The following is a 72,089-nucleotide window of genomic DNA, read 5'->3' as shown; positions in this document are numbered from 1 at the left end:
TTCCTAGAGCATAAAATTTGGTCTTTTTTTTTTGGAGATTGGTGTCGTATGAGTGGAGTAAGAGGTTGCGCAGTTTGTTTCTTTCTTGGTTTAGAGTCGCGGAGGTGGAGGCGTTAGGGTTATTTTTGTTGAGTGTTTCATTTACGTTAATTGAGGTTAGGAGTTGATCAATTTGTTGGGAGCGCTGTTTTTTTATACGCAAATTTAATTGTATGAGGATACCTCTCATGTAGGCCTTGTATGTTTGCCAGAGTGTGGTAATTGAGATGTCCGGAGTGGTGTTAGTAGCAAAAAATAAATTATGAGCTTCTAAAATATGCTTCTGATTGTCCGGGAATTTTAAGAGTGACAAATTAAGTCTCCAGATCGGCGAAAGTGCCGAACGTCTGTCATCATCTAAGGATAGGCTGATTGGAGCATGATCTGACCAAGAAATAATGCCAATGTTCGATGAGGTCACTTGTTGTAGTGTCCATTTATCGGTGATAAACATATCTATCCGTGAGTAGGAAAGGTGTGCAGGGGAGTAGTAAGTGTAGTCTCTCTCGGAGCCGTGGTGACATCTCCAGATGTCGTATAAGTCGTGGTCGTGCAGAAATTGATTAAAGGTATATTTAGTGTGTTTTTTCTTGGAGGATGAATCAAGAAGTGGGTTGCTCATAACGTTGAGATCTCCGCCAATTATGAGTCTGCCTTGTTTATGGGTAGAGATAGTTTTGTAGAGTTTCCGATAAAATTGTAATTGGTTGTTGTTCGGGCCATAGATATTCACCAATGTGTGAGTTATGTCATTGATCTGACAGATGAGGATGTGAAAGCGTCCAAGTGGATAGGCAATTTGTGAGATACTGCGGAAAGGGAGGGAATCGCTAATGGCTGTGATGACTCCGTTTTTCTTCTTGGGGTTGGTTGACATGAATACTTGTGAAAAGTGGTGGAGGTGTAGCTTAGGTGCTTTTTCTGTGGCGAAATGGGTTTCTTGTATGAAGAAAATGTCAGCTCGAGATTTCCGGGTTTCTTTAAGGAGTAATGATCTCTTAAAAGGGGAGTTTAGGCCTCTGACGTTGAGAGATGTTATATTGATCATTTGTGAGGAATTATTCGTTGAAAATATAGCGTCGGGTTTTTGTTTAAGAGGGTCAAGACTCGGTAAACTCCTAGGAATGGAAATTGGTAGTATACTTGTGGTACCAATATGGCTCGAATAGCGGCTGTGGAAATGTGGTTCCCTGTACACTCTAGGAATGCGAGTGTAGAGGTAAGGAGGAGTAGTCGATGGTGCCGTAGAAAAAGGGAAGTGGAGACAAACAGGGTATTAAAAACAGTTCTGCAGAAAAGCAGGTAGGCCAAGTAGCCAACAGCGCTACTTTAGAATTGGGGGGTAGAAATGGGCTTTGACCACGGAGAGGGTCATGCCAAACAAAAATAAGTAGAACGGTCATCTTCAAGTGAGGGCCGATCGCCAGACATTTGAACATTAATAATAGGCCCCTGGGGGGGATAAGACAGATGTCTGCACCTGATATGCTTCATATAGTCACTCAGGTTGCTTCCATGTGTTGGACAGAGTTAGGAATATTATCCTGTGTATCAGTAGGGAGAATGTTCCATGTTTTAAGCAGATCAATGCCTGCTTCCAGGTTCTTAACGGTGAATATTCTGCCTTGTCGCCGCACTATTAGTTTGGTTGGGAAACCCCATTGGTATGCTATACCATGATTTCTTAGGGCCTTGGTGATGGAAATCATTTTCTTCCTATTAAGGAGCATGGCTTTGGATAAGTCCGCATAGAGGCGGAGATTTGCGTGAGATGGCGGGAGAGGAGGCATGTTTCTGACCGCTGTCATAATTCTTTCCTTTACGTGGTAGAAGTGTACTCTGATTAGTACATCTCTTGGGATAGAAGCTGACAAAAACGCTGGCTTGGGCAACCGCGAGCTCTATATCCGGGAGTGTTGGGAGGAGTAGTTTGACGTATTGTTGTATGTATGGCAGTAGAGTCTCGCTCGTTACTGATTCAGGGATCCCCCTAATTTTGATGTTGTTGCGTCGCGAGCGATTTTCCAAGTCAGCTAATTTTAGGTTAATTTGTTCGATGTCAGACGAGTGATCCGCATGAGCGTCAATCAAATCATTGTGGGCTATTATTATGTCACCCAAGCTGTTTTCAATGTGGCCTATTCTGCGTTCTTGGTGCTGTACTGCGTTAGAAATTTGGTTTAAAGATGTAAGTATGTCGTTTTGCAGGGATTGACGCAAGGACGTCAGCATGTGCTTCATCGTCACCTCTGTGAGCGGTTGGTCAGTTGCAGGGAATGCCCCTATGTCAGGGAGGTCTATAGTAGGGGATGAAGGCATATAGCTTAAGGCTTGGCAGGGAGGGTCCTGGTCCTGGTCCAGACGGGGTCTGGATTTGGCAGGGCTACTAGTCGTGGGGGACAAGGGGGGTGACAACTCACCAGGGTCCCCTGGATACAGCGATGCCTGGAGCCTCGGATCTCTGTGCTGGGCTCTGTAGTCCTCCCCCTCGTGCCTGCTTTCTCCTCTCCCATTACTGCTGCGGCCGCCATCTTGGTTTCCCAGGGCAGGGAAAAAGTTTGTGAGCTTCCCGGGGTGATCCGGGGCTCTCCTCCTGCGGGGCATGGTTGCTGAGGTGCGGGCAGGTGTCCAGATGATCGTGGGGTGATTTATTACCCCCGGAGCCGGTGAGTGCCGGGTTACTGCTGGCGGGTGGACGGAGCGGGTCTTAATACGCGTCCATCGCGTAGCCGGCCGCGCATGCGCCCCCTTTAGAAGGTTTTTAAAGGATTAGTTCACTTTTGGGAACATGTTACATATTCCTGTAGTTTTTAGCCCTCATGCACACTGGACATTTTTACAGCGGCTGTTTTTGGCTTTTGACGTTTTTTCCTACAACCAGTAAACTCCCCAGCATGTTATCCTATGTGTCCATGTGCACATATACTGTAATCAACCTTTTTTGGCAGGGACATTTTTTGCCTGGAAAAAACCCCCAGAACTAGTGGTTTTCTAGAGGAGTTTTTTAGCTGTAAAAATGCTCTAACGCTGAAAAACGTAACAAAATGCAGAAAAACAGTAAATCGCCACAAACCAGTGTTTTTGGATTTTTGTTTACTAAAAAAATATTTTTTTTTAAAAAAGAACCTCTAAAAAACGCAAATGCAAAAAAAGAAGTAAAACGCCGCTAAACACTAATACAAAATAGCTAAAAAACCACTGAAAAACTCACGTTTTTAACGTGAGTTTACACAGCTAACGTTACCAGTGTTATTAAAACGCCCCATGTGCATGAGCAGTTGGGGTGGAGCATGTAACATGTTCCCACTGCTGCAGCTTCACCCCAACCCACCGCTTCTAATGACAGCAAGCCAGGGATCTTCTCCCAAAACTCGCTGTCACAATTTTTTTAAAAATGGGACCGTGGAGGACTCTGCTCAGTCGGCTGTATCATTCCTTCATAGAGTTCTTTGACTGGGAAAACCGGGAGAACTACAAGTACTGAAAGCCTTTGCGACTGTTGGGTTGTAGTCCTCAATGAACTACCATGGTGCTGTTAAGCAATCTAGGTAGTTCATTGGCTCTTCCTGTCATTGTGTAACTGCCTGCCTGTATGAGCAGACAGCTTACACTGGCAGTCTGCAGGAGTCCTGCATTGCACGACCTGTTGATCATGGGTGCAATGCTTTGCAGGATCCTAATAAAAATAATAAATAATAATAATATTAATAAATACACAATTTTTTAACCTGCAAAAAGATGTGCATTTATTAATTTTTTTTACAAAGGCAAACTTATTCCTTAATAGATTGGTGTTTTGCTCATGTCACCCTAAAACGTGTATTAAAAGACCCACTCTCTGCTATATGGTATTTATTTTGCTATGTTAAACATCCCCCATGCCAGTGGACAGTTCTTTTTTTGGCCAATAGCTTATATACAGTATTAGCCTTGGAAATTGCTTACTTTGGGTTTTATGGATTTCAAGCAGGAAACATTGACTTGACGGCACCTAATAATAATAATAGTGATCATCATGAACATTCTGCTGTTGCTACAGGGAGTCACGGGAGATGCATAGCAGTCCAGATTTCCTCAGCTTTCCCCTTACCCAGCAACATTTTAAATTTTGAAGAACATTGTGGTTTCTAGGGTGAAGTGGCAGATGTAAACCATTCACCTTGTCCTGGGTTTACTACATGGTTGTGTATGATTGAGTCATCAATAACCTCAAACCAACAAAAGAGAAGAGATGTGTTTTATACATTGCATATGTAAAACTAAAATAATTTTAAATTTTAATTCAAATTTGCTATTCGCCTATGTTAACATTTCAAATACTTGTTTTCTCATTGGGAAATCTAGTTAAATTAATGTGCACTACTTCATTACATTTCTGACACTAATTAGGCCATCAGCATCAGCTGTAGCAGCTGTGGTCCACTGGGAAGACTTGGGCGCAGTGACTGCAACAGTTTCTAAAGCTAAACTATGAGTAAGGTGACGGTTTTATGAAATCTATAAAAGCCCAACTGAATTCAAGAGAAAAGCAATGCGAAGAAAGTCACACTCATGCCACAGTGCCTCTATGAATTACATTTTTCAATTTACAGTATTCAGATTGAATAGAACATTTTAGGAATTGTTGATTTTGGAAGACATAAATCCAAGCCATGAGTTCATCTCCCAAGAATGTCTCAGACACTATCACCAACTTTGTTCTGATGGGACTTATTCAGCTTGAATCATTTCGATATGTATGCGCTGTTTTGGCACTTGCATTATTTTTATTAACATTGTTTATAACTTCTATGATTGTCTATATAACCTGGACAGAGAAAAGCTTGCATGAGCCTATGTACATCCTAATATGTATTTTGGTTTTCAATGTGATGTTCGGGAACGCAGCATATTTCCCCAAGATGGCCATTGACTTGTTGTCTGGATGCTCAACCATCTCACTCACAGGATGTCTCTGTCAATCCTTCTGTATGCATATTTTTGCATGGGTTGAGATGTTTACTTTTACGGTAATGGCATATGATCGATATCTGGCTGTAGGCCACCCTCTGAGATACCACACGCTGATGACCAACATTAAAACTCAAAACATAACACTTGCCATATATGTTTTCAATGTGATCAGAGTAACTGTTGGTATATTGTTGACATCGAAGCTAACTTTTTGTGAGGTCAATATCAACAATGTCTTTTGTGAGATCATGTCTCTACAGCGGCTTGCTTGTAACGATACAACAATTAACACCATCTATGGAACCACTGCAACCTTATCGATGGTGATTCCTTGCTTGCTTGTAATAATATACTGTTACATAAGAACAGTTGTCATCTGTCTGAAACTTTCTGCAGAAACCTCTCAAAAAGCCATGCATACATTAATTACTCATGTATTGTCCTTTTCCATTTATGCTGTCACCTTCTTCTTTGTTAATATGAGGTACAGGCTAAACAGTGGTCCTGTATCAATGCAAGTTGATGTTATCATACCTATGATCGGTACCAGCATAGCTACTACTGCAAATCCTCTGATCTACGGGATGAGGACCAAAGCTCTCAGAGAAAAGATGTTATGCAGCCTGCAGAAAATTGTTGGAAAAATAAAATAATAAAATCAGTTTATATTTTTTTGCAGGCCAACCATTATACGGATGTGATGTTTTTCTAAATTGCTTTTTGCCTTTTTGTGATAATGTAGGAAAGAGAGAGCTGCAGATCAGCCTGTTGGAGAGAGCCTATTTGTGTTCTCTAAGCATGGGCTGTACTTTCTCAGTACTTTCTCCATCTGAGCTTGCTCCAGCAGGGTGTTCTACAGAAGTGCCATTCTGTGTCATGGGTGTTTAGTGACTTCAGCAGGGTTGGAAGGCCTGGTGACATGTCTTGGAAGGTAATTATTAACCACTTGCCCTCCTGAGGATTTACCCCCATAATGACCAGGCCTCTTTTTGCTACTCGGCGCTGCACTAATTCAACTGATAATTGCGCGGTCATGCAATGCTGCACCCAAATAAAATTTACGTTCTTCTTTCACACAAATAGAGCTTTTTTTCAGTGGTATTTGATCATACGTGAGCTTTTTATTTTTCACGCTATAAAAAAAAAAAAAAAAAATTTTTAAGAAAAATTATTTTTTTTACTTTCAGCTATAAAAAATATATAGTAAACTCAAAGTTGGTTATAAATTTAGGCCAAAATGTATTCTGCTCCATGTTTTTGGTAAAAAAAAATCCAATAAGTGTATATTGATTGCTTTGTGTGGAAGTTATAGCATCTACAAACTATGGTATAGATACTGCAATTTACGCCATTTTTTTGCTATACAGCGCTGTGCTAGTTTAACGGACAATTGTGCGGTCATGCAATACAGTACATAAATTAAATTTATGTCCTTTTTTCACACAAATAGAGCTTTCTTTCGGTGGTATTTGATCACCTGTGCATTTTTTATTTTTTGCACTATAAAAAAAATGGCTGACAATTTTGAGAAAAAAAACAATATTTTGGACTTTTTGCTATAAAACATGTACAGTAATAAAAAATAAAAAATCAAATTTCATCATACATTTTGGCTAAAATGCATACTGCGACATGTCTTTGCTAAAAAAAAAACAATACGTGTAAATTAATTGGTTTACGTGAAAGTTATAGCGTTTACAAATGGTGGTAAAGATACTGGGATTTTTAATTTTTTTTTATACTAATAAGGGCGGCGATCAGTGACTTATGGCGGCGATCAGCGACTTATGGCAGGACTGCGGGACTGCGGCGGACATTCTGACACTGGGGGGGAACTGACTTGGGGTCACTGACATCCCCAGTGACACCAATATAGTGATCAGTGCAAAAAAAACAAAACACTGACACTGTACTAATGGCACTGGGGAGTAAGGGGTTAACTTTTTTATTTACTGAAAGGGTTAACTGTGTGAGGGGAGTGTTTTACTAGGGGGCGGGGTGGGGTGTACTGCACGGGGACAGCTGATCGGGAGAGATAAACTCTTCTCTACTGCTCAGCATGTCAGGAGCTGACAGGGAACTGACAGAAAGCAGAGCTACTGCAGCCCTGCTCTCTGTCAGTGATTGCCGCTAATTGGCGGGACACAGCCGATAATGACCGGCTGTGACCCGGCGACTGACATCCGCGGCCATGATTGGCGGGACAGATAGGGCGGTGGCGCGCCTCGCGTGCGCCCCCTACCTGTTTTGCAAACACACATTTTAAAACGTGGTTTTGCCCAGCCGTGCTGCCCTACCAACGTATTTCTACAGTGGCTGGGCGGCATGTGGTTAAGATACTTCCTAGCACATGGTCTTCTCTCTTGGACTTCTGCTGGAGAGTATGCTACAGTGACAACTATCTTTCTTCCAGGCCTTTGGACATATCAGAATGCTTCAAGGATCTCTTTCCCTAGCAGGAAGTCTTAAGGATGCTGAAAGCAGGGGGTATTCTATTTTTTTATGTCTAGATGAAGCAAACAGTAGCTGTCTCCTACAAGAGAGGAAGTATGTGACACCAAAACCCTTCCATGCTATCTTGCTAGCTTGTTTAAATAACATAGTTGTCATAAATACCAAGTCATTGACACTGATTTAGAACACCTGTACAAGGTGAAAGAAGTCCTGAAAACATGAGGACTGAGGTTGGGAATCACTGCTCTAGTGCAATAAACATATTGAGGTTTAACCATAAAGTTACTGACACCCATATTCCTTCAATCCTGAGACAAGAATCACTCCCTGAGATGAACGTGCCTGGGGCCTTATTGCCAAGTAAGTTGGCTAAAGACATTGGCAATGTAGCTGTTAGCCAGCTAAAGGTCACCATTTTAATTGTAGTTATTGACAATCTTTAAACCAGCACTATATTTGAGGCCCAATATGGGGTCTCAAAGGGTGTTTTTCATAGCAACCTCATGTCTCTGAAATTGTGTTTTGATTTGTAGACTGCAACTTTAAATGTATTGGACAGGCAGAAGCGTTTGTCACTTTAGCCAGTATTTGAAGAGATCACTGCATGGACATTCCTACTCTATATTCAGTGGGAAGAGTTTTGGCGTTAATCTGACCCCACCCAAAAGTATGTAAGGGGAGGAGCCACTCAAGTCTGTACATGAGCTGAATGCATCACAAAGAGCTGTTCTGCTAGTAAAAGAGTGAGTAACAGAGATGATCAAAATGTCTCAGAAAACATCCTTGTTTCTAGCCAGTCAATGCATTCTGATACCAGGGATATTTGAATGTTTCATGGGTGATCCAAGACCAAGGAGGAGCCATGTAGCATTTTCTGAAGTGTGAACTGAGCAGTCCACCTAAAAAACAGTCTAATGAGAAAGGTCAGAACATGGCAATGGGGATCAATGTCGTTACTAGCAAAGAGGGCCAGACACCTGCTTCTGTCACTGTTGAGGTACAGCTCAATTCAGAGTCCTAACAGAAGGAGTGAGAGAAGATCTGTGAACCCAAGGTTTGGGGTGCCCCTGGGGAGAGTTTGCCTAAGATTTTCTCTGTCAATTTGTTCTATACCTCAATGTCTGCCTCTGCATTACCTGAGGCTGAGTCTGCCATTTCTTGTTCAAACTATTTTATTAACAATAAATCAGAGTGGGACAAACAAAGAGACATTGCTAATGTACATTGGACATTGAAATGGCAATAGAACATAAAAAAAAACCAATATGAATGAGGGTCATAGTACAGTTGTCTATGCATTACTAGCGGAAACAGGTAGGTAATAGTTGACAACAAAAGACATTATTGTTCCAGCCAATCAAAATGATGTCTCCCAAATGCGTTAAAGAAATAGGGGGAAGTTTAAAGGGGGGGCAGACAGGGGTGGGGGGGGGGGAAGAGGAACAGCAACAATGACTCCATGAGCGTTCGGCAGGTGTACAATAACTCCTACGTATTGTGTACAAAGGGCCAATGACAATATCCTTAGCGCATAATACACAAATCAGGGGAGAAGGAGTGATTCGTCAAAATTAGGCGGGAGGAAGCGCTCTACCCAGGGGCTCCATATGCGCAAGAATTTAGGAATCGTGTCGAGAATTCTGGCTTCCACCTTTGCATGTATCATGGCTTGCGTTATTCTGGTTTTGACGGCCGCAACACTTAGGGTGGGGGATTTCCAGGATTTCGCTATAATATGTTTAGCCACTGTCGTAACTTGCATGATGAGCTTAAATTGCGAATTGGAGATGCCAGGGGGGCAATGGTTGAGTAGGGCGGTCGTTGGGTCGGGTTGTAGGGTGATAGTGCTAAGTGTAGATAACATGGCGAAAATTTCATCCCAAAAGATTCGGGCTATTGGGCAGTCCCACCACATATGGTAATGTGTTCCTGTGTCTATACAGCCTCTAAAACAGTTGGGCGAGTAATTAGTGGTGAATTTTGCGATTCTCGCCAGGACCAAGTACCAGCGGGTTAAGACTTTATAATTCGTTTCCAATGCTATGATGTTCTATGAGGATGATTTTGTGTTGGTCCAAATATGGTCCCTTTCAGACGGATCAAATTCCTTACCCAAATCCACGTCCCACTTGTGGGTATACAGAGGGGGGGACGTGGTAATCAAGGTAGTAAAGAGTGAATATAAGCAGGAGATAAGCCCACGTCTATGAGGGTCTTTGCAGCACGCTCGTTCAAAGATAGACATGGTGTCTGGTCGATTGATTATTGTGGTGTAGGGGGCGTAAAAGTGTTGTAGTTTCAAGTACCGAAATATCTCGGAGGCTGGGAGGCCATGCGTTTCCCGCAGCGAAGCAAAGGATTTAAACTTATTCCTCTGTAGGAAATGATGTGTACGGAATAAATTAGCAGAGGACCAGGCTTTGAATAAAAGGGGTGTCTGCCAGGCCGGGGGAAAAGCTGGGTTTCGCAGGAACGAGAGCATAGGATTATGTGGAGATTGGAGGAGATAGCGGGTTTTCAATTTGTCCCATAAGGATAGGAAGTGAGACGTGATGGGGTTGGATATAGTGCGGCGGTCTATTGGTCTCAACCAGAGCAAGTTAGCTGTGGATAAGGGGTCACATTCAATCGATTCAAGCACAACCCATTGAGGGATTTCAAAAGTTGCATGATATTTAGGTAACTGGGCTAAGTGCGCTGCTAGATAATATTTGCTAATATCGGGTAGGCCTAGACCTCCACTGAGCTTAGGGCGATAGAGGGTGGAGCGAGATATACGAGGGCGAGTATTGCCCCAAACATAGGAAAAGATGCGACGCTGCAGTGTGCGGAGGTAATGAGGGGGGACTGGGACTGGGAGGACTCTAAACAGATATAGAATTTTTGGGAGGATTGACATCTTAATAACTGCTATTCTGCCTAGCCATGCGAGGGGAAGGGAAGACCATTTGGTCAGAAGGGCAGAAAGGTGGCTTAGCATCGGAAGATAATTAGCTGCGTAAAGGTCTGATAGCTTAGGAGTCAGTTTGATTCCCAAGAAAGGGATATGGCACTGTGACCAAGGGAATGGTAAAATCTGCTTCAAGTGCGCCAATTCTATAGGGGGGAGAGAAATATTGAGTGCTGTTGATTTATTAGGGTTTATTATTAGGCCCGAGAGCTCGCCAAACTTCTCGAGAAGCCGGAGTAAGGAAGGAGAGGAAGTCAATGGAGATGTGAGAAAGAGCAAGACGTCATCCGCAAAGAGACATAATTTATGATGTGTGCCCCCTATTTCGAGTTCTTTAACATTCGGATTAGCTCTGATTAAGAGGGCTAGGGGCTCTATAGCCAGGGCAAAGAGCAGGGGGGACAGAGGACAGCCCTGTCTCGTGCCTCTAGAAATCGGGAACTGAGCTGACCTGTGCCCCAGATACCTAATTCTGGCTGAAGGCTCTTGATACAGCGAGAAGATCCAGGTTAAGAAGTGTGAGCCAAAACCCCAACGGTGCAAAATATAGTTGAGGTATGGCCATGAGACGGTATCAAATGCTTTCCGGATATCTAGGGAGAGGAAACAGGCAGGAATATTACGAGACCTGGCTAAGTTAGCTAAAAGAGATGCACGCCGGATGTTATCTCCTGCTTGTCTAGTTGGGATAAAGCCCACTTGGTCGTTATGAATTAGAGAACCAATACACAAGTTAAGACGTGAAGAGAGGATTTTTGCTAACAGTTTGATATCAATGTTAAGGAGAGAGATTGGCCTATAATTGGACCACTGCGTGTCATCAGAATTCGGCTTTGGGATCATTGAGATGTTCGCTTGCACTGTTTCATGGTTGAAGGTTTGGCCTGATAGTAAAGCGTTAAAAGCATTAGTAAGGATGGGAGTGAGGAGATGAGCAAATTTCCTATAATAGGTAGCCGAGAAGCCATCCGGTCCTGGGCGTTTCCATAATTTTAGATTTTTAATAGCGTCTAGGGTTTCGGCAGGGGAGATGGGTCGCTCAAGCGTCGCCAACTGGCACTCTGAGAGTTTCGGGAAGGAAATGAAAGTGAGAAGCATATCAGCTTGTGCGGGGTCAAAAGGTGTGGAAGAAGAGTAGAGCTGTGACATGTGTTTATGGAAGGTCTGTAGAATATGTTCTGGGTTACTGGTAAGGTTGCCAGAGGAGGTGCGAATCCGGATAGGTTTAGCGAGCTGGTCGAGCCTACGAAGAGAGAGGGCGAGGAATGTATTGGGTTTATTCAACCTAGTATAATATTTATGTCTAGATCTACGAAGTGAGAGTTCAGCTTGATCTGTGAGAAAGAGATCTAGAGCCAATCTAGATCGCTCCAAGGCTTCACGATTGGCCGGCGTAGGAGCCGTCTGAAAGTTTTGATGGGAACGATCATAGGTTTGCTCCAGTAAAAGACGTTGTTGCCTTTTGGTTTTATTTAAGAAGGATGCTTTGCTAATGCAGAACCCTCGTAATACCGGTTTATGAGCTTCCTATAACAGGAGAGGGGATACATCGGGCGACTGGTTAAGAGTGAAATAGTCTTTTAATGCTGCTTCGATTTCTAGGCAGTGTGCTGGGTTTGCAAGCAGGTTATCATTAATGATCCAAGAGGATTCAGTGGGGGATGCAGCTAACGAGGCCATAGCCGTGAATACGGCGCAATGGTCAGACCAGGGGATTGGAATTATTTCAGAGGTCAGAAGCCGAGAGGAAGAGGCGGTGGTAATGAAAATATGGTCAATTCTGGAGAATGACTGGTGGGGATGAGAATAGAAGATGTATTGGCGTTTAGTCGGATTAAGTTCCCGCCATGTGTCTATCAAAGAATAACGTTGTAGTATGGCTTGGAAGGTTTGTTTAGGGGCAGGGACGGGGGATGGTTGAGGAGATTTGTCGAGAAAGGGATATATTACTCTGTTAGAGTCTCCGCTAACAATTAAAGTTCCGCGCTTATGATGGTCTATAACCGATAGTAGGTGGGAGAGGAATGGTAAGGGGTCTTGGTTTGGGGCATAGTATGCAACAATGGTGACATCCACATCTAGGAGTTGCCCTACTAACAGGAGGTAACGACCCTCTGGGTCCTTGATTTCGGTGCATTGCGTGAAAGGTGTTGTGCGGTGGAAGGCAATCAGTACCCCCCTGTGTTTGGTGGTGGCAGAGGCTGTATAGACCTGAGGATATCGAGGACCAAAAAACTTAGGAGTGGAGTTGGGAGTGAAGTGTGTTTCCTGTAAACAGACCACGTGAGCTTTAAGTGTTGCAAAGGTTCGGAAAGCCTTATTCCGTTTCTGTGGAATATTGAGACCCTGTACATTCAGGGTAAGGATATTTAACGAGCCCATGGATAAAGAGCATAGTGATTTGAATAGCAGGGCACTCTCACTCGGGATGTAGCCTGACAATTACTGTTGGAGATGAGAGCATTACGGAGTGCGTTGCGCAAAGTCATGGATGTTGAAAGGAAGGAGGGGGGGTAGGGTATGAGACAGGTAACAGGAAAGAAGGGGTGTAATAGGCCATTAGTGGCCAAAAAGGTGGGTTCCCAAGGACACCCTGAGCAGGGTGGGCCAGGGAACAATAGTAGCCGAAGTGTTAATAAATAACCAATAACACAGGGGCTAGAGTAGAGTGTGAAGGTACGCGGACTGCGAGGATGACAGCAATGTAATTAACAAACGGTGGCAAGGTCCCGGTAAAAAACCAAAACACAGGTACATAAAAAGAACATTCAACATTCAAAAAAATCAAGGATCCTAGACTCAGACGGCATTAGTAGTGCTGGTGAGACAACTTTGGCGCAGGGGTGTAGCACCCCTTGTCGCCGGAGTCCAGGATCCCAAATATAAGCTACAATGTAGCACCGAAGGGGGGCAACCAAAATTCAACAGGTAGAGGGAGAAAGGATAACAACGGTATTAACCACCCTGATAACCAAACGAGTACACTGTATGGTGTGTGTGGCATAAAAAAGGGGGGGAAAAGAGAAGAATAAATGTAGGACCGCGTTCAGTCCATGGTATCTTGTGAGGTTAGTCCTGGAGATGAAAAACGCCCTCTCTTGTGGAAATTGAATTGACCTTCAGTTGCACGTGCGGGGAGGGACTTCCGCGGCGAGCAGGATGTGGACCTCCGCTTGGCGCTTTTTGAAACTGCTGTATGGAGGGAATGTCCCAGAACTGTCAGAAATAGACTATTTATGACAGTTCTGGGACATTCCTTCCATACAGCGGTTGAAACATTGTATCTATTTGTTTCCATAAATGGATCCATTTATGGAAACAAATAGATACAATGTTTCAACCGCTGTATGGAGGGAATGTCCCAGAACTGTCATAAATAGACTATTTATGACAGTTCTGGGACATTCCCTCCATACAGCGGTTGAAACCGCTGTATGGAGGGAATGTCCCAGAACTGTCAGAAATAGACTATTTATGACAGTTCTGGGACATTCCCTCCATACAGCGGTTGAAACCGCTGTATGGAGTGAATGTCCCAGAACTGTCAGAAATTGACTATTTATGACAGTTCTGGGACATTCACTCCATACATGTCCCAGAACTGTCAGAAATAGACTATTTCTGACAGTTCTGGGACATTCCCTCCATACAGCGGTTGAAACCGCTGTATGGAGTGAATGTCACAGAACTGTCAGAAATAGACTATTTCTGACAGTTCTGGGACATTCACTCCATACATGTCCCAGAACTGTCAGAAATAGACTATTTCTGACAGTTCTGGGACATTCCCTCCATACAGCGGTTGAAACCGCTGTATGGAGTGAATGTCACAGAACTGTCAGAAATAGACAGAAACTGTCACAGAACTGTCCTTCTTCTCATCCTTCTCCTTCTTCTCATCCTTCTTCTCATCCTTCTTCTCATCCTTCTCCTTCTTCTCATCCTTCTCCTTCTTCTCATCCTTCTCCTTCTTCTCATCCTTCTCCTTCTTCTCATCCTTCTCCTTCTCCTTCTTCTCATCCTTCTTCTCATCCTTCTTCTCATCCTTCTCCTTCTTCTCATCCTTCTTCTCATCCTTCTTCTCATCCTTCTCCTTCTTCTCATCCTTCTCCTTCTTCTCATCCTTCTCCTTCTCCTTCTCATCCTTCTCCTTCTCCATCTTCTCATCCTTCTCCTTCTCCTTCTTCTCATCCTTCTCCTTCTCCTTCTCCTTCTTCTCTTCCTTCTCCTTCTTCTCATCCTTCTCCTTCTTCTCATCCTTCTCCTTCTCCTTCTTCTCATCCTTCTCCTTCTCCTTCTCCTTCCTCATCTCCAAGGGCATTTAAATTAAAGGTACAGTGTTCTGCACTAATTTAAAGGCTCTCTGAAGCCTAGAAACCCTTTTAATAAGTTAACTTTGTAGCGAATTAATTCGCATTGAATCGAATTTCATACTGGAATTCGCCGAATCAGCCGAATCGAATTTTTGAAAAATTCGCTCATCTCTAATCATAACCCCAAGCGGTAGTACAAGAGAGCTGTGCCATCTGAGCCGCCTGAAGGTAAATCTGAAGATTAGGAAGTCCCAAACCACAATGCTTTTTTAGAGAAAATATGGTTGACTTGTTAACCCGAGGGCATATTCCTTTCCATATAAATCTAGAGACTGCTGCTTGTAAAAGCAGAAGTTCCCATTTGGGTACCGTGATCGGTAAAGTCCTAAAGTAGTAAGAGAGTCTTGGTAAAAAGGTCATCTTGAAAGAATTAATTCTACTAAACCAGGATAAAGGAAGGTCCTCCCAGTCATGTAAGTCGGTTTTAAGTCGTTTGAAGAGCGGGGGATAATTGGTCTTATAGAATGGCGAAATAGAGCTCGTGAGGTGAATTCCCAAATAAGGGAGAGAACGGGAGGCCCACTGAAAATCAAAGTTGTCCCGCAAATGTTGAACCTCTGAATCAGGTAGAGAATTGTTTAAAGCAGTTGTTTTAGAGGGATTAAGAGTGAGACCAGGGAGTGCATGCGCGACTGGGGATGAGGAAAGTCGCAATCCACTAGAGCTCCATCCATCCCCGGCCTTAGTGACTCACCCGCAGCACGTCCACTGCCTCCAGACGTCCCTGGGTGAGTCTCAGTAATCCTGCACCCGGCGCGGCATATAAGGGAGGAATAATGGGGAAGATCGGGTGCTGGAAGCCCATTTCCCCGCCGCCACATGACCCGCGGTCCTTCCCGCTGCAGTGATTCCTTGCTAGGCAGTAATCCCCGGCCTCGAGTATGGCCGCAGGACCGAGGACAAGCTCGGGACCCCCAGCGGTGGGAGGTAGTGCAGCTCCATCTACAATTGAGCAGCTAGCATCCCCAACCTCTTTACACCCCCTGATGGAGGTTCCTGAGCCCCTGACATTGGTAGGGGGGGCACCAGAACACTCTTCTGTGAGTCACCATCCCTCTGCTCCTGCCACTCCGCATGTGTTGCCTTCTTTCAAGGTATCTGCGTTGGATGAAAAACTGAAAGTATTTCTATGCAACATTACCGCCTCTATTTCCGCTGAAGTGGGCAAACTGGCTTTGGATCTTAGAGGGGAAATAGTTCAGATCGGTGAACATGCGGATCAATTGGAAAATAAATTTGACAAATTGGTGCAATACGTCCATGTCTTAGAAGAAGATAACGTGTATCTGAAACACACCATGTCCCAAATCTAGCTCCAACAAGAAGATTTGGAAAACAGGGAACGTTGGCAGAACATCCGTATTCACGGTATGTCCGAATCTATTACCGATTCTTAACTTCAACATCTTTTGTCTTTCTTCACCGCAACCACCCCCATGGTCCCAGAAGCAGACTGGCGCACACCAGTCACTAGGCCCTAGACCTGCTGACGGCACCAGACCACATGATGTCATTGTCCGCTTTTGTTTTTTTGAAAGCAAAGAGGCCTTGTTAACCTCAGTATGCAACAAGCCCTCCTTGGAATTTAAAGGGGACAGGCTCCAGCTCTTTTGTGATCTCTCTCCGATTACCATGGCCAAACGGCGGGCACTGAAACCAGTCACCACAAATCTTCAACATCACCGTGTCTCCTATCACTGGGGTTTTCCCTTCAAGCTGGTAATCTCCAAAGATAGTTCCCAAGTTATCCTACATGATCTTTTAGAGGCGGACTCCTTTCTGAAGCAATTGGGACTACCTCCTTTATCGGAAGACGCCTCCTCATTACCGTCTATCCCATCTCGCCCTTCCGTTACCTTTTTGTGGGAGCCAGTAGCGTCTTCCACAAACTCCACAACTTCCTCATCCTCCTCGTTCCAGCGATAAGCCTACCTGATGCTCTTCTAGGGTGTTATAAAAAGAGGTATCTCCTGCGCCTCCAGATAAACTACTAGAATACAGCAGCCAGCACTACTGGTGCCACAATCTAAGCACCCACAATAAGCAGGGAATGGAAGTAGAAAACAGTGCGGCGCTTATATAACCTTACAGCCCTAGATGTAATACAAATGACTTATCACATATAACTATTGAGTGATATATGCGTGATACACACAATAGAGTGACTAAAACACAATGACATGAATAGTGTCCATGTGAAAAATAAAGTCATGCAGGTGTACACTGCAAATGCCAATCATCAGACAGGTGGAGTGCCCCCCTCCTCAGATAGATGAAGTGCCAATCTGTCGACACTACAGGTGCCAATCCTCAGACAGGTGGAGTGCCCGCTCACCTTCCTGCCCAGGCCCCACAGGACCAACGAGCCTTGGGTATATAATCGCTCTATACCCCTGAGCGTGGATGGATCCCTCTGCTGATGGATTCCCCGGATGATAGTATTAGACTTCTCCTCCTCTTAGTTCCTATGCAGATCGTTGGTGGTATCGGTAAGTCTCCCCCCCTCACGAGCACAAATGAGGAAAGAGAGCTTGCATAGTGTAAAACCACTTTATTCAAACAGTAAAAGATGAAATACGTACTCACATGCTTCTCAAACAAATCAGGCCTTTACACCACTCAGAGGGTGTACTGTATTCGGGACCAGGTGCACCAAGATGGCGCCCGCGCCGGATAAACGTCAGAACGTTCGGTCGGTGAAGCTCCTCCCCCTGGCGTGTCTACGCATTACGTCACTCACACACGTGACTTCATCAGGATGAAGTCACGTGTGTGAGTGACGTAACGCGTAGACACGCCAGGGGGAGGAGCTTCACCGACCGAACGTTCTGACGTTTATCCGGCGCGGGCGCCATCTTGGTGCACCTGGTCCCGAATACAGTACACCCTCTGAGTGGTGTAAAGGCCTGATTTGTTTGAGAAGCATGTGAGTACGTATTTCATCTTTTACTGTTTGAATAAAGTGGTTTTACACTATGCAAGCTCTCTTTCCTCATTTGTGCTCGTGAGGGGGGGAGACTTACCGATACCACCAACGATCTGCATAGGAACTAAGAGGAGGAGAAGTCTAATACTATCATCCGGGGAATCCATTAGCAGAGGGATCCATCCACGCTCAGGGGTATAGAGCGATTATATACCCAAGGCTCGTTGGTCCTGTGGGGCCTGGGCAGGAAGGTGAGCGGGCACTCCACCTGTCTGAGGATTGGCACCTGTAGTGTCGACAGATTGGCACTTCATCTATCTGAGGAGGGGGGCACTCCACCTGTCTGATGATTGGCATTTGCAGTGTACACCTGCATGACTTTATTTTTCACATGGACACTATTCATGTCATTGTGTTTTAGTCACTCTATTGTGTGTATCACGCATATATCACTCAATAGTTATATGTGATAAGTCATTTGTATTACATCTAGGGCTGTAAGGTTATATAAGCGCCGCACTGTTTTCTACTTCCATTCCCTTCTAGGGTGTTATCCCCTCCCTCTCCTCCTCCTTTCCCCTTCCCTCTCCTCCTCCCTCTCATCCTCTCCTCCTCCCCCCCTTCCTCTCCCCCCTTCTTTCTTCCTCCCCCCCTTCCACCCTTCCTCCCCCCTCTCCTCCTCCCCCTCCCTTCCTCCCCTTCCTTCCCCCCTTCCTCTCCCCCTCCCCCCTCTCCACCTCCCTCCCCTTCCCCCCTTCCTCTCCTCCTCCCCCTTCCCCCCTTCCTCTTCTCCTCCCCCTTCCCCCCTTACTATTCTCCTCCCCCTCTTCCTCCCCCCTTCCTCTCCTCTTCTCGCCCTTCCTCTCCTCCTCCCTCCTCCCCTTTCATCTCCTCTCCTCCTCCCCCTCACCCCCTCCTCCCATCCTTCCCCCCTTCCTCCCCCCCTCCCTCTCCTCCTCCACCCTCCCCCTTCCTCTCCTCCTCCCCCATTCACCCCCTTCCTCCTCTAATTCCCTTCCACCTTCCTCCCATTCTTCCTCCCCCTTTCCTCTCCCCCCCTTCCACTTCTCTCCTCCTCCCTCCTACCCCCTCCTCTCCTCTCCTCCTCCTCCTCACCCCTTCCCCCCTTCTTCTCCTCCCCCCTCCCCCCTTCCTCTCCTATCCCTCTTCCCCCCATTTATCTACTCCTCCCCCTCTCCTCATCCCCCCAATTCATCTCCTCCTCCCCCTCTCCTCATCCCCCTTCCTCTTCTTTTCCTCCCCTTCCCCCCTTCCTCCCCCCTTCCTCTCCTACCCCCCTTCCCCCTTCATCCCCTCCTCCTCTCCCCCCTTCCTCTCATTCTCCCCCCTTCTTCTCCTCCTCCCCCTCCTTCCTCCGCCCCTTCCTCCCCCCTTCCTCTCCTCCCCCTCCCCCCCTTCCTCTCCTCATTCCCCACCTCTCTCTCCTCCTCACCCCTTCCTCTCCTCTTCCACCCCTTCCTCCTTCCTCTCCTCCTCCCCCTCTTCCCCCCCTTACTCCCCCCTTCTTCTTCTCCTCCCCCCCTTCCTCTCCTTCCTCCCCCCCTTCCTCTCCTCCTCCCCCCTTTCCTCCCTTCCCCCCTCCTCTTTTCCTCCTCCCCTTCCACCCCCCCTTTCCTCTCCTCCCCCTTCCCCCCTTTCTTCCCCCTTCTTTTTCTTCTCCCCCTTTTCCCCCCTTCTTCCCCCGTCCCCCCCACTTCCTCTCCTCCCCCCCTTTCCCCCCCTTCCTCTAATCTCCCTCTTCTCTTAGCCTCAACCGTCCCCTGAGAGAGGACAGCCTGGGAATGAGGGAAAGAGCCACCCCAGCATAAGGCCTGAAGACAGCCACCAACCCATATGCCTGCAGGAGAGGACTTAGTGAGTAATCCCACACCCCCCGGGGCCTGATAAGGGGGAATGACATTTGGGTGGCAAAACTGACTAGCCCCCATCTGGGACTGCTGATCTTGAAGTGGCAGATTCTGGGTCCTCTTGCCCAGGGGTCTGAAGTGGTATGCCAGGAGAGGCTGGATAGCTCTGCAAAGAAGAGAAACCCTTCTGAGCACTTGTACAAAGTTGTCCTCAGTTTAACAGTTCCAGGAAGTTGTCCTCAGTTTAACAGTTCCTTGGGCATCCTATGTACCCCTTATCTCTATCCAAGTTCAAATTACCTAATACATAAAAAAAAAAACAAGGTCAAGGACTGTTTACTATCTCTGGAGTGCAAGTCTTGAAGGAAATGCGTGTAGCCTGGCTGTGAAGGACTATAGGGGGACCCAAAACTTTAGCGTTTTACTATTGTATGGATGTGTTTTTTTTCAAAGGCCTCATTTAGACTTTGGGTTTGAGGGGGCAATACAAATGTGGGGTTGAGCCATGTTTTTAGTGTCCCCCCCTTAAGATGCAAATGGCAGCAGATGGGGGTTTTTACATGACAGATTTGAGATGCTTCACTCCCAAAGAAAAAAATACTTACCAAGCATGAGTAGATTAGTGTTATGGGCAGGGGCGGACTGACCATTTGGAAACTCAGGCACTGCCGAGGGCCCGGGGTCAGTAGGGGGCCCCATGAGATGCCCCTGGTACCTTTTTCATAGGCTTTTTTGAGTTTGGGAAAGGACACAGGGGCCCCATGATTCCCTATTGCCCGGGGGCCCCATGAGTTGTCAGTCCACCCCTGGTTATGGGTGTTTAGTGTTTAGAATTAGTTAAATAAGCTCTATCATCTTCACATTACAGCTAAGTGACAGGGACTCCTGAGAGCTCAACTGTGACAAGATACCCTCCTAACACACAAAACAACCCATGTTTCTTGCTATCATCCCACTGCAAACATCCACCCTGGGTGATCTCCTGGTGTTGGATGATGTTGAAACCTAACCACGTGGAAAAATACACTGCAGTACGATTAGGAATTTAGGCAAACCCCACTATTAAATGCTTTAGGAAGTAGTGTTGGCGCTCTCTGTATGGAACAGCTCACATGGCCATTAGCCTTCAACATGCTACTCTAAAGTGCATCATATAAAGAACATAATACAAACAGCAACAGCACAGCAACACACTGCAAAAGTTGCACAAACACATCCCTACAGGAAGGGATTGTCAAACAAATGGTAAGGAGGATTAGGCACTGCCCTTCAAAACTTGTAAAGGGATTCCTTTCATGTTCAACAGACCCTCAGAAAAAAAACAAGAAATTGCTGATGGGAATATGACAACCCAGGCCAGGAAATTTGGAAATTTCCACTAGAGTACGTATGGGAGGGCCTCCAGTGCAAAGTGGGGCTCACATCCCCAGACTTGGGGGTCATTATTGTGTAGCTATTTTCTTGCAGCTCCAGATGGCAGCTGATTCCCTTTATGCTGTTCAGCCACTATAAAATATTTGTGAATATTGTCTATCAAATGATACTTGCTAATTCCTATCTCAAGATAAACCCTGCTGTAGTATATTGTGTAAAATACATCTAGCTCAGTCATATTCTGGCTTGGTCAATAACTTGAGAATACACCACATTATATATATATATATATAAATAAATATATATATATATATATATATATATATATATATATACATACATATATATATATATATATATATTACACACAATATACTACACCTGCCTTGTCCCTCTGTTTTATATTGTGCCCAAACCATGAAGCAGCTTCCATATTGTCCGGACACTGAACAATATTTGTGGCTATTGTTTCTCAGGTAATACACTCTAATTCTAAATGCAAGATAACATTTGCCTTTTCTGCTTATATTTTCTGCCTCTTCAAGTGCTCATGCTGACTTTCCTGACTTTAGCCAGTTTCCACCAAACCTAAAGTCTATATTTTGATTATTTTGGGAATAATTGGGGATATGAGGATTGGATGGGTTTGGGGATTATGTGGTTGTAGTTTTTTTGTGTACTCTGCTTTGATATATCAGTAAACTTTTTGGAAATACGGTGTAGTACGTGCAGAAAAAAAAAATCTCAACGTATTGTATAAACTGTTGTGCCACAGGCCAAATTGTAAAAATTGAGGGTTTTAGCTTTATTGTTTTTTGTAATCTTTCTTAGAACATCTGGATCTGTTAGGGCTGCAACTTTCATCAGTCAGTTCAGACCTTTTAGAAGGTTTTTAAAGGATTAGTTCACTTTTGGGAACATGTTACATATTCCTGTAGTTTTTAGCCCTCATGCACACTGGACATTTTTACAGCGGCTGTTTTTGGCTTTTGACGTTTTTTCCTACAGCCAGTAAACTCCCCAGCATGCTATCCTATGTGTCCATGCGCACATAGACTGGAATCAACCTTTTTTGGCAGGGACATTTTTTGCCTGGAAAAAAATCCCAGAACTAGTCGGTTTCTAGAGGAGGTTTTAGCTGTAAAAATGTTCTAACGCTGAAAAACGTGACAAAATGCAGAAAAAGACATTAAATCGCCACAAACCAGTGTTTTTGGATTTTTTTTTTCTAAAAAAATATTTTTTGTGAACACAAATGCAAAAAAAGAAGTAAAACGACACTAAACACTAATACAAAATAGTTAAAAAAACACTGAAAAACTCACGTTTTTAACGTGAGTTTACACAGCTAACATTACCAGTGTTATTAAACCGCCCCACTGCCTCTAATGACAGCAAGCCAGGGATCTTCTCCCAAAACTCGCTGTCACAATTTTTTTAAAAATGGGACCGTGGAGGGCTCTGCCCAGTCAGCTGTATCATTCCTTCATAGAGTTCTTTGACTGGGAAAACCGAGAGAACTACAAGTACTGAAAGCCTTTGCGACTGTTGAGTTGTAGTTCTCAATAAACTAACAGGGTGCGTTTGAGCAATCTAGGTAGTTCATTGGCTCTTCCTGTCATTGTGTAACTGCCTGCCTGTATGAGCAGACAGCTTACACTGGCAGTCTGCAGGAGTCCTGCATTGCACTTTCAATCTGTTGATCATGGGTGCAATGCTTTGGAGGATCCTAATAAAAATAATAAATAATAAAAATAATAATAAATACACAATTTTTTAACCTGCAAAAAGATGTGCATTTATAATTTTTTTTTTTACAAAGGCAATTTTATCCCTTAATAGATTGGTGTTTTTCCCATGTCACCCTAAAATGTGTATTAAAAGACCCACTCTCTGCTATATTGTATTTATTTTGCTATGTTAAACATCCCCCATGGCAGTGGACAGTTCTTTTTTGGCCAATAGCTTATATATTAGCCTTGGAAATTGCTAGAATTCAGTATCAATATTGGTACCTTCCTTCTTGGATTGAATGGGATTTGATGCTTACTTTGGGTTTTATGGATTTCAAGCAAGAAACATTGACTTGACGGCACCTAATAATAATAATAGTGATCATCATGAACATTCTACTGTTGCTAGAGGGAGTCACGGGAGATGCATAGCAGTCCAGTTTTCCTCAGCTTTCCCCTTACCCAGCAACATCTTAAATTTTGAAGGACGTTGTGGTTTCTAGGGTGAAGTGGCAGATGTAAACCATTCCCCTTGTCCTGGGTTTACTACATGGTTGTGTATGACTGAGTCATCAATAACCTCAAACCAACAAAAGAGAAGAGATGTGTTTTATACATTACATATGTAAAACTAAAATCATTTTAAATTTTAATTCAAATTTGCTATTCGCCTATGTTAGCATTTCAAATACTTGTTTTCTCATTGCGAAATCTTGTTAAATTAATGTGCACTACTTCATTACATTTCTGACACTAATTAGGCCATCAGCATCAGCTGTAGCAGCTGTGGTCCACTGGGAAGACTTGGGCGCAGTGACTGCAACAGTTTCTAAAGCTAAACTATGAGTAAGGTGACGGTTTTATGAAATCTATAAAAGCCCAACTGAATTCAAGAGAAAAGCAATGCGAAGAAAGTCACACTCATGCCACAGTGCCTCTATGAATTACATTTTTCAATTTACAGTATTCAGATTGAATAGAACATTTTAGGAATTGTTGATTTTGTAAGACATAAATCCAAGCCATGAGTTCATCTCCCAAGAATGTCTCAGACATTATTACCAACTTTGTTCTGATGGGACTTATTCAGCTTGAATCATTTCGATATGTATGCGCTGTTTTGGCACTTGCATTATTTTTATTAACATTGTTTATAACTTATATGATTGTCTATATAACCTGGACAGAGAAAAGCTTGCATGAGCCTATGTACATCCTAATATGTATTTTGGTTTTCAATGTGATGTTCGGGAACGCAGCATATTTTCCCAAGATGGCCATTGACTTGTTGACTGGATGCTCAACCATCTCACTCACAGGATGTCTCTGTCAATCCTTCTGTATGCAGATTTTTGCATGGGTTGAGATGTTTACTTTTACGGTAATGGCATATGATCGATATCTGGCTGTAGGCCACCCTCTGAGATACCACACGCTGATGACCAACATTAAAACTCAAAAGATAACACTTGCCATATATGTTTTAAATGTGATCAGAGTAACTGTTGGTATATTGTTGACATTGAAGCTAACTTTTTGTGAGGTCAATATCAACAATGTCTTTTGTGAGATCATGTCTCTACAACGGCTTGCTTGTAACGATACAACATTTAACACCATCTATGGGACCACTTCAACCTTATCAATGGCGATTCCTTGCTTGCTTGTAATAATATACTGTTACATAAGAACAGTAGTCATCTGTCTGAAACTTTCTGCAGAAACCTCTCGGAAAGCCATGCATACATTAATTACTCATGTATTGTCCTTCTCCATTTATGCTGTCACCTTCTTCTTTGTTAATATGAGGTACAGGCTAAACAGTGGTCCTGTATCAATGCAAGTTGATGTTATCATACCTATGATCGGTACCAGCATAGCTACTACTGCAAATCCTCTGATCTACGGGATGAGGACCAAAGCTCTCAGAAAAAAGATGTTATGCAGCCTGCAGAAAATTGTTGGAAAACTAAAATAATAAAATCAGTTTATATTTTTTTGCAGTCCAACCATTATACGGATGTGTTGTTTTTCTAAATAGCTTTTTGCCTTTTTGTGATAATGTAGGAAAGAGAGAGCTGCAGATCAGCCTGTTGGAGAGAGCCTATTTGTGTTGTCTAAGCATGGGCTGTACTTTCTCAGTACTTTCTCCATCTGAGCTTGCTCCAGCAGGGTGTTCTACAGAAGTGCCATTCTGTGTCATGGGTGTTTAGTGACTTCAGCAGGGTTGGAAGGCCTGATGACATGTCTTGGAAGGTAATTATTAACCACTTGCCCTCCTGAGGATTTACCCCCCTTAATGACCAGGCCTCTTTTTGCTACTCAGCGCTGCACTAATTCAACTGCTAATTGCGCGGTCATGCAATGCTGCACCCAAACGAAATTTACGTTCTTTTTTCACACAAATAGAGCTTTTTTTCGGTGGTATTTGATCACCTGTGTGCTTTTTATTTTTCACGCTATAAAAATAAAAAAAAAAAAATTTTAAGAAAAATTATATTTTTTACTTTCAGCTATAAAAAATATATAGTAAACTCAAAGTTAGTTATAAATTTAGGCCAAAATGTATTCTGCTCCATGTTTTTGGTAAAAAAAAATCCAATAAGTGTATATTGATTGCTTTGTATGTAAGTTATAGCTAGAGATGAGCGAATCGAAGTAGGCGAAGTGGAATTCGAGTCGAATATCGGAAAAATTTTGATTCGCGCCGAATCCGAAAAATAGCCTACTTCGGACGCGCGAATCGAAATTTTTCCGAAAATGGCGGCGGACATGTGCGGCGACGGAGCGGGGATGTCTGGGAAGGCGCGCAGACAAGGCGCGCTGACCCATAATGCATTCCTTAATGACATGTGATCGCATCAGCCAATCAGCAGCCAGCCAGCCAGCACTGTGTAATGGTCGAGCTATAAATAGCGGCCATTTTGGAATTCTTCATTTGCCTCCAGTCATTGAACAGAGGCAGACCGCTCTGTATTAGGGACAGAGTTAGGGCCACAGAAACGTTACTTGGGGACAGAGAAACGTTACTTAGGGACAGAGAACCATTACTCAGGGACACAGAATTGTTAATGAGGGCCACAGAATCGTTACTTAGGGACAAAGAAACGCTAGTTAGGGCCACAGAATTGTTACTCAGGGACAGACAGAATTGTTACTGAGTGCCAGAGAATTGTTACTTAGGGCCACAGAAACGTTATTAGGGCCACAGAATTGTTACTCAGGGACAGACAGAATTGTTACTTAGTGCCAGAGAATTGCTACTTAGGGCCACAGAAACTTTAGTTAGGGCCACAGAATTGTTACTCAGCGACAGACATAGAATTGTTACTGAGGACCACAGAACTGTTACTTAGGGCCACAGAAATGTTATTAGGGCCACAGAATTGTTACTCAGGGACAGACACAGAATTGTTACTGAGTGCCAGAGAATTGTTACTTAGGGCCACAGAAACTTTAGTTAGGGCCACAGAATTGTTACTCAGCGACAGACATAGAATTGTTACTGAGGGCCACAGAACTGTTACTTAGGGCCACAGAAACGTTAGTTAGGGCCACAGAATTGTTACTCAGGGACAGACACAGAATTGTTACTGAGGGCCACAGAACTGTTACTTAGGGCCACAGAAACTTTAGTTAGGGCCACAGAATTGTTACTCAGGGACAGACACAGAATTGTTACTGAGGGCCACAGAACTGTTACTTAGGGCCACAGAAACGTTAGTTAGGGCCACAGAATTGTTACTCAGGGACAGACACAGAATTGTTACTGAGGGCCACAGAACTGTTACTTAGGGCCACAGAATTGTTACTCGGACAGACACAGAATTGTTACTCAGAGACACAGAATTGTTACTCAGGGACACATAATCGTTGAATTAAAGAGTATGTCAGACAACATGCAGAGGAGTGGCAGAGGAGGCAATGTTTTAGGAGCGAGCAGACGTGGCAGCAGAGGAAGGGGTCGAGGCAGCACTATTCGCAGCCAGAGGCCAGTGCTCCCGGTGTCATCCAGCGGTCGTGTCTCCACCGACAACCCTGCCGTCATCGATTGGTTGGCTCGGTCGTCTTCCTCTTCCCAGGTCACCTCTGACACCTACAGCCAACGGTCGGTGGGTATGTCAGACACAACCGTTAGTTGGCATGGCCCGGGAGCAAGCCCACTGAAATCACATGTCCTCTACCTGCCCCTGTCCTTTGCTGTTCCCTCACCAAGCGAAGTATCGCATGCTGTGGGCTCAGCCCCACTGTACAGTGAGGAAGAGCTAACAGAGGGTGGTCAGGAACGGGGGGAGACATCCGCCTTTTCAGCAGCCAGGCGAACAAGTACTGGCGAGGAGAGTGGCTCGGTAGCCGGTCTAGAGACAGGTCTGTCTCCTGACCCAGACGCAGCCGAGGGGGCTAGTAGTGAGGCGGAGACCCTACTTGATGATGAGGAGGTTGATCGCACTTGGCTGCCTCATCGTCATCAGGCAATTTCTTCCGCATCATCAGGAGAAGAGGGTGCCAGCTTGGCAGCGAGCAAAACAGTCGGTGGGTTGCCCAGGAGGCAGCAGGGTCGCATCAGTGTCAGTGGAGCCAAACGTCCACGGAGTAGAGCACCAGCTCCACTGCAGCCTACCACCACGGCCAGTAGTGGTGCCAGTGCGCACGGAGGAAGTAGCAGTCAGCCAGTGAGGAGTAGCGGGGGCAAAGTTTCCTACTCGGTGGTGTGGCAATTTTTCGTCAAGCCGCCCGAGGAAGTAAACGTAGCCGTATGTCGACTATGTGGCCAGAAATGCAAGCGTGGCCAGGGGGCCCATGTTGGGACTACAGCGTTGCGTCAGCATATGCAGCGTCACCATTCGGTGGCCTGGGAAAACCGTGATAAAGATACGGCGGTTCTGCCTGCCCCAGCCCCCGCTCCATCACCCGCTCCGTTACTTGCTCCGTCACCCGACGTCGTCAATCGCCCTCTATCAGCCAGTCAAGGCTCCAACACCTCTGCTGAGGGGAGTTGTCGCTCGTTGGCATCTTAAGCTCGTTCAGATGCTCCTTCTCCTGCTACTCCTCTTCTCGGATTCCGTCAACAGTCTTTCTTGGAATCCGTTTCCAAGAGACAACAGTTTGCGAGCACGCACCCGACGGTGCAAAAGCTGAACGTCCTCCTGTCCAAGTTGCTGGTGCTGCAGTCCCTCCCTTTCCAACTGGTGGACTCAGCACCTTTCCGAGAAATGATGGCTTGTGCCGCGCCGCGGTGGAGAGTGCCAAGCCGTCATTTCTTCGCCATAAAGGTAGTGCCAGCCCTGCATTCACATGTAGAAGAGATGGTGGGCCAGTCTTTGAGCATGTCGGTCTCTGCCAAAGTGCACGGCAGCGCCGACGTGTGGAGCTGTAACTTCGGTCAGGGACAGTACATGTCATTTACGGCCCACTGGGTGAACGTGGTGCCGGCACAGCCGCACCAGCAACTTGGACAGGTCACGACGCTTTTGCCTCCACGTTTGCACGTCCTTGGTCCAGCAAACATGTCCGCCTCTACCACCTCTTTTTCCGCCGTGTCCTCAGCCGCCACCCCCGTGCCAAGTCCCATTACCCGACCAGCATATCACATGTGCAGGGCGCAACGGTGTCACGCTGTGCTGCACCTGGTATGCCTTGGCGAACGTAGTCACACAGGGGAGGAACTTCTGAGTGTAATGAACAGAGAAATCGACAGATGGCTGTCTCCGCGCAAACTGAAAATCGGAACCATGTTGACCGACAACGGAAAGAACATGGTGTCTGCTCTGCGTCAAGGAAGGTTGTGCCATGCGCCATGCATGGCTCACGTGTTCAATCTGGTTGTCAAGCGGTTCCTAAAATCCACCATCCCACTGCAAGACATCCTTAAAATGTCACGTAAACTGTGCATGCATTTCAGCCATTCCTACACCGCAAAGAACAGCCTCATTGAGCTGCAGCGGCAGAACGGAATTCCACAGCATCGCCTGATCTGCGACGTTGCAACAAGGTGGAATTCAACCCTACACATGTTAGACCGCCTTTACGAGCAGCGAAAGGCCATCACCGATTTCCTGATGTTACAAGCGGATAAAGGTACTCCCCTGTGTAACTTCGATGTCAGCCATTGGCAGCTCATGCGTGACACCTGCCGCTTGCTCAGGCCCTTTGAGGAGGCCACGCTATTCGTGAGTCGGCAGGACTATGGGATGAACGACGTCATTCCTCTGTTGCACGTCCTGGAACAAATGCTGTTAACAATGGCTGGTCAGGGTGCGGTAGACGTGGCGCACAGATCTCAACGCCACATGACCCCTGTGGGGGCAGGACAGGAAGAAGAGGAGGAGGTAGAGGAGGACATTTGTGCTCAGGAATTATTGAGTGAAATGGGTGGTTTTTCCACTCAGCGGACAGGAGTGGAGGAGCAGGAGCATCTGGTAGAGGAGGAGGAGGAGGAGACAGAGGACCCAGACGCACCGTGGCAGTATGCTGTGGAGATGGAGGCAGGGAGTCCCTCGCATTCCTTGGCGCAAATGGCCCATAGCATGCTCGGTTGCTTGCGTAGCGACAGCCAAATAATAACCATCAGACAGAGGGATGATTTTTGGCTGTCCACCTTGTTGGACCCTCGCTACCGTTCAAAAATGGTGGCCTTTTTCACACCTGCTGAGAGGGAGGCCAAAATAACGTACTATAAAAACCACCTATGTAGTCAGTTGGTCTCTGCCTTTCTGCGCCAACGTCCATCCTCAGACACTGTGGGCCCTGTGCGCTCGCGTTCCGCTGCCATGGCAGCAGGGGAGGGATGGGGTGGTAGGAGCAGTGGCAGCTCCACCAGCAGCGGCTGCCTCAGTCTGCAGTCGATGATGAGTAGCTTTCTTCACCAGCGCAGTGAGGAAACTACTAACCAGCAGCAGCAGCATCAGGTGGACCTGGAGCAGGACCTCAAACAACAGGCTTGGGCCTACTTGGACAGCACCCTGCCAACCGAGGTAGACAATCCCCTTGACTACTGGGCAACGAAACTTGACCTTTGGCCCCAACTAGCTGAATTTGCCCTTGAAAGGCTGTCATGCCCGGCCAGTAGCGTGGCATCGGAGCGCGTGTTTAGTGCGGCAGGAGGTATTGCAACTCCGCGGAGGACACGACTGTCCACCCAAAGTGTGGAGAGACTCACGGTTGTGAAAATGAATCAGGCGTGGATTAGTCTGGATTTCAAACCACTAGTTCCTGACACAACTGACTAAATCCGCCATGAATCATGCCCCAAACATGTGCCACTTTCAGGTCTCCTCACACTGCTGGTGTGTTGAATTTTTTGACATAGGGTGCTGGCAGATTACGGGCCTCCCATAGCTGCTGCCAGGCCCCTAATCTGCCATGGGCCCCTATACCGCCTCCTCATGCTGCTGGCAAGTCCAGAGTCTTTCATGGGTCCCTGTACGGCCTCCCATTGCTGCTGTCTCCATCGCCACACTCTGCCATGTGCCACTTTCAGGTCTCCTCACACACTGCTGGTGTGTTCAATTTTTTGTCATAGGGTGCTGGCAGATTACGGGCCTCCCATTGCTGCTGCCAGGCCTGTAATCTGCCATGGGCCCCGGTACCGCCTGGTCACGCTGCTGCTGGGTCCACAGTGTGACATGGGTCCCTGTACGGCCTCCCATTGCTGCTGTCTCCATCGCCACACTCTGCCATGTGCCACTTTCAGGTCTCCTCACACTGCTGGTGTGTTGAATTTTTTGACATAGGGTGCTGGCAGATTACGGGCCTCCCATAGCTGCTGCCAGGCCCCTAATCTGCCATGGGCCCCTATATACCGCCTCCTCATGCTGCTGCCAAGTCCAGAGTCTGTCATGGGTCCCTGTACGGCCTCCCATTGCTGCTGTCTCCATCGCCACACTCTGCCATGTGCCACATTCAGGTCTCTTCACACTGCTGGTGTGTTGAATTTTTTGACATAGGGTGCTGGCAGATTACGGGCCTCCCATAGCTGCTGCCAGGCCCCTAATCTGCCATGGGCCCCTATATACCGCCTCCTCATGCTGCTGCCAAGTCCAGAGTCTCTCATGGGTCCCTGTACGGCCTCCCATTGCTGCTGTCTCCATCGCCACACTCTGCCATGTGCCACTTTCAGGTCTCCTCACACACTGCTGGTGTGTTGAATTTTTTGACATAGGGTGCTGGCAGATTACGGGCCTCCCATAGCTGCTGCCAGGCCCCTAATCTGCCATGGGCCCCTATATACCGCCTCCTCATGCTGCTGCCAAGTCCAGAGTCTGTCATGGGTCCCTGTACGGCCTCCCATTGCTGCTGTCTCCATCGCCACACTCTGCCATGTGCCACTTTTAGGTCTCCTCACACTGCTGGTGTGTTGAATTTTTTGACATAGGGTGCTGGCAGATTACGGGCCTCCCATAGCTGCTGCCAGGCCCCTAATCTGCCATGGGCCCCTATATACCGCCTCCTCATGCTGCTGCCAAGTCCAGAGTCTCTCATGGGTCCCTGTACGGCCTCCCATTGCTGCTGTCTCCATCGCCACACTCTGCCATGTGCCACTTTCAGGTCTCCTCACACACTGCTGGTGTGTTGAATTTTTTGACATAGGGTGCTGGCAGATTACGGGCCTCCCATAGCTGCTGCCAGGCCCCTAATCTGCCATGGGCCCCTATATACCGCCTCCTCATGCTGCTGCCAAGTCCAGAGTCTCTCATGGGTCCCTGTACGGCCTCCCATTGCTGCTGTCTCCATCGCCACACTCTGCCATGTGCCACTTTCAGGTCTCCTCACACACTGCTGGTGTGTTGAATTTTTTGACATAGGGTGCTGGCAGATTACGGGCCTCCCATAGCTGCTGCCAGGCCCCTAATCTGCCATAGGCCCCTATATACCGCCTCCTCATGCTGCTGCCAGGTCCAGAGTCTCTCATGGGTCCCTGTACGGCCTCCCATTGCTGCTGTCTCCATCGCCACACTCTGCCATGTGCCACTTTCAGGTCTCCTCACACTGCTGGTGTGTTGAATTTTTTGACATAGGGTGCTGGCAGATTACGGGCCTCCCATAGCTGCTGCCAGGCCCCTAATCTGCCATGGGCCCCTATATACCGCCTCCTCATGCTGCTGCCAAGTCCAGAGTCTGTCATGGGTCCCTGTACGGCCTCCCATTGCTGCTGTCTCCATCGCCACACTCTGCCATGTGCCACTTTCAGGTCTCCTCACACTGCTGGTGTGTTGAATTTTTTGACATAGGGTTCTGGCAGATTACGGGCCTCCAATAGCTGCTGCAAGGCCCCTAATCTGCCATGGGCCCCTATATACCGCCTCCTCATGCTGCTGCCAAGTCCAGAGTCTGTCATGGGTCCCTGTACGGCCTCCCATTGCTGCTCTCTCCATCGCCACACTCTGCCATGTGCCACTTTCAGGTCTCCTCACACTGCTGGTGTGTTGAATTTTTTGACATAGGGTGCTGGCAGATTACGGGCCTCCCATAGCTGCTGCCAGGCCCCTAATCTGCCATGGGCCCCTATATACCGCCTCCTCATGCTGCTGCCAAGTCCAGAGTCTCTCATGGGTCCCTGTACGGCCTCCCATTGCTGCTGTCTCCATCGCCACACTCTGCCATGTGCCACTTTCAGGTCTCCTCACACACTGCTGGTGTGTTGAATTTTTTGACATAGGGTGCTGGCAGATTACGGGCCTCCTATAGCTGCTGCCAGGCCCCTAATCTGCCATTGGCCCCTATATACCGCCTCCTCATGCTGCTGCCAGGTCCACAGTCTGTCATGGGTCCCTGTACGGCCTCCCATTGCTGCTGTCTCCATCGCCACACTCTGCCATGTGCCACTTTCAGGTCTCCTCACACTGCTGGTGTGTTGAATTTTTTGACATAAGGTGCTGGCAGATTACGGGCCTCCCATAGCTGCTGCCAGGCCCCTAATCTGCCATGGGCCCCTATATACCGCCTCCTCATGCTGCTGCCAAGTCCAGAGTCTGTCATGGGTCCCTGTACGGCCTCCCATTGCTGCTGTCTCCATCGCCACACTCTGCCATGTGCCACTTTCAGGTCTCCTCACACTGCTGGTGTGTTGAATTTTTTGACATAGGGTGCTGGCAGATTACGGGCCTCCCATAGCTGCTGTCAGGCCCCTAATCTGCCATGGGCCCCTATATACCGCCTCCTCATGCTGCTGCCAAGTCCAGAGTCTGTCATGGGTCCCTGTACGGCCTCCCATTGTTGCTGTCTCCATCGCCACACTCTGCCATGTGCCACATTCAGGTCTCTTCACACTGCTGGTGTGTTGAATTTTTTGACATAGGGTGCTGGCAGATTACGGGCCTCCCATAGCTGCTGCCAGGCCCCTAATCTGCCATGGGCCCCTATATACCGCCTCCTCATGCTGCTGCCAATTCCAGAGTCTCTCATGGGTCCCTGTACGGCCTCCCATTGCTGCTGTCTCCATCGCCACACTCTGCCATGTGCCACTTTCAGGTCTCCTCACACTGCTGGTGTGTTGAATTTTTTGACATAAGGTGCTGGCAGATTACGGGCCTCCCATAGCTGCTGCCAGGCCCCTAATCTGCCATGGGCCCCTATATACCGCCTCCTCATGCTGCTGCCAAGTCCAGAGTCTGTCATGGGTCCCTGTACGGCCTCCCATTGCTGCTGTCTCCATCGCCACACTCTGCCATGTGCCACTTTCAGGTCTCCTCACACTGCTGGTGTGTTGAATTTTTTGACATAGGGTGCTGGCAGATTACGGGCCTCCCATAGCTGCTGTCAGGCCCCTAATCTGCCATGGGCCCCTATATACCGCCTCCTCATGCTGCTGCCAAGTCCAGAGTCTGTCATGGGTCCCTGTACGGCCTCCCATTGTTGCTGTCTCCATCGCCACACTCTGCCATGTGCCACATTCAGGTCTCTTCACACTGCTGGTGTGTTGAATTTTTTGACATAGGGTGCTGGCAGATTACGGGCCTCCCATAGCTGCTGCCAGGCCCCTAATCTGCCATGGGCCCCTATATACCGCCTCCTCATGCTGCTGCCAATTCCAGAGTCTCTCATGGGTCCCTGTACGGCCTCCCATTGCTGCTGTCTCCATCGCCACACTCTGCCATGTGCCACTTTCAGGTCTCCTCACACACTGCTGGTGTGTTGAATTTTTTGACATAGGGTGCTGGCAGATTACGGGCCTCCTATAGCTGCTGCCAGGCCCCTAATCTGCCATTGGCCCCTATATACCGCCTCCTCATGCTGCTGCCAGGTCCAGAGTCTCTCATGGGTCCCTGTACGGCCTCCCATTGCTGCTGTCTCCATCGCCACACTCTGCCATGTGCCACTTTCAGGTCTCCTCACACACTGCTGGTGTGTTGAATTTTTTGACATAGGGTGCTGGCAGATTACGGGCCTCCTATAGCTGCTGCCAGGCCCCTAATCTGCCATGGGCCCCTATATACCGCCTCCTCATGCTGCTGCCAAGTCCAGAGTCTGTCATGGGTCCCTGTACGGCCTCCCATTGCTGCTGTCTCCATCGCCACACTCTGCCATGTGCCACATTCAGGTCTCTTCACACTGCTGGTGTGTTGAATTTTTTGACATAGGGTGCTGGCAGATTACTGGCCTCCTATAGCTGCTGCCAGGCCCCTAATCTGCCATGGGCCCCTATATACCGCCTCCTCATGCTGCTGCCAAGTCCAGGCGAACGTAGTCACACAGGGGAGGAACTTCTCAGTGTAATGAACAGAGAAATCGACAGATGGCTGTCTCCGCGCAAACTGAAAATCGGAACCATGTTGACCGACAACGGAAAGAACATGGTGTCTGCTCTGCGTCAAGGAAGGTTGTGCCATGCGCCATGCATGGCTCACGTGTTCAATCTGGTTGTCAAGTGGTTCCTAAAATCCACCATCCCACTGCAAGACATCCTTAAAATGTCACGTAAACTTTGCATGCATTTCAGCCATTCCTACACCGCAAAGCACACCCTCCTTGAGCTGCAGCGGCAGAACGGAATTTCACAGCATCGCCTGATCTGCGACGTTGCAACAAGGTGGAATTCAACCCTACACATGTTAGACCGCCTTTACGAACAGCGAAAGGCCATCACCGATTTCCTGATGTTACAAGTGGATAAAGGTACTCCCCTGTGTAACTTCGATGTCAGCCATTGGCAGCTCATGCGTGACACCTGCCGCTTGCTCAGGCCCTTTGAGGAGGCCACGCTATTCGTGAGTCGGCAGGACTATGGGATGAACGACGTCATTCCTCTGTTGCACGTCCTGGAACAAATGCTGTTAACAATGGCTGGTCAGGGTGCGGTAGACGTGGCGCACAGATCTCAACGCCACATGACCCCTGTGGGGGCAGGACAGGAAGAAGAGGAGGAGGTAGAGGAGGACATTGGTGCTCAGGAATTATTGAGTGAAATGGGTGGTTTTTCCACTCAGCGGACAGGAGTGGAGGAGCAGGAGCATCTGGTAGAGGAGGAGGAGGAGGAGACAGAGGACCCAGACGCACCGTGGCAGTATGCTGTGAAGATGGAGGCAGGGAGTCCCTCGCATTCCTTGGCACAAATGGCCCATAGCATGCTCGGTTGCTTGCGTAGCGACAGCCGAATAATAACCATCAGACAGAGGGATGACTTTTGGCTGTCCACCTTGTTGGACCCTCGCTACCGTTCAAAAATGGTGGCCTTTTTCACACCTGCTGAGAGGGAGGCCAAAATAACGTACTATAAAAACCACCTATGTAGTCAGTTGGTCTCTGCCTTTCTGCGCCAACGTCCATCCTCAGACACTGTGGGCCCTGTGCGCTCGCGTTCCGCTGCCATGGCAGCAGGGGAGGGGTGGGGTGGTAGGAGCAGTGGCAGCTCCACCAGCAGCGGCTGCCTCAGTCTGCAGTCGATGATGAGTAGCTTTCTTCACCAGCGCAGTGAGGAAACTACTAACCAGCAGCAGCAGCATCAGGTGGACCTGGAGCAGGACCTCAAACAACAGGCTTGGGCCTACTTGGACAGCACCCTGCCAACCGAGGTAGACAATCCCCTTGACTACTGGGCAACGAAACTTGACCTTTGGCCCCAACTAGCTGAATTTGCCCTTGAAAGGCTGTCATGCCCGGCCAGTAGCGTGGCATCGGAGCGCGTGTTTAGTGCGGCAGGAGGTATTGCAACTCCGCGGAGGACACGACTGTCCACCCAAAGTGTGGAGAGACTCACGGTTGTGAAAATGAATCAGGCGTGGATTAGTCTGGATTTCAAACCACTAGTTCCTGACACAACTGACTAAATCCGCCATGAATCATGCCCCAAACATGTGCCACTTTCAGGTCTCCTCACACTGCTGGTGTGTTCCATTTTTTGTCATAGGGTGCTGGCAGATTACGGGCCTCCCATAGCTGCTGCCAGGCCCCTAATCTGCCATGGGCCCCTATATACCGCCTCCTCATGCTGCTGCCAAGTCCAGAGTCTCTCATGGGTCCCTGTACGGCCTCCCATTGCTGCTGTCTCCATCGCCACACTCTGCCATGTGCCACTTTCAGGTCTCCTCACACACTGCTGGTGTGTTGAATTTTTTGACATAGGGTGCTGGCAGATTACGGGCCTCCCATAGCTGCTGCCAGGCCCCTAATCTGCCATGGGCCCCTATATACCGCCTCCTCATGCTGCTGCCAAGTCCAGAGTCTCTCATGGGTCCCTGTACGGCCTCCCATTGCTGCTGTCTCCATCGCCACACTCTGCCATGTGCCACTTTCAGGTCTCCTCACACACTGCTGGTGTGTTGAATTTTTTGACATAGGGTGCTGGCAGATTACGGGCCTCCCATAGCTGCTGCCAGGCCCCTAATCTGCCATGGGCCCCTATATACCGCCTGGTCACGCTGCTGCTGGGTCCACAGTGTGACATGGGTCCCTGTACCGCCTCCCATTGCTGCCACTCTGCCATGTGCCACTTTCAGGTCTCCTCACACTCCTGCTGGTTTCCATTTTGTCATAGGTTGCTGGCAGATTACAGGCCTCCTATAGGTGCTGCCAGGCCCCAAATCTGCCATGGGCCCCCGTACCGCCTCGTCACGCTGCTGCTGGGTCCACAGTGTGACATGGGTCCCTGTACCGCCTCCCATTGCTCCCACTCTGCCATGTGCCACTTTCAGGTCTCCTCACACTCCTGCTGGTTTCCATTTTGCCATAGGTTGCTGTATGGCCTCCCATTGCTGCTGCCTCCACCGCCACACTGTGGCTCCAAACACTGGTTTTGGCCCCGTGACTGCCCAAATGAGTGAAGTGTGCGGTGATTCTAAGATCGACGGCACTCATCTGCATGTCATACTCACTGACAGTATTATTTCTCTTCCCCAGCAGACTCCAAGGGCATTTAAATTAAAGGTACAGTGTTCTGCACTAATATTAAGTCTCTCTGAAGCCTAAAAACACCCTTTTTTAAGTTAAATTCACAGCGAATATTTTCGACTCGAATCGAATATTTTCCACGAATTCGCCGAATCAGTCGAATCGAATTTTTGAATACTTCGCTCATCTCTAGTGGGGATGTAAAGGGAATTCAGACAGAAACTACAGAACATAAAGTAGCGGCCTTTGCGGATGACTTGTTGCTGTATGTGGGGATCCCCAGGATAACACTTCCAAATTTAATGAAGATACTGAAGGAATATGGAGAACTATCGAACTTAAAAATTCATCCAACAAAAACTGAGATTCTGAATATTAATATACCAAAGGGCGAAAAATAAAAAATACAACAGGAATTCCCCTTTATATGGAGAGAAAGGGATATAAAATACTTAGGAATAAAACTCACTGCTTCACATAAGTATTTGTATAAACTAAACTATATTTCAATGTTAAATGAGATCAGGGAGGAATTAAAAACATTAGAAGGAGGACACCCGTCATGGACGCATGGACGCATAAACCTGGTAAAAATGGTAATTGTACCCAAAATACTGTATAGATTTCAAATGATTTCAATCAAACTCCCAGAAGCTTTTTTAGGACAATGAAAAGAATGATAACAAGATATATATGGAGAAATAAAAAAACAAGAATATCCTTTGAATTGTTAAGCAGGAATAAAGAGAAGGGGGGATTGGGATTGCCAGATGTGTAAAGACATTACAAAGCAGTAATTTTAGCAAGAATTTATGATTGGACAAATAATTTAAAAGGGAAAAGTTGGGTGAAAATTGAAAATGAACTTAGTGGAACTAGTTTGAGTAAGATTATATGGGTGCCAGCACAGTATAGAGGAATTAAAGGTATCACAAGTCTTTACACTTTAAATGTTTTAAGGGTCTGGGATAACTTGCACAAAAATATGAAGTGGGATTTCAATTCTATATTAATGCCACTAGGAAACACAGAGTTTTTCCCTCCAGGCAGAGAAGAGATAACAGGGAAATGGTTCAAAAAGGACGATGTTCAATTGAGAGATATATTGGTGGAGGGGAAATTGAGACCACTTAAAGACTTGGAAGAGAAAAAGGGAGAGATCTTTATTAGGATAGATGAGTGGAGATATCATCAATTAAAATGTTTTATTGGGAATCTCTCAAAACCCTTGAGATTAAAAAATCATTGGAATTTGTTTGAAAGGATGTTGGAGTCACGAGGAGATGGGAAGCACGGTATTGCCAAAGTATATAGAATACTCGCAGAATTAGACACGAACACAAAGCTAATTTATATAACAAAATGGGAAAGAGATATAATCCAATTACGTTTTTGTTTGACCCAATCTAGCGGAATAGATGACTGTCTCCAACTTCTAGCTATTGTAATTCGTGCTGCTAACAAAATATAAAGAATTCATTTTACTGATTTCTTGGGAATATCAGTGGGCAACAGATGAAATAGAGCTACTTCCGGTGTTCTGTGAATACTGATTCCTGTTACTGAATAAAGAAAATTAAACATTCCGATCCAAAATCTATGAACCACTGGACATTTCCACCATACATGGAGCATAGTGCCCTCCTGTCCACAGTGTTGAAAGCAATTGAGTGACATGGATGTCACCCAATAGCATAAGGGTGACAAGATAAGGCCTCAATGCCAACCCATTGGGGATCATAACCCCAAGCAGTAGTACAAGAGAGCTGTGCCATCTGAGCCGCCTGAAAGTAAATCTGAAGATTAGGAAGTCCCAAACCACAATGCTTTTTTAGAGAAAATATAGTTGACTTGTTAACCCGAGGGCATTTTCATTTCCATATAAATCTAGAGACTGCTGCTTGTAAAAGCAGAAGTTCCCATTTGGGTACCGTGATCGGTAAAGTCCTAAAGTAGTAAGGGAGTCTTGGTAAAAAGGTCATCTTGAAAGAATTAATTCTACTAAACCAGGATAAAGGAAGGTCCTCCCAGTCATGTAAGTCGGTTTTAAGTCGTTTGAAGAGCGGGGGATAATTGGTCTTATAGAATGGCGAAATAGAGCTTGTGAGGTGAATTCCAAAATAAGGGAGAGAACGGGAGGCCCACTGAAAATCAAAGTTGTCCCGCAAATGTTGAACCTCTGAATCAGGTAGAGAAATGTTTAAAGCAGTTGTTTTAGAGTGATTAAGAGTGAGACCAGGGGGTGCATGCGTGACTGGGGATGAGGAAAGTCGCAATCCACTAGAGCTCCATCCATCCCCGGCCTTAGTGACTCACCCGCAGCATGTCCACTGCCTCCAGACGTCCCTGGGTGAGTCTCAGTAATCCTGCACCCGGCGCGGCATATAAGGGAGGAATAATGGGGAAGATCGGGTGCTGGAAGCCTCTTTCCCCACCGCCACATGACCCGCGGTCCTTCCCGCTGCAGTGATTCCTTGCTAGGCAGTAATCCCCGGCCTCGAGTATGGCCGCAGGACCGAGGACAAGCTCGGGACCCCCAGCGGTGGGAGGTAGTGCAGCTCCATCTACAATTGAGCAGCTAGCATCCCCAACCTCTTTACACCCCCTGATGGAGGTTCCTGAGCCCCTGACATTGGTAGGGGGGGCATCAGAACACTCTTCTGTGAGTCACCATCCCTCTGCTCCTGCCACTCCGCATGTGTTGCCTTCTTTCAAGGTATCTGCGTTGGATGAAAAACTGAAAGTATTTCTATGCAACATTACCGCCTCTATTTCCGCTGAAGTGGGCAAACTGGCTTTGGATCTTAGAGGGGAAATAGTTCAGATTGGTGAACGTGCGGATCAATTGGAAAATAAATTTGACAAATTGGTGCAATACGTCCATGTCTTAGAAGAAGATAACGTGTATCTGAAACACACCATGTCCCAAATCTAGCTCCAACAAGAAGATTTGGAAAACAGGGAACGTCGGCAGAACATCCGTATTCACGGTATGTCCGAATCTATTACCGATTCTTAACTTCAACATCTTTTGTCTTTATTCACCGCAACCACCCCATGGTCCCAGAAGCAGACTGGCGCACACCAGTCACTAGGCCCTAGACCTGCTGACGGCACCAGACCACATGATGTAATTGTCCGCTTTTGTTTTTTTGAAAGCAAAGAGACCTTGTTATCCTCAGTATGCAACAAGCCCTCCTTGGAATTTAAAGGGGACAGGCTCCAGCTCTTTTGTGATCTCTCTCCGATTACCATGGCCAAATGGCGGGCACTGAAACCAGTCACCACAAATCTTCAACATCACTGTGTCTCCTATCGCTGGGGGTTTTCCCTTCAAGCTGGTAATCTCCAAAGATAGTTCCCAAGTTATCCTACATGATCTTTTAGAGGCGGACTCCTTTCTGAAGCAATTGGGACTACCTCCTTTATCAGAAGACGCCTCCTCATTACCGTCTATCCCATCTCGCCCTTCCGTTACCTTTTCGTGGGAGCCAGTAGCATCTTTCACAGACTCCACAACTTCCTCATCCTCCTCGTTCCAGCGATAAGCCTACCTGATGCTCTTCTAGGGTGTTATCCCCTCCCTCCCTCTCCTCCTCCTTTCCCCTTTCCCCTTCCCTCTCCTCCTCCCTCTCATCCTCTCCTCCTCCCCCCTTCCTCTCCCCCCTCCTTTCTTCCTCCACCCTTCCACCCTTCCTCCCCCCTCTCCTCCTCCCCTCCCTTCCTCCCCTTCCTTCCCCCCTTCCTCTCCCCCTCCCCCCTCTCCACCTCCCTCCCCTTCCCCCCTTCCTCTTCTCCTCCCCCTTCCCCCCTTACTATTCTCCTCCCTCTCTTCCTCCCCCCTTCCTCTCCTCTTCTCGCCCTTCCTCTCCTCCTCCCTCCTCCCCTTTCATCTCCTCTCCTCCTCCCCCTCACCCCCTCCTCCCATCCTTCCCCCCTTCCTCCCCCCTCCCTCTCCTCCTCCACCCTCCCCCTTCCTCTCCTCCTCCCCCCTTCACCCCCTTCCTCCACTAATTCCCTTCCACCTTCCTCCCATTCTTCCTCCCCCTTTCCTCTCCCCCCCTTCCACTTCTCTCCTCCTCCCTCCTACCCCCTCCTCTCCTCCTCCTCCTCACCCCTTCCCCCCTTCTTCTCCTCCCCCCTCCCCCCTTCCTCTCCTATCCCTCTTCCCCCCATTTATCTACTCCTCTCCCTCTCCTCATCCCCTCAATTCATCTCCCCCTCCCCCTCTCCTCATCCCCCTTCCTCTTCTTTTCCTCCCCTTCCCCCCTTCCTCCCCCCTTCCTCTCCTACCCCCCTTCCCCCTTCATCCCCTCCTCCTCTCCCCCCTTCCTCTCATTCTCCCCCCTTCCTCTCCTCCTCCCCCTCCCCTCCTTCCTCCGCCCCTTCCTCCCCCCTTCCTCTCCTCCCCCTCTCCCCCCCTTCCTCTCCTCATTCCCCACCTCTCTCTCCTCCTCATCCCCTTCCTTTCCTCCTCCACCCCTTCCTCCTTCCTCTCCTCCTCCCCCTCTTCCCCCCCTTACTCCCCCCTTCTTCTTCTCCTCCCCCCCTTCCTCTCCTTCCTCCCCCCCTTCCTCTCCTCCCTACCCCCCTTCCTCTCCTCCCCCCCTTCCCCCCTTTCTCTAATCCCCCCTTTCCTCTCTTCCCTCCTTCCTCTCCTCCTCCCCCCTTTCCTCCCTTCCCCCCTCCTCCTTTCCTCCTCCCTTTCCACCCCCCCTTTCCTCTCCTCCCCCTTCCCCCCTTTCTTCCCCCTTCCTTTTCTTCTCCCCCTTTTCCCGCCTTCTTCCCCCGTCCCCCCCCTTCCTCTCCTCCCCCCTTCCCCCCCCCCCTTCCTCTAATCTTCCTCTTCTCTTAGCCTCAACCGTCCCCTGAGAAAGGACAGCCTGGGAATGAGGGAAAGAGCCACCCCAGCATAAGGCCTGAAGACAGCCACCAACCCATATGCCCGCAGGAGAGGACTTAGTGAGTAATCCCACACCCCCTGGGCCTGATAAGGGGGAATGACATTTGGGTGGCAAAACTGACTAGCCCCCATCTGGGACTGCTGATCTTGAAGTGGCAGATTCTGGGTCCTCTTGCCCAGGGGTCTGAAGTGGTATGCCAGGAGAGGCTGGATAGCTCTGCAAAGAAGAGAAACCCTTCTGAGCACTTGTACAAAGTTGTCCTCAGTTTAACAGTTCCAGGAAGTTGTCCTCAGTTTAACAGTTCCTTGGGCATCCTATGTACCCCTCATCCCTATCCAAGTTCAAATTACCTAATACATAAAATAAAAAACAAGGTCAAGGACTGTTTACTGTCTCTGGAGTGCAAGTCTTGAAGGAAATGCGTGTAGCCTGGCTGTGAAGGACTATAGGGGGACCCAAAACTTTAGCGTTTTACTATTGCATGGATGTGTTTTTTTTCTAAGGCCTCATTTAGACTTTGGGTTTGAGGGGGCAATACAAATGTTGGGTTGAGCCATGTTTTTAGTGTCCCCCCCTTAAGATGCAAATGGCAGCAGAGGGGGGTTTTTACATGACAGATTTGAGATGCTTCACTCCCAAAGCAAAAAATACTTACCAAGCATGAGTAGATTAGTGTTATGGGCAGGGGCGGACTGACCATTTGGAAACTCAGGCACTGCCGAGGGCCCGGGGTCAGTAGGTGGCCCCATGAGATGCCCCTCGTACCTTTTTCATAGGCTTTTTTGAGTTTGGGCAAGGACACAGGGGCCCCATGATTCCCTATTGCCCGGGGGCCCCATGAGTTGTCAGTCCACCCCTGGTTATGGGTGTTTAATGTTTAGAATTAGTTAAATAAGCTCTATCATCTTCACATTACAGCTAAGTGACAGGGACTCCTGAGAGCTCAACTGTGACAAGATACCCTCATAACACACAAAACAACCCATGTTTCTTGCTATCATCCCACTGCAAACATCCACCCTGGGTGATCTCCTGGTGTTGGATTGTGTTGAAACCTAACCACGTGGAAAAATACACTGCAGTACGATTAGGAATTTAGGCAAACCCCACTATTAAATGCTTTAGGAAGTAGTGTTGGCGCTCTCTGTATGGAACAGCTCACATGGCCATTAGCCTTCAACATGCTACTCTAAAGTGCATCATATAAAGAACATAATACAAACAGCAACAGCACAGCAACACACTGCAAAAGTTGCACAAACACATCCCTACAGGAAGGGATTGTCAAACAAATGGTAAGGAGGATTAGGCACTGCCCTTCAAAACTTGTAAAGGGATTCCTTTCATGTTCAACAGACCCTCAGAAAAAAAACAAGAAATTGCTGATGGGAATATGACAACCCAGGCCAGGAAATTTCCACTAGAGTACGTATGGGAGGGCCTCCAGTGCAAAGTGGGGCTCACATCCCCAGACTTGGGGGTCATTATTGTGTAGCTATTTTCTTGCAGCTCCAGATGGCAGCTGATTCCCTTTATGCTGTTCAGCCACTATAAAATATTTGTGAATATTGTCTATCAAATGATACATGCTAATTCCTATCTCAAGATAAACCCTGCTGTAGTATATTGTGTAAAATACATCTAGCTCAGTCATATTCTGGCTTGGTCAATAACTTGAGAATACACCACATTATATATATATATATATATATATATATATATTACACACAATATACTACACCTGCCTTTTCCCACTGTCTTATATTGTGCCCAAACCATGAAGCAGCTTTCATATTGTCCAGACACTGAACAATATTTGTGGCTATTGTTTCTCAGATAATACACTCTAATTCTAAATGCAAGATAACATTTGCCTTTTCTGCTTATATTTTCTGCCTCTTCAAGTGCTCATGCTGACTTTCCTGACTTTAGCCAGTTTCCACCAAACCTAAAGTCTATATTTTGATTATTTTGGGAATAATTGGGGATATAAGGATTGGAGGGGTTTGGGGATTATAGTTTATTAGATTATGGAAGTAGTTTTTTTGTGTACTCTGCTTTGATATATCAGTAAAGTTTTTGGAAATACAGTGTAGTACGTGCAGAAAAAAAAAATCTCAACGTATTGTATAAACTGTTGTGCCACAGACCAAATTGTAAAAAGTCAGGGTTTTAGCTTTATTGTTTTTTGTAAACTTTCTTAGAACTTCTGGATCTGTTAGGGCTGTTTTCATCAGTCAGTTCAGACCTTTTAGAAGGTTTTTAAAGGATTAGTTCACTTTTGGGAACATGTTACATATTCCTGTAGTTTTTAGCCTTCATGCACACGGGACATTTTTACAGTGGCTGTTTTTGGCTGACGTTTTTTCCTACAGCCAGTAAACTCCCCAGCATGTTATCCTATGTCTTCATGCACACATAGACTGTAATCAACGTTTTTTGGCAGGGACATTTTTTGCCTGAAAAAAACCCAGAACTAGTGGTTTTCTAAAGGAGTTTTTTAGCTGCAAAAATGTTCTGACGCTGAAAAACGTGACAAAATGCAGAAAAACACGGTAAATCGCCACAAACCAGTGTTTGCAAATGCAAAAAAAGAAGTAGAACTCCGCTAAACACTAATACAAAATAGCTAAAAAAAACAACGAAAAACTCACGTTTTTAACGTGAGTTTACACAGCTAACATTACCAGTGTTATTAAACCACCCCGTGTGCATGAGCAGTTAGGGTGGAGCATGTAACATGTTCCCACTGCTGCAGCTTCTCCCTGACCCACCGCCTCTAATGACAGCTAGCCAAGGATCTTCTCCCAAAATTTGCTGTCACAATTTTTTTTAAAATGGGACCGTGGAGGGCTCTGCCCAGTCAGCTGTATCATTCCTTCATAGAGTTCTTTGACTGGGAAAACCGGGAGAACTACAAGTACTGAAAGCCTTTGTGACTGTTGAGTTGTAGTTCTCAATAAACTAACAGGGTGCTGTTGAGCAATCTAGGTAGTTCATTGGCTCTTCCTGTCATTGTGTAACTGCCTGCCTGTATGAGCAGACAGCTTACACTGGCAGTCTGCAGGAGTCCTGCATTGCACTTTCAATCTGTTGATCATGGGTGCAATGCTTTGGAGGATCCTAATAAAAATAATAAATAATAAAAATAATAATAATAAAAATAATAATAAATACACAATTTTGTAACCTGCAAAAAGATATGCATTTATAATTTTTTTTTTACAAAGGCAATTTTATCCCTTAATAGATTGGTGTTTTTCCCATGTCACCCTAAAACGTGTATTAAAAGACCCACTCTCTGCTATATTGTATTTATTTTGCTATGTTAAACATAGCCCCTGGCAGTGGACAGTTCTTTTTTGGCCAATAGCTTATATATTAGCCTTGGAAATTGCTAGAATTCAGTATCAATATTGGTACCTTCCTTCTTGGATTGAATGGGATTTGTTGCTTACTTTGGGTTTTATGGATTTCAAGCAGGAAACATTGACTTGACGGCACCTAATAATAATAATAGTGATCATCATGAACATTCTACTGTTGCTAGAGGGAGTCACGGGAGATGCATAGCAGTCCAGTTTTCCTCAGCTTTCCCCTTACCCAGCAACATCTTAAATTTTGAAGAACATTGTGGTTTCTAGGGTGAAGTGGCAGATGTAAACCATTCACCTTGTCCTGGGTTTACTACATGATTGTGTATGATTGAGTCATCAATAACCTCAAACCAGTAAAAGAGAAGAGATGTGTTTTATACATTGCATATGTAAAACTAAAATCATTTTAAATTTTAATTCAAATTTGCTATTCGCCTATGTTAACATTTAAAATACTTGTTTTCTCATTGCGAAATCTTGTTAAATTAATGTGCACTACTTCATTACATTTCTGACACTAATTAGTCCATCGGCATCAGCTGTAGCAGCTGTGGTCCACTGGGAAGACTTGGGCGCAGTGACTGCAACAGTTTCTAAAGCTAAACTGTGAGTAAGGTGACGGTTTTATGAAATCTATAAAAGCTCAACTGAATTCAAGAGAAAAGCAATGCGAAGAAAGTCACACTCATGCCACAGTGCCTCTATGCCTCTATGCCACAGTGCCTCTATGAATTACATTTTTCAATTTACAGTATTCAGATTGAATAGAACATTTTAGGAATTGTTGATGTTGGAAGACATAAATCCAAGCCATGAGTTCATCTCCCAAGAATGTCTCAGACATTATCACTAGAGATGAGCGAATCGAACTAGGCGAACCGGAATTCGAGTCGAATTTCAGGAAATATTCGATTCGTGTCGAAACCGAAATTTTGCCTACTTCGGGTGCGCGAATCGAACATTTCCCGATCAGCCGGCAAAAGTGTCCCTGCAGTGAGCTCCGCTATTTCTGACAGTTCTCTGACAGAAGGAACACATGTTTAGCGGTTGAAACATTGTATCTATTAGTTTACATTTAGGATACAGATGTTTCAACCACTGTACATGTGAAGAAGTTGTGAGAGAACTGTCAGAAATAGAGGAACTCTGCACATACACTTTTTGCCGGCTTGGAATTATTCTTCTTTTCATCCTACTTCTTCTTCTTCTTCATCCTCAGAAGAAGAGGATGAGGATGAGGATGAAGAAGAAGAAGAAGAAGAAGAAGAAGAAGAAGAAGAAGTAGGATGAAAAGAAGAATAATTCCAAGCTGGCAAAAAGTGTATGTACAGAGTTCCTCTATTTCTGACAGTTCTCTCACAGCTTCTTCACATGTACAGCGGTTGAAACATCTGTATCCTAAATGGAAACTAATAGATACAATTTGTATCTATTAGTTTCCATTTAGGATACAGATATTTCAACCGCTGTACATGTGAAGAAGCTGTGAGAGAACTGTCAGAAATAGAGGAACTCTGCACATACACTTTTTGCCGGCTTGGAATTATTCTTCTTTTCATTCTTCTTCTTCTTCCTCATCCTCATCCTCATCCTCATCCTCTTCTTCTGAGGATGAGGATGAAGAAGAAGAAGAAGAAGAAGTAGGATGAAAAGAAGAATAATTCCAAGCCGGCAAAAAGTGTATGTGCAGAGTTCCTCTATTCTGCAGATACACTTAGAGGAGCTCTGCAGATACACTTAGAGGAGCTCTGCACATACACTTTTTGCCGGCTTGGAATTAATCTTATTTTCATCCTACTTCTTCTTCTTCTTCTTCTTCTTCTTCATCCTCATCCTCAGAAGAAGAAGAGGATGAGGATGAGGATGAAGAAGAAGAAGAAGAAGTAGGATGAAAATAAGAATAATTCCAAACCGGAAAAAAGTGTATGTGCAGAGCTCCTCTAAGTGTATCTGCAGAGCTCCTCTAAGTGTATCTGCAGAATAGAGGAACTCTGCACATACACTTTTTGCCGGAAACCGCTGTATGGAGTGAATGTCCCAGAACTGTCAGAAATAGACTATTTATGACAGTTCTGGGACATTCACTGCATACAGCTGTTTTAACCGCTGTATGGAGGGAATGTCATGGAACTGTCAGAAATAGACTATTAATGACAGTTCTGGGACTGTCCTTCAATGCAGCGGTTGAAACATTGTATGTATTTGTTTCCATAAATGGATCCATTTATGGAAACAAATACATACAATGTTTCAACCGCTGCATGGAAGGACAGTCCCAGAACTGTCATTAATAGTCTATTTCTGACAGTTCCATGACATTCCCTCCATACAGCGGTTAAAACAGCTGTATGCAGTGAATGTCCCAGATCTATCAGAAATAGACTATTTATGACAGTTCTGGGACATTCACTGCATACAGCTGTTTTAACCGCTGTATGGAGGGAATGTCATGGAACTGTCAGAAATAGACTATTAATGACAGTTCTGGGACTGTCCTTCCATGCAGCGGTTGAAACATTGTATGTATTTGTTTCCATAAATGGATCCATTTATGGAAACAAATACATACAATGTTTCAACCGCTGTATGGAAGGACAGTCCCACAACTGTCATTAATAGTCTATTTCTGACAGTTCCATGACATTCCCTCCATACAGCGGTTAAAACAGCTGTATGGAGTGAATGTCCCAGATCTATCAGAAATAGACTATTTATGACAGTTCTGGGACATTCACTGCATACAGCTGTTTTAACCGCTGTATGGAGGGAATGTCATGGAACTGTCAGAAATAGACTATTAATGACAGTTCTGGGACTGTCCTTCAATGCAGCGGTTGAAACATTGTATGTATTTGTTTCCATAAATGGATCCATTTATGGAAACAAATACATACAATGTTTCAACCGCTGCATGGAAGGACAGTCCCAGAACTGTCATTAATAGTCTATTTCTGACAGTTCCATGACATTCCCTCCATACAGCGGTTAAAACAGCTGTATGGAGTGAATGTCCCAGATCTATCAGAAATAGACTATTTATGACAGTTCTGGGACATTCACTGCATACAGCTGTTTTAACCGCTGTATGGAGGGAATGTCATGGAACTGTCAGAAATAGACTATTAATGACAGTTCTGGGACTGTCCTTCAATGCAGCGGTTGAAACATTGTATGTATTTGTTTCCATAAATGGATCCATTTATGGAAACAAATACATACAATGTTTCAACCGCTGCATGGAAGGACAGTCCCAGAACTGTCATTAATAGTCTATTTCTGACAGTTCCATGACATTCCCTCCATACAGCGGTTAAAACAGCTGTATGCAGTGAATGTCCCAGATCTATCAGAAATAGACTATTTATGACAGTTCTGGGACATTCACTGCATACAGCTGTTTTAACCGCTGTATGTAGGGAATGTCATGGAACTGTCAGAAATAGACTATTAATGACAGTTCTGGGACTGTCCTTCAATGCAGCGGTTGAAACATTGTATGTATTTGTTTCCATAAATGGATCCATTTATGGAAACAAATACATACAATGTTTCAACCGCTGCATGGAAGGACAGTCCCAGAACTGTCATTAATAGTCTATTTCTGACAGTTCCATGACATTCCCTCCATACAGCGGTTAAAACAGCTGTATGCAGTGAATGTCCCAGATCTATCAGAAATAGACTATTTATGACAGTTCTGGGACATTCACTGCATACAGCTGTTTTAACCGCTGTATGGAGGGAATGTCATGGAACTGTCAGAAATAGACTATTAATGACAGTTCTGGGACTGTCCTTCAATGCAGCGGTTGAAACATTGTATGTATTTGTTTCCATAAATGGATCCATTTATGGAAACAAATACATACAATGTTTCAACCGCTGTATGGAAGGACAGTCCCACAACTGTCATTAATAGTCTATTTCTGACAGTTCCATGACATTCCCTCCATACAGCGGTTAAAACAGCTGTATGGAGTGAATGTCCCAGATCTATCAGAAATAGACTATTTATGACAGTTCTGGGACATTCACTGCATACAGCTGTTTTAACCGCTGTATGGAGGGAATGTCATGGAACTGTCAGAAATAGACTATTAATGACAGTTCTGGGACTGTCCTTCAATGCAGCGGTTGAAACATTGTATGTATTTGTTTCCATAAATGGATCCATTTATGGAAACAAATACATACAATGTTTCAACCGCTGCATGGAAGGACAGTCCCAGAACTGTCATTAATAGTCTATTTCTGACAGTTCCATGACATTCCCTCCATACAGCGGTTAAAACAGCTGTATGGAGTGAATGTCCCAGATCTATCAGAAATAGACTATTTATGACAGTTCTGGGACATTCACTGCATACAGCTGTTTTAACCGCTGTATGGAGGGAATGTCATGGAACTGTCAGAAATAGACTATTAATGACAGTTCTGGGACTGTCCTTCAATGCAGCGGTTGAAACATTGTATGTATTTGTTTCCATAAATGGATCCATTTATGGAAACAAATACATACAATGTTTCAACCGCTGCATGGAAGGACAGTCCCAGAACTGTCATTAATAGTCTATTTCTGACAGTTCCATGACATTCCCTCCATACAGCGGTTAAAACAGCTGTATGCAGTGAATGTCCCAGATCTATCAGAAATAGACTATTTATGACAGTTCTGGGACATTCACTGCATACAGCTGTTTTAACCGCTGTATGGAGGGAATGTCATGGAACTGTCAGAAATAGACTATTAATGACAGTTCTGGGACTGTCCTTCAATGCAGCGGTTGAAACATTGTATGTATTTGTTTCCATAAATGGATCCATTTATGGAAACAAATACATACAATGTTTCAACCGCTGTATGGAAGGACAGTCCCACAACTGTCATTAATAGTCTATTTCTGACAGTTCCATGACATTCCCTCCATACAGCGGTTAAAACAGCTGTATGGAGTGAATGTCCCAGATCTATCAGAAATAGACTATTTATGACAGTTCTGGGACATTCACTGCATACAGCTGTTTTAACCGCTGTATGGAGGGAATGTCATGGAACTGTCAGAAATAGACTATTAATGACAGTTCTGGGACTGTCCTTCAATGCAGCGGTTGAAACATTGTATGTATTTGTTTCCATAAATGGATCCATTTATGGAAACAAATACATACAATGTTTCAACCGCTGCATGGAAGGACAGTCCCAGAACTGTCATTAATAGTCTATTTCTGACAGTTCCATGACATTCCCTCCATACAGCGGTTAAAACAGCTGTATGGAGTGAATGTCCCAGATCTATCAGAAATAGACTATTTATGACAGTTCTGGGACATTCACTGCATACAGCTGTTTTAACCGCTGTATGGAGGGAATGTCATGGAACTGTCAGAAATAGACTATTAATGACAGTTCTGGGACTGTCCTTCCATGCAGCGGTTGAAACATTGTATGTATTTGTTTCCATAAATGGATCCATTTATGGAAACAAATACATACAATGTTTCAACCGCTGCATGGAAGGACAGTCCCAGAACTGTCATTAATAGTCTATTTCTGACAGTTCCATGACATTCCCTCCATACAGCGGTTAAAACAGCTGTATGGAGTGAATGTCCCAGATCTATCAGAAATAGACTATTTATGACAGTTCTGGGACATTCACTGCATACAGCTGTTTTAACCGCTGTATGGAGGGAATGTCATGGAACTGTCAGAAATAGACTATTAATGACAGTTCTGGGACTGTCCTTCCATGCAGCGGTTGAAACATTGTATGTATTTGTTTCCATAAATGGATCCATTTATGGAAACAAATACATACAATGTTTCAACCGCTGCATGGAAGGACAGTCCCAGAACTGTCATTAATAGTCTATTTCTGACAGTTCTATGACATTCCCTCCATACAGCGGTTGAAACCGCTGTATGGAGTGAATGTCCCAGAACTGTCAGAAATAGACAGAAACTGTCACAGAACTGTCCTTCTTCTCATCCTTCTCCTTCTTCTCATCCTTCTTCTCATCCTTCTTCTCATCCTTCTCCTTCTTCTCATCCTTCTCCTTCTTCTCATCCTTCTCCTTCTGCTCATCCTTCTTCTCATCCTTCTCCTTCTTCTCATCCTTCTCCTTCTCCTTCTTCTCATCCTTCTCCTTCTCCTTCTTCTCATCCTTCTCCTTCTCATCCTTCTCCTTCTCCTTCTCATCCTTCTCCTTCTTCTCATCCTTCTCCTTCTTCTCATCCTTCTCCTTCTCCTTCTTCTCATCCTTCTCCTTCTCCTTCTCATCCTTCTCCTTCTTCTCATCCTTCTCCTTCTCCTCATCCTTTTTCTTCTCATCCTTCTCCTTCTCCTTCTTCTCATCCTTCTCCTTCTTCTCATCCTTCTCCTTCTTCTCATCCTTCTCCTTCTTCTCATCCTTCTCCTTCTTCTCCTTCTTCTCATCATTCTCCTTCTTCTCATCCTTCTCCTTCTTCTCATCCTTCTCATCCTTCTTCTCATCCTTCTTCTTCTCATCCTTCTCCTTCTTCTCATCCTTCTCCTTCTCCTTCTTCTCATCCTTCTCCTTCTTCTCATCCTTCTCCTTCTTCTCATCCTTCTCCTTCTCATCCTTCTCCTTCTCCTTCTTCTCTTCCTTCTCCTTCTTCTCATCCTTCTCCTTCTTCTCATCCTTCTTCTTCTCATCCTTCTCCTCCTTCTTCTCATCCTTCTTCTCATCCTTCTTCTTCTCATCCTTCTCCTTCTTCTCATCCTTCTCCTTCTCCTTCTTCTCATCCTTCTCCTTCTTCTCATCCTTCTCCTTCTTCTCATCCTTCTCCTTCTTCTCATCCTTCTCCTTCTCCTTCTTCTCTTCCTTCTCCTTCTTATCATCCTTCTCCTTCTTCTCATCATTCTCCTTCTTCTCATCCTTCTCCTTCTTCTCATCCTTCTTCTTCTCATCCTTTTCCTTCTTCTCATCCTTCTTCTTCTCATCCTTCTTCTTCTCATCCTTCTCCTTCTCATCCTTCTCTTTCTTCTCATCCTTCTCCTTCTCCTTCTTCTCATCCTTCTCCTTCTTCTCATCCTTCTCCTTCTCCTTCTTCTCATCCTTCTCCTTATTCTCAGCCTTCTTCTTCTCATCCTTCTCCTTCTCATCCTTCTCCTTCTCATCCTTCTCCTTCTTCTCATCCTTCTCCTTCTTCTCATCCTTCTCCTTCTCCTTCTTCTCATCCTTCTCCTTCTCCTTCTTCTCATCCTTCTCCTTCTCCTTCTTCTCATCCTTCTCCTTCTTCTCATCCTTCTCCTTCTTCTCATCCTTCTCCTTCTCCTTCTTCTCATCCTTCTCCTTCTCCTCATCCTTTTTCTTCTCATCCTTCTCCTTCTCCTTCTTCTCATCCTTCTCCTTCTTCTCATCCTTCTCCTTCTTCTCATCCTTCTCCTTCTTCTCATCCTTCTCCTTCTCCTTCTTCTCTTCCTTCTCCTTCTTATCATCCTTCTCCTTCTTCTCATCATTCTCCTTCTTCTCATCCTTCTCCTTCTTCTCATCCTTCTTCTTCTCATCCTTTTCCTTCTTCTCATCCTTCTTCTTCTCATCCTTCTTCTTCTCATCCTTCTCCTTCTCATCCTTCTCTTTCTTCTCATCCTTCTCCTTCTCCTTCTTCTCATCCTTCTCCTTCTTCTCATCCTTCTCCTTCTTCTCATCCTTCTCCTTATTCTCAGCCTTCTTCTTCTCATCCTTCTCCTTCTCATCCTTCTCCTTCTCATCCTTCTCCTTCTTCTCATCCTTCTCCTTCTTCTCATCCTTCTCCTTCTCCTTCTTCTCATCCTTCTCCTTCTCCTTCTTCTCATCCTTCTCCTTCTCCTTCTTCTCATCCTTCTCCTTCTTCTCATCCTTCTCCTTCTTCTCATCCTTCTCCTTCTCCTTCTTCTCATCCTTCTCCTTCTCCTCATCCTTTTTCTTCTCATCCTTCTCCTTCTCCTTCTTCTCATCCTTCTCCTTCTTCTCATCCTTCTCCTTCTTCTCATCCTTCTCCTTCTTCTCATCCTTCTCCTTCTTCTCCTTCTTCTCATCATTCTCCTTCTTCTCATCCTTCTCCTTCTTCTCATCCTTCTCATCCTTCTTCTCATCCTTCTTCTTCTCATCCTTCTCCTTCTTCTCATCCTTCTCCTTCTCCTTCTTCTCATCCTTCTCCTTCTTCTCATCCTTCTCCTTCTCATCCTTCTCCTTCTCCTTCTTCTCTTCCTTCTCCTTCTTCTCATCCTTCTCCTTCTTCTCATCCTTCTTCTTCTCATCCTTCTCCTCCTTCTTCTCATCCTTCTTCTCATCCTTCTTCTTCTCATCCTTCTCCTTCTTCTCATCCTTCTCCTTCTCCTTCTTCTCATCCTTCTCCTTCTTCTCATCCTTCTCCTTCTTCTCATCCTTCTCCTTCTTCTCATCCTTCTCCTTCTTCTCATCCTTCTCCTTCTCCTTCTTCTCTTCCTTGTCCTTCTTATCATCCTTCTCCTTCTTCTCATCATTCTCCTTCTTCTCATCCTTCTCCTTCTTCTCATCCTTCTTCTTCTCATCCTTTTCCTTCTTCTCATCCTTCTTCTTCTCATCCTTCTTCTTCTCATCCTTCTCCTTCTCATCCTTCTCTTTCTTCTCATCCTTCTCCTTCTCCTTCTTCTCATCCTTCTCCTTCTTCTCATCCTTCTCCTTCTCCTTCTTCTCATCCTTCTCCTTATTCTCAGCCTTCTTCTTCTCATCCTTCTCCTTCTCATCCTTCTCCTTCTCATCCTTCTCCTTCTTCTCATCCTTCTCCTTCTTCTCATCCTTCTCCTTCTCCTTCTTCTCATCCTTCTCCTTCTCCTTCTTCTCATCCTTCTCCTTCTCCTTCTTCTCATTCTTCTCCTTCTTCTCATCCTTCTCCTTCTTCTCACCCTTCTCCTTCTCCTTCTTCTCATCCTTCTCCTTCTCCTTCTTCTCATCCTTCTCCTTCTCCTTCTCCTTCCTCATCTCCAAGGGCATTTAAATTAAAGGTACAGTGTTCTGCACTAATTTAAAGGCTCTCTGAAGCCTAGAAACCCTTTAAATAAGTCATCTTCGTAGCGGAGAAATTCGCATCGAATCGAATTTCACACTGGAATTCGCCGAATCAGCCGAATCGAATTTTTCATTTCTTCGCTCATCTCTAATTATCACCAACTTTGTTCTGATGGGACTTATTCAGCTTGAATCATTTCGATATGTATGTGCAGTTTTGGCACTTGCATTATTTTTATTAACATTGTTTATAACTTCTATGATTGTCTATATAACCTGGACAGAGAAAAGCTTGCATGAGCCTATGTACATCCTAATATGTATTTTGGTTTTCAATGTGATGTTCGGGAACGCAGCATATTTCCCCAAGATGGCCATTGACTTGTTGTCTGGATGCTCAACCATCTCACTCACAGGATGTCTTTGTCAATCTTTCTGTATGCAGATTTTTGCATGGGTTGAGGTGTTTACTTTTACGGTAATGGCATATGATCGATATCTGGCTGTAGGCCACCCTCTGAGATACAACACGCTGATGACCAACATTAAAACTCAAAACATAACACTTGCCATATATGTTTTCAATGTGATCAGAGTAACTGTTGGTATATTGTTGACATTGAAGCTAACTTTTTGTGAGGTCAATATCAACAATGTCTTTTGTGAGACCATGTCTCTACAGCGGCTTGCTTGTAACGATACAACAATTAACACCATCTATGGGACCACTTCAACCTTATCAATGGCGATTCCTTGCTTGCTTGTAATAATATACTGTTACATAAGAACAGTTGTCATCTGTCTGAAACTTTCTGCAGAAACCTCTCAGAAAGCCATGCATACATTGATTACTCATGTATTGTCCTTCTCCATTTATGCTGTCACCTTCTTGTTTGTTAATATGAGGTACAGGCTAAACAGTGGTCCTGTATCAATGCAAGTTGATGTTATCATACCTATGATTGGTACCACCATAGCTACTACTGCAAATCCTCTGATCTACGGGATAAGAACCAAAGCTCTCAGAGAAAAGATGTTATGCAGCCTGCAGAAAATTGTTGGAAAAATAAAATAATAAAATTAGTTTATATTTTTTTGCAGTTCAACCATTTTACAGATGTGTTATATTTCTAAATTGCTTTTTGCCTTTTTGTGATAATGTAGGAAAGAGAGAGCTGTAGATCAGCCTATTGGAGAGAGCCTATTTGTGTTCTCTAAGCATGGGCTGTACTTTCTCAGTACTTTCTCCGTTTGAGCTTGCTCCAGCAGGGTGTTCTACAGAAGTGCCATTCTGTGTAATGGGTGTTTAGTGACTTCAGCTGGGTTGGAAGGCCTGGTGACATGTCTTGGAAGGTAATAATTAACCACTTGCTCTCCAGAGGATTTACTCCCCTTCCTGACCAGGCCTCTTTTTGCTATTCGGCGCTGCACTAATTCAACTGATAATTGCGCGGTCATGCAATGCTACACCCAAACAAAATTTACGTCCTTTTTTTCACACAAATAGAGCTTTCTTTTGGTGGTATTTTATCACCTGTGCGCTTTTTATTTTTCACGCTATAAACAAAAAAAGACCAAAAATTTTGAAGAAAAACAATATTTTTTAATTTCAGCTATAAAAAATATATAGTAAACTCAAAGTCAGTTATAAATTTAGGCCAAAATGTATTCTGCTACATGTTTTTGGTAAAAAAAATTCAAATAAGTGTATATTGATTGCTTTGTGTGAAAGTTATAGAGTCTACAAACTATGTTATAGATACTGCAATTTACGCCATTTTTTTGATATACAGTGCTGTGCTAGTTTAACTGACAATTGCGTGGTCATGCAATACAGTACATAAATGAAATGTATGTCCTTTTTTCACACAAATTGAGCTTTCTTTCGGTGGTACTTGATCACCTGTGCGTTTTTTATTTTTTGCGCTATAAAAAAAGGCTGACAATTTTGAGAAAAAAAACAATATTTTGGACTTTTTGCTATAAAACATGTACAGTAAAAAAAAATTAAAAATCAAATTTCATCATAAATTTTGGCTAAAATGCATTCTGCGACATGTCTTTGCTAGAAAAAACCCCAATCCGTGTAAATTAATTGGTTTACGTGAAAGTTATAACGTTTACAAATGGCGGTAAAGATACTGGGATTTTTAATTTTTTTTTATACTAATAATGGCGGCGATCAGTGACTTATTGCGGCGATCAGTGACTTATGGCGGGACTGCCGTGGACATTCTGACACTGGGGAGGAACTGACTTGGGGTCACTGACATCCCCAGTGACACCAATACAGTGATCAGTGCAAAAAAAACCACTGACACTGTACTAATGGCACTGGGGAGGAAGGGGTTAACTTTTTTATTTACTTAAAGGGTTAACTGTCTGAGGGGAGTGTTTTACTAGGGGGCGGGGGGTGTACTGCAGGGGGACAGCTGATCGGGAAAGTTAACTCTTCTCTACTGCTCAGCGTGTCAGGAGCTGACAGGGAACTGACAGAAAGCACAGCTACTGCAGCTGTGCTCTCTGTTGGTAATTGGTAACGACCGTCTGTGACCCGGCGACTGACATCCGTGGCCGTGATCGGCGGGACAGGTAGGGCGGAGGCGTGCCTCGCGCGCACCCCCTACCTGTTTTGCAAACACATGTTTTAAAACGTGGTTTTGCCCATCCGTGCTGCCCTGCCAACATATTCCTACAGTGGCTGGGCGGCATGTGGTTAAGATACTTCTTAGCACATAGTCTTCTCTCTTGGACTTCTGCTGGAGAGTATGCTACAGTGACAACTATCTTTCTCCCAGGCCTTTGGACATATCAGAATGCTTCAAGGATCTCTTTCCCTTGGAGGAAGCCTTAAGGATGCTGAAACCAGGGGGTATTCTATTTTTTTATGTCTAGATGAAGCAAACTGTAGCTGTCCCCTACAAGAGAGGAAGTATGTGACACCAAAACCCTTCCATGCTATATTGCTAGCTTGTTTAAATAACATAGTTGTCATAAATACCAAGTCATTGACACTGATTAAGAACACCTGTACAAGGTGAAAGAAGTCCTGAAAACATGAGGACTGAGGTTGGGAATCACTGCTCTAGTGCAATAAACATATCCAGGTTTAACTCTAAAGTGATTGACACCCAGATTCCTTCAATCCTGAGACAAGAATCACTCCCTGAGATGAACGTGCCTGGGGACTTATTGCCAAGTAAGTTTGCTAAAGACATTGGCAATGTAGCTGTAGGCCAGCTAATGGTCACCCTTTTAATTGTAGTTATTGCCAATCTTTAAGCCAGAGCTATATTTGAGGCCCAATATGGGGTCTCAAAGGGTGTTTTTCATAGCAACCTCATGTCTCTGTAATTGTATTTCACCTGCTTCTGTCACAGTTGAGGTTGAAGTACAGCTCAATTCAGAGTCCTAACAGAAGAAGTGAGAGAAGGACTGTGAACCCAAGGTTTGGGGTGCCCGTGGGGAGGGTTTGCCTATGATTCTCTCTGTCAATTTGTTCTATACCTCAATGTCTGCCTCTGCATTACCTGAGGCTGAGTCTGCCATTTCTACCCCAGCTTTGCCTGTACCATGGGGTGAGAGGAAACAACCTAAGCACCCTAGAATGGAGAAACAATATTGATCACCAGACCTGACAATTCACCACCCAATACTGCTGCCCATACTCTGGAGCAATGCATATCATGCAACTCCTATAGTAAGCATGAATCTTTATGAATCTTACCTACTGTCTGGTTTAGAAAATCTTCCAAAGATTCCAAAGTGTTCTAGATTTCAAAGGCAGGTTAACAAGTGTGTTGCTGCATACTATGGATTTTAATTTCCATATGTCCTTGAAGTAATCTTTGACTAGATTGGGAGTTCATACAACCACCATTGGTTTTATTGAGAGTCAGTGTAACCACCAGTGCTGTGAGTTATCTTGCGTTCCTATTCCATTCCTATTCCCGTGCAGAGCTGTCGCAGTGTTTGCTGACAAATATCATAGCTGCATTCTGACCTGAGGAGTACAGGCGATATATCTATATAGACAATTCAGTCATCAAAAGACCTGGACACCAGATGTGGAATATGTGCAAACATCCTCCTGGATCAAGATGGGAACAAATAAAAAGTTCAGGACCCAAGATACTATAAGAATTTGCAGGAGAAGACATTTTCTGACACCTGAAGTTTGCTTCTTGAACATTGCAGTTGTATGTACCTCTGCACTGGAGGGACAATGAAGAAGCCTATTAAATTGCTATTGGAAATGAGTGTCCAAGTAGAGCCGACAGTCACCTTGACTGCAGAAAAGAAACTGCAGATATTCATGGACTGGTAGTAGTCCCCAACGTAATTTATTGTGCAACGTGTAAATAGTTAGTTAGGATGTATTATTTCCATTTTATTACAGAGGACAGACAACTTATAATCAAGAACTAACTATCTCTAGTAGACCTTTGCCATTTGAAGTTTAAACATTATGTGGTGCCTATAGTACTAGCCAGGGATGGACTTCTACATCGAGCTTAGAATAGCCATTACATTTGAATGCTATTGGGAGTAACATTGTGCAAGGGTTGATGCTCTAATATTTATTGTGATGTTGTGTTCTTTTACAGATGTACCCAAAGAAGAAATGCTGTAAATAGTTTGCATTATGTCATGTAATTTGCCTGTTGTATCTAGAAAGATAGAAATAGAATGCTGAGTATTTTTCTTTTGGGAGTGTTTTATAACTGAAAGTAACAAATATTGGGTTTTTTTGGGTCTTTTTCGTTTATATAATAAAAATAAAAAAACAGCGGTAATCAAATACCACCAAAAGAAAGCTCTATTTGTGTGCAAAAAAAATTATATAAAATTTAATTTGTGTACATTTGCATGACCGAACAATTATCAGTTAAAGTAGTGCAGTGCTAAATAGCAAAAATTGGCCTGGTCATGAAGGGGTAAAACTTTCTGGAACTCAAGTGGTTATGCATTGTGTGTACCATCTCAGTCACTTGCTGTTTGAGCTTGCTTCACATGATTGTGCTAGAAAAGTGCTATGGATGTTTAGTGACTAAGCCAATCAGCAGGTTTGGGGGACCTGGTGAGCTGGCTGGGAAGATATTAAATATTTAAGATACTTCTGACACAAAGAAATATATTCTGAGCTTCTGCCTGGTGAGAACTATCTTTTTTCCATGCCTTTGGGGTTAAGGTTCGGAGTGGTGGAAGGATCTCCTCTCCTGGTTGTAAACCTTGAAGATGCTTGCTGCAGGCAATGTTCTACTTTGGGTCTAGAACAGGGGTGTCAAATTGGCGGCTGTTGCCAAACTACAAGTCCCATGAATCATGGCAGGGCTGACAGTTACCAGCATGACTCCCAAAGGCAGAAGCATAGTGAGATCTTCACTACAGCTGGAGGGCCACCAGTTTGACACCCCTGGTCTAGAGGAAGTAAAATGTAGCTGTCTCCTGGATTTCTCCCTGGTGAGAATGCTGTAGTGAAGTAATGAGGGGCTGAATGAGTGGATAGTAAACACAGGAACCTTTCCATGCTATCCTGCCTTTGAGCATGAAGATTGAGATACCAGTTGAACCTCAACGGCCAAAACTTCATCTCTTATGTTTAAGGGACCAGCAAGCATAGCCCTGTGGAAAGTGACCCAGAGAGTTTGGAAACATGCAGAAGATGAAAGACTGTGTACTACATAAAAAAACCCCTTCAGGTATCCTGTGCTTGCTCTACTATCCTTCCTAATCTACATGCAGAAGTGCAATAAACCTGTTCAATTCAACATGTTCTCACTGTAGTCTCATCACCAGGCAGAAGCCCAGAAGATATTACTTTGTTGCAGAAGTATCTTAAATATTTAATATCTTCCCAGACAGCTCACCAGGTCCCCCAAACCTGATGATTGGCTTAGTCACTGTTCACAGCCATCCAAAGCAGTGTCCTGAAGCTGACAGGGAGGAGAACTGTTAGTAAACAAAACAGTTCTCCTCCCTGTCGGAGATCCTCGGAAATCACCGGGCGCCAGCGAGTAATCACGGGCCGGGACTCGGTGATTGACAGTCAGGAATGGCGGCGCGGGTAGGGCTCTACCCGGAAATATAAAATCATGTATACAGTATATATGTGATTTTGTGCACCCAGTGATGCCCTGTAGCAGTATTTCTGCTATAGGGCGGTCGGGAATCAGTTAATGGGGGATCTCCACACACACACAAACAAACATATGGCATGGAGTTCCCCCTAAAAATACCAGATCCTTATCCTAGATGAGGGATTAATATGAATGTCAAGGGGGACCCCACACAAAAAAAGAAAAATCTGCAAGCACCCCCCACATTTTAAGCGTAAATCCCATGCAAATGGATTATTAGGATTGAATCATACTGATATGTATGTGCTCTTTTGGCTCTTGAATTATTTTTAGTTCTATGATTGTCTCTGTAACATGGGCAGAGCAAAGCTTGCATGAAACTATGTACACCTTAATATGCATCTTGGTTATGAATGTGTTGTTTGGGAACCAGGGGCGGACTGACAACTCATGGGGCCCCCAGGCAATAGGGGACCGTGGGCCCGTGTCCTTGCCCACACTCAAACCACACCCAAAAAAGCCTATGAAAAGGTACCAGGGGCATCTCATGGGGCCCCCTTCTGATCCCGGGCCCTCGGGCAGTGCCCGATTTCCCAAATGGTCAGTCCGCCCCTGTTGGGAACGCATCATATTTTCCCAAGCTGGCCATTGATTTGTTGTCTGGATGCTCTACCATCTCACTCACAGGATGTCTCTTTCAGAGTTTCTGTTTCCAGACTTATGCAACTAATGATATATTTACTTTTATAACAATGGCATATCATTGATATCTGACTGTAGGCCACTCTCTGAGATACCACACTCTGATGACCAACTACACAACTCAAAACCTATCACTTGCTATACACTTTATTAGTTACACCTTTTTAGTGGCAAGAAAATCTCCCCCGTACCATTACACCGCCACCACCTGCCTGAGCCATTAGTACAAGGCAGGATGGATCCATGCTTTCATGTTGTTTACACCAAATTCTGTCCCCACCATCCAATGTTGCAGCAATCAGTCTGCCCATTCTCCTCTGACCTCTGACATCAGTAAAGCATTTTCCTCCACACAACTGCCGCTCACTGGATATTTTGTCTTCTTTGGACCATTCTCTGTAAACCCTAGAGATGGTTGTGTGTGAAAATCCCAGTAGATCAGCAGTTTCTGAAATACTCAAACCAGTCCGCCTGGCACCAACCACCATGCCATGTTCAAAGTCACCTAAATCCCCTTTCTTCCCCATTCTGATGCTCGGTTTGAACTTCAGCAAGTCGTCTTCACCACGCCTAGATGCCTAAAGGCATTGAGTTTCTGCCATGTGATTGGCTGATTAGCAATTTGTGTCACCAAGCAATTGAACAGGTGGACCTAATAAAGTGGCCGGTGACAGTAACTGGGAGCGTATTGTTGACATCAAGACTATTGTTTTGCGGGGTAAAATTGTTGTGTGGGGGATCTACTGTTGCTGGGGTGGGGTCTATTTTTGCTGGCTGCAGGGGAATCTATTTTGCTGCTTTTTTTGTTATCCATGCAAGTTATTTAGCTACACAAAATGATATTTGGTTCTGTGTTCTCTAAAAGGGGTTGGACTGGGAGGTAGAAAGGGGATGGAACCAAGGGACAGTGCTCAGAGGAGGGTAGGGGGTGGAAACAAGGAGGGACTCAGAAAGGGGGAGTTCCTGCACCTATTCTCTGAGAAGAAAAGCCCTGGTTATGGGTGTTTAGTTTAATGCCAGTCAGCAGGCTTGGTGTGCTGGTGAGCTGGTTGGGAAGGTATTAAATATTTCAGATACTTGGCACATGTATTCTGATAAGACAGATTGAACCATAGCCATTCTGCACATGCTCAGTTTAGTGTGTATTGCAAGAGAGGTTTTTTTTTTCTTGGGAGAGTGCATGTGATCAGCACAGGGCCAATCAGTACAGTCCAGACAGCGTTTAGGGGTCCTGCATCCTCATAGAGCAGAAAGAAAACTCCCCCTACAAGCTTTTACCAGTGCTCTGCTGAACACTGATAGAAGTCACAAGACTGCCCTAACTGCGGATGAGAAAAGGTATTTAGCATCTTATAGTCACTAAAATAATTGCATTTCCATGTTATGTGTACTGTTGGAGACCATATATAGTGAATGCAGAGTCCAGGGTTTAGTGAGAGGTCTAGCCACAGCCAGTAGCACTTTCACAATCACTTATCCCCCCCTCACCCCCCATTCACAGCCAACAGATTGCAACCTATACAGAGTGCTGAAAGAAATGGTGGTGCATGGGGGTAAATTCTGAGTTTAACAGGGCACATAATGCGGTGTTTTCAGTGTATCTGGGATGCATGGGGTTGATCTGTTGCATTACTGTGCAGATTGGGGGCAATGGCTTCAGGACAAGGTGAGTATTGGACATGTTCCTGCCGGAAATGTTCCTTTCGGAAGCATTTGTTCATTGAAGAATTTTGTTGCGTCATATTCATTATGTTGAACTAATTTGTGTTCAGAATTCTTGGCAATCGCTTTGTATCTTTGTTGCTCCGGTTGGATTCGAAAAATGTAATAGTTTTTCCGGAAAATTGGTATATATTACATATATTATGGAATAAGAGGGATTCAAATTGGAAGGATTCAATATTTTCAGTTGTGAGGCAAAAGAAATGGCATGAGCTGATTGGACAATATCGACTGGGTTCATGTGCATCAGAATTAATGAATGGAACAAAATTCAGATCCATTCGTAAAATGAATCCGAATTATCGAACAAACTCAAAAATTGAATTAATTTGGCCTGAGCTACTCCTCCAAATGAAATGAATAAATTTGTTAATTTAATTAGAACTTTTTTAATGGATTCACTGACATTCATTACTATGTCCATTTGGAGATTTGTATACATCTGAATCTCTGAAAATAACATTTTCGTAGGAAAAAACAATCAAAACAAAAACATATCTAGTTAGTATGCAGATAGAGGTTAGTTTGGAGGTTTGTGCTCTTTAATGGTTATGTTAGGTTAGTGTTAGGGCTCAGTTTTTAAAAAAAATTAGGGTTAGTAATAGGTTTTAGAGGGTTAATTAAAGAGGCTCTGTCATCTGCTCATTTAGAGCAATGTGACAGGGTTCCTGGTAGCCCACCTATGGCCTGGTACCCCCTCACACACGCAATGATCTGTGATCTTTTGCCACCATCCCAATGCAGCAGTCCACCCTGGGTAAGCTCCTGGTGTTGGATGTTGTTGATAATAGGATTGTACATTTAGATGCAACTCTGTTACATAGTGCAGGTAGTATAGATGCACTGGCAACTGCAAAAATTTTACAAATACAGTATGCTCAGCAGCCCAGAAGCAATATACAAAGACATTTGTGGGGGGGTATACAGTGGGGATCGAAAGTTTGGGCACCCCAGCTAAAAATTTGTATTAATGTGCATAAAGAAGCCAAGGAAAGATGGAAAAATCTCCAAAAGGCATCGAATTACAGATTAGACATTCTTATAATATGTCAACAAAAGTTAGATTTTATTTCCATCATTTACACTTTCAAAATAACAGAAAACAAAAAAATGGCGTCTGAAAAAGTTTGGGCACCCTGCAGAATTTATAGCATGCACTGCCCCCTTTGCCAAGCTGAGACCTGCCAGTGTCATGGATTGTTCTCAATCATCGTCTGGGAAGACCACGTGATGTCAATCTCAAAGGTTTTAAATGCCCAGACTCATCTGACCTTGCCCCAACAATCAGCACCATGGGTTCTTCTAAGCAGTTGTCTAGAAAACTGAAACTGAAAATAGTTGACGCTCACAAAGCTGGAGAAGGCTATAAGAAGTTAGCAAAGCGTTTTCAGATGTCAATATCCTCTGTTCGGAATGTAATTAAGAAATGGCAGTCATCAGGAACAGTGGAAGTTAAAGGAACATCTGGAAGACCAAGAAAAATATCAGACAGAACAGCTCGCAGGATTGTGAGAAAAACAATTTAAAACCCACGTTTGACTGCACGATCTCTCCAGAAAGATCTGGCAGACACTGGAGTTGTGGTACACTATTCCACTATAAAGAGATACTTGTACAAATATGGTCTTCATGGAAGAGTCATCAGAAGAAAACCTCTTCTACGTCCTCACCACAAAAATCATCGTTTGAACTTTGCAAATGAACATATAGACAAGCCTGATGCATTTTGGAAACAAGTTCTGTGGACCGATGAGGTTAAAATTGAACTTTTTGGCCGCAATGAGCAAAGGTACGTTTGGAGAAGAAGGGGCACACAATTTAATGAAAAGAACCTCTGTCCAACTGTTCAGCATGGGGTTGGATCAATCATGCTTTGGGGTTGTGTTGCAGCCAGTGGCACAGGGAACATCTCACGAGTAGAAGGAAAAATGGAATCAATAAAATTTCAGCAAATTTTGGATGGTAACTTGATGCCATCTGTGATAAAGCTGAAGTTAAAGAGAGGATGGCTTCTACAAATGGATAATGATCCTAAACACACCTCGAAATCCACGGGAGATTACATCAAGAGGCGTAAACTGAAGTTTTTGCCATGGCCTTCATAATCTCCTGACCTCAACATAATTGAAAATCTATGGATAGACCTTAAAAGAGCAGTGTGTGACAGACAGCCCAGAAATCTCAAAGAACTGGAAGACTTTTGTAAGGAAGAATGGGCAAAGATACCTCAAACAAGAATTGAAAGACTCTTGGCTGGCTACAGAAAGCGTTTACAAGCTGTGATAATTTCCAAAGGGGGCAGTACAAGATATTAACTCTGCAGGGTGCCCAAACTTTTGCAGACGCCATTTTTTTGTTTTCTGTTATTTTGAAAGTGTAAATGATGGAAATAAAATCTAACTTTTGTTGACATATTATAAGAATGTCTAATCTGTAATTTAATTTGGAGATTTTTCCATCTTTCCTTGGCTTCTTTATGCACATTAATACAACTTTTTAGGTGGGGTGCCCAAAATTTTGATCCCCACTGTATATATATATATATATATATATATATATATATATATATATATATTTTTTTTTTTTTCTTTTTTTTTTTTTTTAAATAGGCGATCACATAATCTCTGTTCTCATATGCATAGGGGCTTGGGCTTGGTTCATATCTGAGCATTTTGTAACTCAAAGCATCTCTAGGAAGCTGGATCATAAAAGGAAATGACAAAATATTCAGACTAAATCAACAGGTCTCCATTTTGTTCTTCAGCCATGGTGAGCAACATGGATGAGACAGTATGTCGGTTTGACCCAAAGAATTTCACATAGCTAGCGAAGGAGCACTCCTGTTTGTAGGATCCCGAAGAATCACACCATTCATGGCATGCATGTTTTCACAGATTGAAAAGACTTTAGTGGCATAGTGAAGGATGACAAAGATAAGCTCAATGTTTGAATCCATGACACTTTATGGTACATGATCTGCCTGCTGTTTGCAAACAGTGTATTAGGCTGATACTTTACAAATTTAGCGCCCTCCTAGTTAGCTAGGGGGTGCTCAAGTCCTGATTGTTAGAGGGCAGAGCTGAGTAGCAATCTGGATGTAATAGCCAGAAGGTCAAATTGTGGTCAGGAGCTGAGAGGTTCTGCAGGCCAGCCCTTCTGGAATTTCCCCCTGCTCTAGGGCTTTGGAGGAAGGTCTAGAGGCAGTGGGTGGATCTGAGGAGTGGCCGTCTTGCTCTCTTGAGGGATCCTAGCCAATCTCCAGCAGAAGGCTTGGCAGGGGCTGGGACACCCTTAAAAGTGTTGGAGCCTGCTCACCTGTAGGAGAGTTTGGGTGGAAGACACTGTAACGATGTAAGGCTGAAGTCAGGAGGCTCTGAAGAGGCCCAAAGGGATGGGGTCTACCTGTAGACCTGGAGCTGGAAAGAAAAAAAGCTCAGGACTTCACTGGTCCCCAGAGCGAGAACCACCTTTATGGCAGGGAAGGAGCTGCCCAGCTAACAGGCCTGATAGCAGTCTCCAACCCACCAATGGTACAGGAGAGAATCTGAGTACCCCTGCACCCCCTGGGTGGATAGGGGAAAAAACACTCTGGTGGGAAGCCAGATTTGCTACCTATTTGGGACTGTCCACTTTTAAAGTAACAGGCACAAGATCCCCTGTTCAGGAACAAATCCGGAATATCAGATTACTGGGTGAAGAAGAAGAGTTCATCTAGGGTCTGGGATGGTACATTAAGGAGACGTGGGCTAGCTCTCCAACAGAGACCGTGCTGCAGTGAAGGCTTGTAATAATCTTTATTTGTTTTTTGTGATGATTGCTACTATGTATATGACAGAACTGGTGATTTCCATAATATTTAACTAGCATGTGTTAATTTTGAATGAACTTTTTGTTTGTATTCATTTCAACAGGATCACTGCTTGGGACTGATAATAAATTGAGATTGCTGCCAATTAGTAGTTTATGTGGACAGCTACACGATTGATGGACTCTGATCATATTACGTTGGGGTTATTTGTGGATGTTGGACTGGGTTTTGTGATTTTGTATACAGGGGTTACTAGGATATGTTTTTAGAACTTCCATTATGATGGGTTTATGTAGATGTACTACACCTGTGTTATTATAGCTTGAAAAATAGCATTGTCACTCGAAACTGTTGTATTGCTAAAATGTGATGTAACATTTTGCACTTGGATTACAAATAAAAAAGTATTTATACACAGGCTTTACATCCCTTTATTAAAAAAAAAAAAAAAATATATATATATATATATATATATATATATATATACATAGACATATTGCAAGGTCCTGCCACAAGGTGAATTTAGGTAATGGTTGGAAATATTACACAGGATTTTCAGATTTGCAGTCTGAAAAGCTCCAGTATGTGTTTTGTGAGTAGAGATTTTCTGGGTTTCGGTAGTCCTGGATTGAGGCCTGGAGTTTGAAGGTTCCAAAAAATCTTGTTTGGGATGGAACTTTCAATTCTGTGTCCAGGTTTTCCTGGAGTTCTATAGGTTGTGTGTGTGTCCAGGAAAGAAAAGCCTCACCTCACATCAACATGACAGTGTACAGATAAGAGGAAAGTAAGATAAGACTTGTAAAATAATCTATCTTCAGGAGGACATAGCTGGATCCAGGGAGCCTGAACTTAGTGTAGAGTTTCAGTCCTGAAATAAAATGGGGGCCCAAACATGAATTCAAAAGTTTTTCAAATATGAGAGAGCAGAGGCTAGAGCATAAATAGTTCACCATTGGGAATTTGAAGGAGGGTGAGGCTCTCTCCTTGGGCAGAGGGACATAGGTTTCTGTTCTGGAAGGACTGATAAGTAAATCAGCTGAGGCAGAGGAGGATCAGGCCTTTGTCTACCAGTGGAAAGTCCATTGCGAAAAGGAAGGAGTCCAGTAAGTGTACACTACCTTTTTGTGAGCTGAGAGGCCAAAAGGGGTAGATCCGGTGACAGAAAGTGCCAGCATCTGTTTCTCCAATGTGCAAGATAGATCAGGTGTTAGGGATCCGGGTATGACCAGAAATGTGTGGACTGACACAGGGAAGTAGCAGGCTTCAGGAACACAGGCGTAGTCAGGGCTGGAGAGGTGGAATGGTCAGGCAGGCCGTTAGGTACTGACAGGATCCCGGTGGGATCTCTAGTACCCACAGAACGGGATTCCCCAGGGCGCAGAGTCTAAGCCCCATTCTGCCTTTTCACCAGAGCCCCTGATGGTGGGTATGGACTTGGCGCAGGACTGAGACCAGGTCGCAGCTCCTGAGTGCACCCAACTGTGGTAGAGGGGTCCGCTGAGGGTATGTACCATGGGAAAGCCTGACGTGAAGAGGCTGGCAGACCTGGTAACAGGAACAGATACATGCAGGGATGGATGGATCGTCTGGGTAGCGTCAGGCATAGTCAGGCAGGCCAGGTCAGCAATGTGCGGGCAGCAAGGTACTGGAGGAGCAGGCAGAGAATAGTCAGGGTCACAAGCTGGGTTCAGTAACTCACGGGCAGCGCGGTACAGAGGATCAGGCAGAATTATGGTCAGGCAAGCCAGGGATCAAGCAGGAGAAGTCAGCAGAGGTCAGGATCAGGCAGGGTCGGCAACAAATCCGATAGTCAGCAGAACAGGAACACAGGATACCAGGTACAGGGGCTCATGGGAAACAATACACCAAGGCACTGATCACAGGCCTGGTCATTCCTTAAATACACCTCCTGCAATCAGCACCAGGTGTTGGCTGACTGCAAGCTGCTGAGAGCACCCGCTGGTCAGCCCTGGTACTGCAGCCCACATGGCAGGCGAGTCCCACCACCAGTGGTGAATCCATTCCTGACATCAGGGTACAGTGAGAGTCGTGACTCATCAAAGTCTACTATACTCTTAGCCAGTTCTTTGGATTAGATATCTTAATTGGTTCTAAAATAATTTCCCTAACGGCGCTGAGGATATTTAGTCCTGCAAAAACCAGGGGTGCATTCCACTCAATCCAGTTATCAGCTTGTCTAAGAGCTTGTTAAAGATTTTCTGTACCGTATTGTTTGGTTGGGTGGCTTCAGGGAGACCTCTGAGACAAATGTTTTTCCTTCTCAATCTGTGCTCTATGTCATCCAGACATGTACAGAGAGCTTGGATAATATTGTGCTGAGTAACAGCTAAAGACTGTAGTTGTCCCACTGCTATTAGAGATGGGGGGGTAAGGCTGTCTCCATCTCATCCAAGTAAGCATAGAAGGACATAAGCCCATCTCTGCTCTCCTGAATATCACTGCTAAGGTAAGCTTCATATCTAGTAAACACAGTATCTATATCCAGGTTAGTGGGAGAATTGCAAAACATTTGCAGAGAGTGGATGGTAGCTGAAAATCCTCAGTCTCAAAATCTGAGCTTGTTGAGTAAAGCCAAAGGAAGTAGAGGGTGGGTGCTTCAGCCTGCTTGTGGTCATCTTTTATGCCCTCAGGGTAGGAAAGTAGCTCTTGGAGCAGCCAAATAAAGAGTTTAGATTGTGCCTCGGCTTGCAGGGAGCAGGAATATTGTAAGCAGGACCTCCTGGAGTTGCTGCAACCCATGGTGAGACTTGTTGGGTGATATTGCTGAGGTTCCCAATTCTGAAAACCAGGCTGAAGCGGGAACTCACAGACAGTGTGGTTTCACTCGGCCATTGATAGAATGTGCCCCATCAGTTACATTTTAATCCATACGTTCTCTAGACTGTTAATAATAAATAAATAAATAATTCACATTTCATTCTTGTTTTCTCATTGGAAAAGCTTGTTAAATTAATCCGCACTACTTCATTAAATTTCTGACACTAATTAGATCATCAGCAGCAGCTGAGGTCCACTGGGAAGACGTGGATGCAGTGACTGCAAACGTTTATGAATCCTAATTATCAGCAGGGTGACAAAATCTATAAAAGACCAACAGAAAAGCAAGGTGACCAGAGTCACACTAATTTCCACAAGGCCTCTATGAATTACATGTTTACATTTACAGTGTTCATATTTAATAGAACAAGTTAGTAATTGTTAATGTTGCAAGACATTTATTATTATTATTACTACGAGTTTATATAGCGCCAAAGGGTTTGCTCAGCGCTGTACAATAGGGGGGACAATACATGGCACAGTACAACAACAACAAACAACGTACGAGGGGTAAGAGGGCCCTACTCTTACGAGCTTACAATCTAGGAAGACATAAATCCAAGCCATGAGCTCATCTCCCAAGAATTTCTCTGTGATGATTAGTGATTTTGTTCTGGTGGGGCTAATTGAGATTGAATCATTTCGATATGTATGTGCTGTTTTGGCTCTTGTGTTATTTTCAGTAACATTGTTTATGACTTCTATGATTGTCTATGTAACCTGGACAGAGAAAACCTTGCATGAACCTATGTACACCTTTATATGTATCTTGGTTATGAATGTGATGTTTGGGAACTCATCATATTTTCCCAAGCTGGCTATTGATTTGTTGTCTGGATGCTCAACCATCTCACTTGCAGGATGTCTCTGTCAATCTTTCTGTATCCAGCTTTATGCATGTGCTGAAATTTATACTTTTACGGCAATGGCATATGATCGATATCTGGCTGTAGGCCACCCTCTGAGATACCACACTCTGATGACCAATATTACAACTCAAAAAATAACACTTGCCATATATGTTTTCAATGGAGTGTTGGTAACCGTGAGTATACTGTTGACATTAAGGTTAACTTTTTGTGGGGTAAATATCAACAATGTCTACTGTGAGATCATGTCTCTACAACCACTTGCTTGTAGTAATATAACAGTTAACAGTATTTTCGGAACGACTTTGACCTTGTCCATGGTGATTCCTTGCTTGCTTGTAATAATGTTCTGTTACATAAGAACAGTTGTCATCTGTCTGAAACTTTCTGCAGAATCCTCTCAGAAAGCTATGCATACATTGATGACTCACATATTGGCCTTTTCTATTTATTTTGTCACCCTCTTGTTCCTTACTTTGAGGTACAGGCTAACTAAAGGACCTGTGTCAACAGCATTTGATGTTATCATACCTTTGATCGGTACCAGCATAGCCACTTCTGCAAACCCTTTAATCTACGGGATGAGGACCAAAGCTCTCAGAGAAAAAATTGTATGCATCCTGCAAAAAATGGTTTGCAAAACAAAATAGAATCAGTTTTATTTTTAAATCAGACAGATGTTGTTACTAGTGGGGAGGGTCTGAGACCTGATGCTAATGTCACTATTGAGGTACATCCTAGTTCAGAGTCTGAGCAGGAGAAGCAAGAGAAGGGCTGTGAGCCCACCGTTTGGAATGTTCCTGATAAGGTTTTTTCTCATATTTCACCTCATCTGATCCCTCAATGTCTACCTCTTCTTTACCTGGGGGTGAGTCTGCCACCTCTACGTTTATGCTGTGCCATTGGATGAGAAGAAAAAACATTCGGGCCCTAGACTAGAGAGACAGTATTGTCACTGAGACCTGACAACTCAGCTCCCCTTTCTGCTGTCAATGTTTTGTCATAAAATATGTCATACAACTCCTTTTTCAAGCATTAACATGAATCTATCTTATCTGTCTGATGTTGGACAATCTTGCTGTCTGAGTTGGACAATCCTCTAAAGATTTAGAAGTATTTTAGATTTCAGAGGCAACCGAACAAGGGCTTTGCTACAGAATATGGATTTGATCCCTGTCCCTGAAGTGACCTTCAGCAAACTGAGAATCAGTATTGCCATCAATGAAGTAAGGAAGATGTATATGATTATTTTGGTGTTCCTAAGCCCTTCCAGTATACGAAATTGTCACTGGTGTTTGCTGACAAATGTCATAATTGTATTCTAATCTGGTTGGTACTGTCATTATATCTGTAAAAGACATGAACATTTAAATGTGGAATATAGTTTGACCATCCTGGATCAAGACGAGAGCAAGTTACATTTTCTGGACCCAAGATACTCAGAGTGTGCAGAAGACAACCTTTTCTGACATTTTCCACTCGAACATTGCGGTTATGTAAACTTCTGTACTGGACGGACAATGCAAAAGCCTGTTAGCCTTCATGTACAGGAGCCAAATCAAAGATGCAGCTTTGCGTCGCTGGCGGGGGGCATTACAGAGGAAGGGAGAAAAAGAGCATAGGAATGGGAGGAAAGAGGGGATAAAAAAAAAGGTGGAGGGGTGAGAATATAGGAGCAGAAGGTAAGGTTTGCGAATAGATGAATGGTCTAAATTTAAGAGGTACGGGTTCGTTCCAGGGGAGGACTGACCATTCGAGAACTTGGGCACTGCCCGAGGGCCCGGGGTCAGTAGGGAGCCC

At 44.9% G+C, this 72,089-nt stretch overlaps 4 protein-coding genes across 4 annotated transcripts; all 4 read left to right on the top strand.

The window, feature by feature from the left end:
* The first annotated feature begins 4,691 nt into the window (after positions 1–4,691).
* On the top strand, positions 4,692–5,645 carry LOC149438372 (olfactory receptor 51E1-like). The gene has a single exon (XM_089659871.1). The coding sequence runs from the start codon at positions 4,692–4,694 to the stop codon at positions 5,643–5,645; it is 954 nt and encodes a 317-aa protein (XP_089515997.1).
* Positions 5,646–23,694: 18,049 nt separating this feature from the next.
* Positions 23,695–24,679, top strand: LOC149438371 (olfactory receptor 5AC2-like). The gene has a single exon (XM_089659870.1). It carries the CDS (start codon positions 23,695–23,697, stop codon positions 24,646–24,648), a length of 954 nt encoding a protein of 317 aa, XP_089515996.1. The 3' UTR covers positions 24,649–24,679.
* A 29,835-nt stretch (positions 24,680–54,514) lies between these two features.
* Positions 54,515–55,345, top strand: LOC149438370 (olfactory receptor 51E1-like). The gene has a single exon (XM_089659831.1). It carries the CDS (start codon positions 54,530–54,532, stop codon positions 55,343–55,345), a length of 816 nt encoding a protein of 271 aa, XP_089515957.1. The 5' UTR covers positions 54,515–54,529.
* Positions 55,346–69,985: 14,640 nt separating this feature from the next.
* On the top strand, positions 69,986–70,939 carry LOC149438369 (olfactory receptor 51E1-like). The gene has a single exon (XM_089659869.1). It carries the CDS (start codon positions 69,986–69,988, stop codon positions 70,937–70,939), a length of 954 nt encoding a protein of 317 aa, XP_089515995.1.
* Positions 70,940–72,089: the final 1,150 nt, after the last annotated feature.

The sequence above is a fragment of the Staurois parvus genome, unplaced genomic scaffold (assembly GCF_062004578.1).
Source record: "Staurois parvus isolate SC_StPar_1 unplaced genomic scaffold, SC_StPar_1.0 ptg001192l, whole genome shotgun sequence".
Lineage (NCBI taxonomy): Eukaryota > Metazoa > Chordata > Amphibia > Anura > Ranidae > Staurois > Staurois parvus.
This window is presented reverse-complemented; position numbering and strand designations above follow the sequence as displayed.

What these genes read in the sequence shown, in the direction of transcription:
- LOC149438369 (XM_089659869.1), top strand. Translation starts at nt 69,986, where the DNA reads ATGAGCTCATCTCCCAAGAATTTCTCTGTGATGATTAGTGATTTTGTT.
- LOC149438371 (XM_089659870.1), top strand. Translation starts at nt 23,695, where the DNA reads ATGAGTTCATCTCCCAAGAATGTCTCAGACATTATTACCAACTTTGTT.
- LOC149438372 (XM_089659871.1), top strand. Translation starts at nt 4,692, where the DNA reads ATGAGTTCATCTCCCAAGAATGTCTCAGACACTATCACCAACTTTGTT.
- LOC149438370 (XM_089659831.1), top strand. Translation starts at nt 54,530, where the DNA reads ATGATTGTCTATATAACCTGGACAGAGAAAAGCTTGCATGAGCCTATG.